This window comes from Phodopus roborovskii, unplaced genomic scaffold (genome assembly GCF_943737965.1).
Source record: "Phodopus roborovskii unplaced genomic scaffold, PHOROB, whole genome shotgun sequence".
Lineage (NCBI taxonomy): Eukaryota > Metazoa > Chordata > Mammalia > Rodentia > Cricetidae > Phodopus > Phodopus roborovskii.
In genome coordinates this window covers 31,125,964-31,198,052 of record NW_026125295.1, presented here as the reverse complement: position 1 = coordinate 31,198,052, position 72,089 = coordinate 31,125,964, and the positions used below count along the sequence as shown (strand labels likewise).

The 72,089-nt window shown below is 40.4% G+C and overlaps 2 protein-coding genes across 3 annotated transcripts; both read left to right on the top strand.

Moving 5' to 3' along the window:
* The first annotated feature begins 25,124 nt into the window (after nt 1-25,124).
* On the top strand, nt 25,125-32,919 carry Bcl2a1 (BCL2 related protein A1). Its single transcript, XM_051207556.1, has 2 exons — nt 25,125-25,711; nt 32,676-32,919. The coding sequence occupies exons 1-2, from the start codon at nt 25,292-25,294 to the stop codon at nt 32,865-32,867; spliced, it is 612 nt and encodes a 203-aa protein (XP_051063513.1). The 5' UTR covers nt 25,125-25,291; the 3' UTR covers nt 32,868-32,919.
* Nucleotides 32,920-36,877: 3,958 nt separating this feature from the next.
* Mthfs (methenyltetrahydrofolate synthetase) lies at nt 36,878-70,569 on the top strand. 2 transcript variants are annotated; one of them, XM_051207534.1, is made up of 4 exons: nt 36,878-37,039; nt 40,987-41,248; nt 63,602-63,795; nt 70,468-70,569. In XM_051207534.1, exons 1-4 carry the CDS (start codon nt 36,923-36,925, stop codon nt 70,552-70,554), a joined length of 660 nt encoding a protein of 219 aa, XP_051063491.1. In that variant the 5' UTR covers nt 36,878-36,922; the 3' UTR covers nt 70,555-70,569. The 2 variants fall into 2 exon arrangements, with proteins under 2 accessions (XP_051063491.1, XP_051063501.1); XM_051207544.1 differs by lacking the exon at nt 70,468-70,569 and having other exon boundaries at nt 63,602-63,939.
* Nucleotides 70,570-72,089: the final 1,520 nt, after the last annotated feature.

Sequence of the window (72,089 nt, the reverse complement as noted above, 5' to 3'; positions counted from 1 at the left end):
AAGGAATATACATAGATAGTTCCGAGAGAGACATGAATACATAGTGAGTTTCCTGTCTCTAACAAACAAGTCAAAAAAAACAGCATTGCAAAAGCCAAAACCAAAACTCTGTATTATCCAGAAAATCAGACAGCTCTGATCAACATCCGGGTGGAGATTGGAGTTCTTAGTGGACACAGTGCCCAAATTGTGTTGCTTTTTGTTCCCATACCAATGTTGTTAAATGCCTTAAAGATTTCAGGTGCTACTGGAAGGAGCCAACATAGTCTAGCTCAAACCAAGTTCATATCCATCCTTTGTCAATGTAGTGGTTAGCACATACTCTGTGACCTGCATCACATTATGGCTTCTTTTCTTTTAAACTTGCTAATGCCTGCAGGCAGGTGAATTGCACTGCCCTAACCTTCTGATTACTGTGGTTGTTGGTGCAGTTTTTGGGAATTCCTGTAGCTTTGATTTATTGCAGCCAGATGTTGGAAATCTGGATACTCTCCCATGGAGACTACTGTGCCCTTTATGGTATTAAATGCAGTGGTTTTATACTGCATGTATAAAGATCCTCATCACTTATTCTGAGCCTTGGTTTTTTAATTTATTTAGGAAAACAGAAACTAACCCACTACATATGGCTGTGGCGAGCTTTAAACACACTGTTATGGGTAAACTATAAATACTATTTTTTTACTTAAGAAATTAACCATTTAATTATAAACCAGTTGATATTCATCCAAAAATGCTCATTTCCAGTTAAAAAAAAGTCTTCCAGAACAAGGATTGAGTCTGTACATGGATGATTTATGCCCAGCTAACACAGTACCTCAAATCCGGATCTTTTTCTCAGCAGTTTCCCTGGAAATTGGGTTAGGTTATATGGATATCTGTCTAGATAAAATAAGTTTATATACAGCCTGGTGCACAAAATCTCAAACTAAGGAGGACACAACTGGATGCTGATGGGGAATGCTCTTCTGTATATATGTTTCTCTTATTGGTTAATGATTGGTCAGACAGGAAGTGATACAGCTGGGCTGAATCAGGATATAAGCAGGGACAAACAGGAAATCGCTCTCTTCTCTGCAGAGATGCTGAGTAGTCATCATGTAGCAGGCAAAGGAGTTGCAGGTACGGCATTCTCCAGTAAACCAAGACCATGTGGAAATACGTGGATTAATAGAAATGGGTTAATAATTAAGACAGAGCTAACCAGTAGGAAACCCTAGTTAGCAGGCAACAGCTTTATAATTAATATAAGTCTCTGGGTGTTTATTTTGGGGCTGATGTGGCTGTGAGACAAGGCTGGTGGGAAGAACCTTCCACAACAGGATGCAGCAACTTTAGATACATGACTATGATTTCTTACTTGAGGCAACACTGTTTTTTTTTTTTTTTAAATTCAAACTCCTAACTGCCAATTGATGTGTTTTTTCTTATTGTAGTACACTAGACAAAAGATAAACAGTATTCACACTAAAACATGTCTTCAGTAACTCCAGAATACATACCATGATGGTGTTTTCCAGGCTTCACCTGCAATACACAGGAAAGAAAACACTGTGAGGCTTTAATTATGGTGGGTTCTGTTTGCACCACCTTTTGGTTCACCTGTTTTCCAGGCATTATTACACAAAGGATTGCCAAGCCCTTGGGTGGAAGATTCTGGACTAGTACGTTATGTGATACTGACACTGAATAGCTTAGCATGTCTAATTTGTGACAAAAAGAACCCAAAACAAAAACAAAAACAAAAAAAAAAAATACTATGTTTCACACTTTTGCTGACTCGAGGCTACATCTATCAACCCTGTGTGTTGGGCCTCCACTGATGGTTCAGCTAAGCTACATCAGACACAACAGAGCAATTTATATCTGTTTATTATGATATTAATCCCTTTATTTATTTTTTTTTCAATTTTATTTTTATTTTACATATCGATCCCAGTTCCCTCTCCCTTCCTCCCTCCCTCCCTTTCTTTCTCCTTCCCTCTTTTCCTCCCTCCCACCTTCTCATACCTTCTTCCCCCCACTCCACATGTAGGGTGACACCTTCCAGAAGGGGTCATCTAAATCTATCAAGTCATTTGGAGTAGGGACTAGTCCTTCTCTCCTGTATCTAGGTAAGGGAGTATCCCTCCATGGGGGGATGTACCCCCAAAGTCCTTTTGTGCACCAGGGATACATGCTGGTTCCACTGCCTGAGGTCCCTTCGACTGCCCAGGCCTTCTAGCTGAGACCCATGTTCAGGGGGTCTGAGTCAGTACAAGGCTGCATTCCCAGCTATCAGTCTTGGGGGGCATTAACTCCTCCTTGTTCAGGTCAGCTGTCTCTGTGTGTTTCTGCAGCCTGGTCTTGTCTTCCCTCTCTGCATCTGGATTCCAATTCGGCTCAGTGTTTAGTTGTGGGTGTTTGCTTCTGTTTCTATCCTATGGAGCACTCCAATAATGTGCATGCATCCTCATGTCTTAAAGTTCTCAGCACCTAGACATCCCCATACTGGGTATATATGAGGCTTCTACCACATAGATCTTTGGGGGAATGTAGCCAAATTCAACCTAAGCCAGAGGCTCTAGAAGCCATATAAGGAGGGGATCTAATTAAATTGACGTCCACACAGATGATATGCCTATCAACTTCTGAGAGAAATTTACATGCTTTTGTCTAAAGCAGAACATTATTCTCCGAAAGACACTCCCCAATCAAACTTGCTACCTGACATAAGCAAGTGTCAATGTTCTGTCCAATCACTAATCTGGTATAATTATGTTTCCCCCTCTTCCTAAATATACCATTTAATGCTCATGATAACCTAATCAACTTTATTTTTCAGGTGTAATAGCCACTAAACACAGGGAATAATCATTAAAGTAACTTTTCTCTCTTACATAAAGGAAAGAAACTTTTTACCTTCACCAAGATCTCTGGACACTTTTGTTCATCAATTGGGGAACACGTGACAATTACATGTTCTATAGGGACAACTAAAGGGACAGAAAATAACTGTCAGCTCATGGAATATTTATTCATCCAAGCATCTTTATTTGACATGGATAAAAGTATATGGAAGCAGTACATGTCATTATTTAGGTGACTACTGAGCTGTCTTTCTGATGGCAAATGTAGGCAAAGGTTAAAAAACAACAAAAAACAAAAACAAAAAACCCCAAAACACAGAGTCATTATTTTCTGCTTTTTAGAGAATGGGAATCCAAGGCATTGTGAGAATCTTCAATATGTAACTACTGAATGCATGTTTCAAAAACTTTTATACATTTATTCAGTTTGGGAGGGAGCACATCAGAGGACAATGTTTGGTGTCCAGTTCTCTCCTTCTATTAAGTGGGTTCTGGAATCAGAATCTTAGAATCAGAACACCAGGCCTGGTGACAAGCACTGGCATCTACGCTGCCAATTAAAATAAATCTCACAATCAAACAACATATCACCACCAGTTTCTGAGATCATTTTGAACCCTAGAAGAACTGACAATTATTCAGCGTATCTCACAAGCATATTTCAACCTCCATCAACTGATACATTCCGATTCTGCACTCATCATAAAGAACACAGAATTTTAGCCTCAGTATTTTACTGGGGAAGTGAATTTAGTATAAGGCATATGGTGTAACTGTATTTATCCATTCATCCTTTAACATAGAAAAATAATTTATTGAAGAGTGGAAAACAGTTATAAACATTCTGTATCTTGTTTCCCCTTTATTATTCTATGAACTTTTGTATTTATGTGCTTTGTGGCATCCAATTTAAAACCAGCAGTGATGGGGGAAAATGTGTGTCTGGATCCTTTTGATCATTCAAGTCCTTTAACACAGCTCTACATGAGAATTGCTTCAAATTGCTTCTTAAAACAGGGTAGATATTCTAGATACCTATGTGTCACTCTTTCAGAGTGTGTAGCTCAAAAAAGTCTCTGCAATTCAAAGAGCCACATTTGTATTGCCATTAGACACCAATTAAAGATCTCTTCATCTGTAATTAGCTTTAGGCCAGGTATAAAGCTGAGTGTCCCAACCCTAAGAATCTGTGAACTGATGAGAAGTACTGGTACTTCTTTATGATGACTAGTATGAAATGTGACACCAATGTAGCAAGAGTCCTGGTCTATGTATCCATGGACTCTGTGTCATAAAGTAGATAATGCCTAGGACTTCTGTAGACTTGCAGGTATCCTGACACAGACAATAGAACTTCTTGCTTGGTGAATAAAGTAACATTTTAGAGATAGTGGACAATATATCTGGGTCCACACTGGGTGTGTGTGTGTGTGTGTGTGTGTGTGTGTGTTTCCATCCTGGGAATTCACTTAGTCAATAAAGAAAGACATGTATCTGGGCTGTTGCTAAAATTCAATAAAAGAAACCTAAGTAGTATCAACACTCAGGAAGGTTAGTTATTAGTTATTAGTTATCCAAAGCACCAATTTTAAATGCCCTAATGTTCTAATGATATATGATTACTAGTCCTAAGAGTCTACATTTTAAATTTGCCAACATCTATTGGAAAGAAGTACAGATTTTAAAATGATGTCTATGTTGTCCTAAGTATCCAACCAGTATCCATGCCTAAAGTTATCATGGACAGTGTGCCCCTAATGAAATGAACCCTAGAATCCATGATTGATTAACATTACATATTAAAATTTCTAGTATTATAAGACCATTGAAAACCTAAAATCTTAATTATTAGCTCTCCACAAATGTGAATCTCTCTACATTTAGATTTTTATCAATTCATGAAGACAGCTGTATCTATACTGTGTGAAAGAGCTCATCACATAACACATGAGAACAGAAATACGAGTTGGGGTTCTACATACATAGAAACACAATTGCCTTGCAATTCCTTTTGTTCACCATGCTCACTGATGACTATAAATTGATACTAACTCTCTAGTTAGTTCATCAGTCTCTATAATTCATCTGAGTCTCTACTTCATGTATTGAAATAGTGATCACTCATCCAGGACAAAATAATCACAGTACACTGTGAAATTTATCGTAACATTTCCACTACTGTGAAGTCATCCCAATTTTCTGAGATTAATAATTTTAATACAGAGAACCGAATGCTTATTGCACAGTATATTTATGAAAGAGCATTGTAGTATTTATATAAAGGTATATCTACTAAGGATATAGTTCTAACAATACAAAAATTATAAATAGTTAAAGAAGATATTTTGAGAAATATTAACCAGTCTAATTGAAAGAGTACTCAATGACTAGTAATGACATACCTCGACTCTTACAACAGTTCCCCATTATACTCTAATTCCAATCCAATTATTGCTCCACAATTTATAACCGTGTACTCTGAGCAAACTCTCAAAGTATACTGACATTCGGAACTGAGGCACGAGTATATTATAGTACATGTCAGCAGCGTGTAATAGAACTCACACAGTGAAGTCATAATACATTCCATGACATCCAATAGCTGCTATCTAGTAAATTACTAAAATGATTAACTCCAAAATAAATATCCTCCCCACACAAAGCTTGCCCCCCAAGAAAATGGATATACACTACAGAATTGCTCTGTGGTATCTGTTAAATGGCATAAGATTCAGCTACATATGAGTGAATCCAGGTAGCATGAGGATTGTGTTGTGTACTCATGTAGAAAATGTATTTATCCTACAGCTAAAATCATCACAGTGATCCTCACACAACAATAGTGGGTGACTTCAATATACTCTCTTCAATAGGTCATTTAGATAAAAACTAATCAGAGACATGCTGGTGTTAAAAAAATACCCCAAACAACATATACCTTGTAGATATCTAGGTAATATTTCACTCAAACACACAAGAATGTATTTTTTTCTCAGCAGCTCATGGAACTTTCTCCAAATTGATCATATAACTGCACATGAAGCAAGTATCAACAGACACAAATAAATTGAAATAGATATCAACAATAGTAGAAACAATAGAAAGTGTACAAAAACATGGAAACTGAACAACTACTAATGAAAATTGAGTCAAGATAGAAACGAAGAAGGAAATTAAAACTTTTGCATGAAAATGAAAACACAGCATGCTTAATGCTATGAGACTATAGAGAAATGTCCAGAGACCTACAAGGATGACCCCAACTAACAATTTGAGCAACAGTGGAAAGGCTAGCTTAAATGCCCTTCCCTGATAATGAGATTGATATCTAACTTATCTGCCGTCATAGAGCCCTCATCTAGTAGCTGATGAAAACAGAAGCAGACACCCACAGCTAAACACTGAGCTAAACTCCTGGAATCCAGATGCAGGAAGGGAGGCGTGGTAAGAAAATGGGGGGGCAAAAAAATGGGGGGGGCAAGAAAATGGGGGTTACAAAACCCACAGAGATAGCTGACCTGAACTAGGGGGAGCTAATGGTCTCCCAGACTGATAGGTGGGAAGCCAGCATTGGACCTACTCAGACCCCCTGAACATGGGTCTCAGTTAGAAGGCCTGGGCAGTTTAAGGGGCCTCTGACAGTAGAACCAGGATGTATCCCTGGTGCACAAAAGGACTTTGTGAGCACATTCCCCATGGAGGGATTCTCCCTTAGCCTTGAGGCAGGAGGGAGGGACTAGTCCCTACTCCAAATGACTTGACAGATTTTGCTGATCCCTCCTGGAAGATATCACCCTCCCTGTGGAGTGGGTGGGGGCGATTGGATGGGAAGGGAGGGAGGCGGAAGGGGGGAGGGAGGGAGAAGGAACTGGGATCGATATACAAAATAAGAAAAAAATAAATATTAAAAAAAGAAAGTGAAAACACAGCATACTTAAAGCTATGAGACACCAAGAAAGCATTCTAAGAGGCAAGTGCACATCACTAAGTGCCTACATATGAAACAAACACAACAAAAATGAAGAGATCTCATATTGGCAACTCAACAGTACACATACAAACTCTAAAAACGTGTTATGAGATATTTGCTTATGCTGTGTAATGGTATGTGACTGCGATAAGTTTAATAAAAACCTAAATGATATAATAGCTAGGCAGCATTTGGGGGGCACTGAGGATGCCGGGAAGAAGAAGGGCAGACATGCCGAGAGATGAGGAACAAACAAGACACACAGGAGGAGAGGTAAGAGATATGAGCCACATGATAGGATGTAGATTAATAGAAATGGGTTAATTTAATTTATAAGAACTAGTTAGTTAGAAAAAAGCATAAGCTATAGGCTGTGCTTTCATAATTAATAACTCTCTGTGTCATTATTGGGGCGCTGATGGTCCTGATGATGATGAAGAAATAACATCCAAAAGCATTAGACAGCAAGAAATAATGAACTCATGACTGAAATTAATGAGCTAGAAGCACACATGCATGTGTATACACACACACACATACACACACACTCACACACACACAAAATCAATGAAACGAAGAGTTGGTCTTTGAGACAATAAGATTAACAAACCCTTAGCTAAGTTAACTACAATATGGAGAAAATGATCAAAATTCATAAAACTAGAGATGAAAAAGGGGACATTGCAACAAAAAACAAGAAAATATAGAGAATCATAAAGATATACCTTAGGGATTCTCTACAAATTGGAAAACCTAAGAAATAAATGAATTTATTGATATATATATATGTATATATATATAACTTAATAAAGAAAAATCAGGATCAAATAAGGAATTTAACCACACCTATAATTCCTAGTGAAATAAAAGTATTAAAAATCTCCTGCTTCCCCCTCCCCCCAAAAGTCCATGAACAGATGAATTCCTCACAGAGGAATTCCTCGAAGAAGAATTAACTCTATTAGTCCTCAAATTATTTCAAAAAACAGAAACTGAATGAGCATTGCTTTTGTTTTTGTAACCAAAATTTAATCCCAAGGATTCTCACAAACATACTACATGAAAAAGAAATCTTGCACAGTAACTCAAAAGTTCAGCTCTACAATGTACCCATACTCTGATAGGACACTGGTAATTTTTATTTATTTATTTGTTTATTTTTCTTATTTTACATATCCACCCCAGTTCCCTCTCCGTCCCTCCCTCCCTCCCTCTCTTCTACCCTCACAGGGCCCCCAACCATTCTCCCATCCCATCCCCCTGCCATTCCACATGTAGGATGATGCCTTCCTGGAGGGGTCATCTAAATGTGTCGAGTCTCCTCTCTCTAGGTTAAGGGAGTATCCCTCCATGGGGAATGTGCTCCCAAAGTCATTTTGTGCACCAGGGATCACTGTGCATCCTGGGTTCACTGTCAGAGGTCCCTTAGACTGCCCAGGCCTTCTAACTGAGACCCATGTTCAGGGGGTCTCAGTCGGTCCAATGCTGGATTCCAAGCTATCAGTTTGGGGGACCATTAGCTCCCTCTAGTTCAGGTCTGCTGTCTCTGTGGGTTTTTGTAGCCTGGTCTTGCCCCCCCCCCATTTTTTTTAATCACTCCTCTTTCTCTGCAACTGGATTCCAGGAGTTAGGCTCAGATTTAGCTGTGGGTGTCTGCTTTTGTTTCCATCAGCTACTAGATGAGGGCTCTATGATTACCCTCCCTCCCATCCCCCCTCCCATCCCACTCCCCCCCCCAACTCCACTCCACAGGTAGGTTAATGCCTTCCAGGAGGGATCAATTAAATCTTTCAAGTAGGGACTAGTCCTTCCCTCCCAACCCTAGGCAAAGGGAGTATCCATTTATGGGGAATGTGCTCCCAAATTCCCTTTGTGCACCAGGGATATGTCCTGGTTTTACAGTCAGAGGTCCCTTAGACTGCCCAGGCCTTCTAATTGAGATCCATGTTCAGGGGGCCTGAGTCAGCCCAATGCTGGATTCCCAGCTATCAGTCTGGGGGGCCATTAGCTTCTCCTTGTTCAGGTCTGCTGTCTCTATGTGTTCCTGCAGCCTGGTTTTGCTCTCCCTCTCTGCATCTGGATTCCAGTTCGGCTCAGTGTTTAGCTGTGGGTGTCTACTTCTATGATGGTACATAAGTTACTTATCAATCTCATTATCAGGGAAGGGCATTTAAGGTAGCCTTTCCACTGTTGCTCAGGATTTTAGTTGGGGTCATCCTTGTAGATCCCTGCACATTTCTCTAGAGTCAGTTTTCTCTTCAAACCTATAATGGCTCCCCATTCCTCCTCTGACTCAATCTTCATAGTCCCACATGATCTCCTCTCCTCCCCTTCTCTTTCTCCTAACTTCCTCTCCACTCACTTCCCCCCTTTCCCCATATGCTCATGAGATCTTGTTCCTTTCCCCTTCTGTGAGGGATCTTGTATGAAACTCTTAGATTCCTCCTTGTATCCTAGTTTCTCTGGCGGTATGAATTATAGGCTGGTGATCCTTTGCTCTTTGTCTAAAATCCATATATGAGTCAGTCAGTACATACAATACTTGTCATGTTGTGACTGGGTTACTTCACTCAGGATGGTTTCTTCTAGTTCCATCTATTTGCCTGCAATTTCAAGATTCCATTGTTCCCCCATACCCCCACTGAGTAGTATTCCATTGTGTAAATGTGCCACATCTTCTTTAGCCATTCTTCAGTTGAGGGGCATCTAGGTTGCTTCCAGGTTCTTGCTATTACAAACAATGCTGCTATGAACATAGTTGAACAGATGTCCTTGTTACATGGATGTGGACTATTTGGGTATACACCTAAGAGCGGAATTGGCAGGTCCTGTGGTAGACTGATTCCCATTTTCCTGAGGAACAGCCATACTGATCTCCACAATGGCTGTACAAGTTTGCACTCCCACCAGCAGTGGAGGAGTGTTCCCCTTTCTCCACACCATATCCAGCATAAGTTGTCATTGGTGTTTCTAAGTTTAGCCATTCTGACAAGAGTACGATGGTGTCTTAGAGTCGTTTTGCTTTGTATTTCCCTGATGGCTAAGGATGTTGAGCACTTTCTTAAGTGTCTTTCAGCCACTTTAGATTACTCTATTGAGAATTCTGTATTCAGGTCTGTATCCCACTTTTTAATTGGATTATTTGGTGTTTTGGCGACTAGTTTCTTGATTTCTTTGTATAGGATTGGTGAAGATCTTTCCCCAGTCTGTGGGTTGCTGTTTGGTCTTGTCAACTGTGTCCTTTGTCTTATAGAAGCTTCTCAATTTGAGGAAGTCCCAGTTATTAATTGTCATTCTAAGTGTCTGTGCTACTGGGGTTATGTTCAGGAAACGGTCTCCTGTACCAATTTGTTCAAGGATACCTTCCACTTTCTCTTCTAAGAGATTCAGTGTGGCTGGATTTATGTTGGGGTCTTTGATCCATTTGGACTTGAGTTTTGGCATGGGGATAGACATGGGTCTATCTGCAGTTTTCTACACACCATCATCCAATTGTTGAAGATGCTCTCCTCCTTCCATTGTATACTTTTAGCTGTTTTGTAAAACATCAGGTGTTCATAGGTGTGTAGGTTAATATCAGGATTTTTGATTTGATCACATTGGTCTGTCTGTCTATTTTTGTTCCAATATCAAGCTGTTTTCAGGACTATAGCTCTGCAGTAGAGCTTGAAGTAGGGGATGGTGATGCCTCCTGAAGTTCCTTTATCGTACAGGGCTGTTTTGGTCATCCTGGGTCTTTTGCTTTTCCATATAAAGTTTAGTATTATCCTTTCAAGGTCAGTGAAGAATTAAGCTGGGATTTTGATGGGGATTGCATTGAATCTGTAGATTGGTTTTGGCAAGATTGCCATTTTTACTGTGTTTATCCTCCCTATCCAAGAGCATGGGAGATCTTTCCATTTTCTGGTATCTTCTTTAGTTTATTTCTTTAAAGACACATAGTTCTTTCTATATAGGTCTTTCACTTGTTTGGTAAGCTTTACCCCAAGATAATTTTGTGGTTATTGTAAAGGATGATGTTTCTCTGATTTCTTTCTCAGGCCCTTTGTCATCTGTATATAGTAGGGCTACTGATTTTTTTTTTTTTTAGTTTATCTTGTATCCTGCTAGTTTGCTGAAGGTGTTTATCAGCTGTAGGAGTTCCTTGGTAGAGTTTTTCAGGTCACTTATGTAAACTATTATATCATCTGCAAATAGTGACAGTTTGACGTCTTCCTTTCTAATTGATCTCCTTTTGTTTTCTTATTGCTTTATGTAGAACCTCAAGTATAATATTGAAGAGAAATGGAGAGAGAGGGCAGCCTTGTCTTGTTCCTGTTAGAGGAATCGCTACTTCCAGTAGGTTAAAAGAAGCATCAGGGGTTGTTACACTCCTCATGTGTGGTTGTCGTATGACCACCAAAGGAGTCATGGAAAAACCATCTTTTCTCCCTTGAGAAGGCAACAGTGACAGAGCAGAAACACAATTCTACCTGTTTAGTTTAATTAATGATTGAGATTACTGGGGTTATTTATAGGAGCACAGGAGAGGGTTTAATAATAGGAGTGTGGGTAATTTTGAAGCAGTTCTATCACCAGAAAAACTATCCCAGCATGAGTGACAACCCAGAAAAACGATTCCTGGAACTCTCTGTTCATCTTACAGGCATCTTGGCTTGTTCCAGTCTCTTCTTCTGGCAACCATTACTGTTTATATAACCTTCATGGGAGCTTAGTGACTTTTACAAGTTTTCAGCAGTTCCTGAGCTTTGTAAGTTTCATTTACTTCCAGAGTCTTGTGAATTTCCTTTCCAGGAAGGTATGTTTCATTTTGGAGGATGTAGCTACACAGTACAAGTCATTCTACCCCTTCTCCATGTTTTCTTTCCAACTTCCTTCAAGACTTCAAGGTCTCAAATATTTTAGTGACTCTCAATCAATACCTAAAATATATTTTCTTAGCTCCTGCTCTGACTGTTGTGCTGTAGCCCCACTGAACAACACAAGCTGGCACCCTATGAACGCTTTTTTGACAGTAGCTATAGATAACTTTTCTAGATCAGCCCACCTAGCCCAGAAGCACAAAGAATTCCACTTCCAGAAGCAGTGATGAGATTGATAACCAATATTTGTTGTGATAAGCAGATCTGTCAGATGTGTGTATTCATCTGTGTGAATTAAAAAGTGAAGTGTGAGTAGTATTTTATCTGTTTATTTTGGAGTCAGAATAGTTCTGAATTTTAATCCTGGTTTTTCTTCTTCATACCTATATAATGTATCAAGTTCTGAACCATATATTACTCTAATGTGATGGAGTCATTAATAACTTTCACAAATGTTAAATTGATGGCATTTGCAGAGTTCTTGACTTAAGGCCTTATGCTGATTATAGGTTTCAATGACCACACTGTTTACTGTTCTGTGCATTACAATAGCTCTTGCCCACAGCTAGTTGCTCATTCTGGTATGACCTTCCTTCCTGTATCCCTCAGTTTAGCAGTTGTGACCTAGCAGCAATGCAATAGATAAACTTCCAGTTAGATGATGATAAATGAGTATCATTTATATTGGCATCTTCTCCACACTCTAATTTCCAAGACAATTATGAAGTGGTAGAAAAAGCTGAGTTACCCAGGCCTAAGTGTTATATAACTACTACAGCATCAGTAGGCTTGAAAGACATCATAATTAACAGTGTTTAAAACCAAGGACTAGAACTACAGCCAACTCACATCAAGAAGAATGGGACCTGAATTATAACTCTGACCCTGGAAGGGTAACATGACATCTCGAACCGCTAAGAAAATATTTAATTGATAACTGTCAAAACCTGATTATGGGGAAAATGACTATGACAATGACAACAACAACAGTAATAGTAATAATAAAAGATCTGATCCCCATTAGGGAATCTTCAAAAGCCTGGTTCTGAAATCTCAAACTGTTAGCCACAGACTGCTGCAACTTGGTATCACAGAACTGCAGCATGACCCACACTTTAAACAGAACCAACCTTTAATCAATCAGGACTGCTCTTAGTTGTATGACTCTAATTTGCACAGTCCCTATTCACACGGCCACAGTGCAGCTTGTACTAACTTCCCAGACTAGCTAATTTGAACTGCATTTCTTTGCATGGGATGAACTACATGCCAAGAAACTACACACATGAAAACTCATCCTAACTATAAATGTACTTTGCTCAAATGGAGACATCTCCCCAACACCTGCTTCATAGTCCACTGCCCTACAGGCCTTAGGTGCTACTGTTGTCACTTCCTAGCCTGCTGTCCTCTTGCAGTCTACTCAATAAACGGTATTCCTGTTCTGGACTAAAGAGTTTATTGTTAACTCTATACTCACACTTTACCTGTTACTGTAATAGCTGAACATCCAGCCTGCTATAAAAATCTTATAACATTATTATCAGAAGAAGCCTTCCGATAATGAACAAGGGATACCATATTCTCTTCCCATCAGAGTCGATCTACATAGTCTTGTCAATCTCACACACACAGGAAAACACCCCTCAAGGGACTTTGAAAAAAAGTCTGCTTAAAATATAAATTGGAATAAGTATCTTTGGTCACTGTTAACTTATTAACTTACCCCTGTTGAGACTGCCACACTTTACTCTGTAGTAAGGACTGTCTACCTCCTGTACTATACTCTAGGTGTCTCATCAGAATTCTCTCAACAGAGATAACAAGGACCAGGGTGTGTGTGTGTGTGTGTGTGTGTGTGTGTGTGTGTGTGTGTTTTCCCTAGAACACAAAAGGGAAGAAAAATCTGGAAAAACTTGGACTTGTCTTTTTGTCCTCTGACCCCATAGGTTTGCTTGCATGTTCCATGTAGTGAGTCTGGCTTGAAGTGCAACCATCCTGGCAAGAATACAGATGTTCTAAAGGTTGGTCATATGGTTAGAAAGGCTAGCCTCTTGATTAGACTGCCTATGTATTGGAGCTCAGCCTCTCTTGTTCCTCAGAGAATAAGCCTGGAATTTTCTCAAGAGGCTTTTTCTAAGCTTGGGTGATCGGCATAGCTCTTTAGAATTGCTAACTGACTCAGGTTGTAACAGAGGATTAGAATAGATTAAATAAAGTTCTGTTTAGGTCTTCCTCAGCTGTAAACAATTCCCCATGTATAGTTCCTATAAATGGTATCTAAGTTAGGGTCCAAACCATGACTTTGAATCCCACTATGGTGGTTCAAATGAGAGTTGCCTCCTTAGGCTCATGTATGGGAACACTTGGTCTGCAGTTGTTGGAACTGTTTGGGAAGGATTAAGAGGTGTGGATTTATTGGAGGAAGTGCTGTTACTGGGAGCAAACATTGAGGTTTCAAAAGACTTTTGTCATTTCATGTGCGCCCGCTTGTGCATGTGTGTGCATGTGCATCTGTGTGCGTGTGTTCCTCCAACTTTTGGATTAAAATGTGAGCTCTCAGCTACTGCTTCATGCTTTGATGGACTAACCTGCCTGCTGCCATGCTTCCTGCTTTGATGGACTAACCAACTCTGTGAAATTGTAAGCCCCAAATTAAAGATTTATAAGTTGTCTTGGACATAATGTTTTATCACAGGAATAGAAAATTAACTAAGGCACCCCATAACTAATTAAAGACACAATTAATAGCCAAAAGCAGAAAAGAAAGATTGATAAATTAACTCTCTTCTTCGCTTCAGGTCCACGGGACCACTTTACATGAATGTTGCCGACAGCTCTTCTGTAATCCCACTGATCAACACAAGATGGTATTCTACGAAGACCTATTGATGTTGGCTATGCTAGAATATTGGGAAGAGGAACAGAGAGGTTTATTGATGCTTTCCCTAAGACCATCCTCAGGATACTATCATGAGGGTTACTTTCAAACAAAGTCAAGAGGTATCCATAGCTCAGCAGTGCTGGTCAAGGTATTCCCTCCCTCCTGACCCCCACTGCCATTAGTTTCAGTCTCTCCTGAAAAGTGATACATTTTAAGTCTCTTTCCAGAAAACAAGTCCTCCTTCTGGCTTACTCAAGGGTCCTAGCTTGTTCCTTCTCCAAGTATGATATTCTTAGCATCAATGGTATTAGCTATCTAATACCAAAGGGAGGACAAAACGTGTCTCTTTACATTATTTCATGCCTGCCAGGATGGTTATAGAAATAGATGTTTCAAACCATTTCTTTGAGCCCCACACTTCTTCCTTCCTCTATAGTTCCCATGTATGGTAGAACAGAACACATACAATGAAATGACAGAATTTACAACTCATCATTAATTCTATTACCTCTAACCTAAGATCTGCAAGGGGAACTCAGCTCTAAGAATGGGACTTTGCCCTCGGTGGGAGGCTTGGACAAATGTTTAGGACTTTTGCTTTATGTCTAACCTTCCCACTTAAAAATATATAAGAGCTAAAGTGGCTTGAGAAATAAGAAGTGGGAAGAAAAGAATATGGAAACTCCCCAAGAATTTCTGATGGTGGGGACGCATGGCTGTTAAAAGCTATCTGTAACCAGGGCTGGTGCCTGAGATGTCAAGAATGACAAAGGAAGGGGATTTCCTTTTGAGCTACCTTTCATCAGATAGATAGATGTTCCCATCTTTATTAGAAAGCAAAGACTTCATATGTAACCATACTTGCAAAAGTAAAAGTATTCTAAATTAAACAACATGTTTTCTTCCCTGTGGCTGTCAAACCATCAAAACAATTGTCTCCTATAAATTGGAATTTCCTCTGGAATATCATGGCAGGAAGAAGTGGCTGAGTCCCTGGTCCCAGACCATGGGGGATGGTTTCCTATTAGACACATTTCTCTCTCCCATTTTTCCAAGCCCAAGATTTTGGGCATGTGGTTAACAGGGAAGAAAGGCAAATATTCTAAATATCTTGGATGCAATGGAGGGTGATACTTTTCATAAGGTAAGGACTACTACGTGGACAGACAGATGGGAAGTCATATTTCATTTGGATATTGTTAAGTCTGAGATGCCTGTTATATATGGAAATAGAAAAGTCAGTGAACAAACTATATATATGAGTCTAGAGTCTGTGGGATGGAAATATTAGCGAAATGGTGAGGATAGCTAGTCCTGGAATTCAACACATTTTGGACCAAAGCTCACCATTCTAGACCTGTTACACCTGCATTGATAGAACTTCTTTTATGGCCTCTCACTTCACCGTTGGTCAGCCACACATTCCTGAGTAGTTTTGATGCGTAGGTGGACAGAAAGTGCTTTGAAGTGTGACCTCAAAGAAGTAATGGTGAGGAAACGGGGCATAAGGGTGAGATGATATTGAAAATTATTGTGACAAGTGTGAATATGTAGTAAAGCTACAGAAGGTTGCAAATCAAGGGAATTATTTTTTAACATGAGTTGAGTTATGAAATAGTGATCTTGTCAATGAAGGCATCTCAGTAGTGAGAGAAAAATGTTCAGTTCAATAAATTATGGAAATTATCCAATAAGTCATGGGCAAAAAAAAAAAAAAAAAAAAAAAAAAAAAAAAAAAAAGGAGCCAATGTCTTCACTCTCTATGGAGGAGTAGATGGAGGTTGGGTGGGGGGAAGCAGGAAGTAGTAGGAGGAGGGGAGGGAGTGGCAACCGGGATTGGTATAAAGAAGAAAAATTAAAAAGAAAAATAAATAAGAAAAAGAAAATATGGTAATGTAAAAATATATACATTAAATATCTGTGTCCCCAATTTCATAAAACTAAGTTCAATGGACATAAAAGTCAGGTGGATACCAATACACTAGTAGGGGATAATTTTAATACCCTACTCTCATTTCAAGAGAAGTCATCTGAACTAAAAGTAAACAAACAAACAAACAAACAAACAAACAAAAACCCCACAGAGTTAAATTATACTATAAAGTAAATGGATTTACCAGATATATACATCCAAGAGAAACAGTATAAACATCCTTCTCAGGAGCCTATCAGCCTTCTCTAACACAGATCACATTCTAGATCACAAATCAAATCTTAGCAAATACAAAAATTACCAAAATAATATCTTGTATCTTACCAGACCACAGTGCAAAAAAAAGAAAAGAAAAGAAAAGAAAAACCTATAATTAAGAAGTAAGGACAACTACAGAAATGACACAAATACACAGAAAATGAACAGTACATTCTTGAATGACAATAAGGGCTGTTGAAGAAATTAAAAAAACCCTCTAACCAAATGAAAATGAAACTACATTATATCAGAGTTTTGAGTACTTTTGAAAACCGAAAGGATCTAGAATAACTTAAGGATCTGGAGTAACTTAAGGATGCACTCAAGGTCTTAGAAAACAAGAGCAGTCCCAACTCTAAAGCAGTAGATGGCAATAAACAATGAAGATCAAGGCAGAAGATAAGGAAACAGAGGTAAAAAGAATATTATACAGAGCCATTAGAAAATTAAAAAAAAAAGTTTGACAAAACCCTGCCATACTTGTCAAAAGAGAGAAAAACCCAAACTGAAAAATCAGAAAAACAATTAGGTAAATGCAAAGAATAATTAAGGAGTACATTGCAAACTTATATACCTCCCCAAACTGAGGAATATAGAAGAAATGGATAAATTTTAGACAAATTACCTACCAAAATCCAAACAAAAAGTTACAGAGAACTAAAACAGAACAATAGTAATAATTATGAATCAGTTCCTAGGATGAATATTGATGTAAGTAGTCTCAATAAAATTCTTGCAAGCTGAAATGAAGAACACATTAAGAAAACCATATACCAAGACCAAGTTGGTAATTCAGAACATGAGTAGACTTAGAGATAGAAATCATATAATCATATTAATCAATGGAAATAAAAGGTCTTGGATAAAGCCTATCGTCCCTTCGTGATAAACCCCCAAAGAAACTAGGAACAGAAGAAAAGAAAATCTCAAGGTAGTAAAGGCGGTGTACAGTAAATATTAGTGTTAAACCAACTTGGGGAAACTGGGAGCACTTCCTCTGAAATCTACAATGCAAAACAGATGCACATCCCTTCCATTGTTATTAAATACAAGATCTTAGCAAGAGCATTAAGACAAGAGAATTAGAGAAACAGAAAATAGAATGGAAACAAGGTGGATTACTGTGCAGACAGCACAACCTTATACATAATGGACCCTAACAATTTCACAAGCAAACTATAAGCTCTGACAAAAACTTTCAGCAGAATAGCAAGATATAAAAATTAACACAAAAATAGTACCCTTTCTACACATCAATAGTAAACTCACTGGGAATGAAGTTAGGATGAAATCCCATTCATAATAGCTTTTAAACAATAGTTGGGAATAAGCCTAACTACGAAAATAAAAGACCTACAATGAAAATTTAAGAAACTAAAGAAAGAAATTGAGGATGTCACTAGAAGAACTATCTCTTCTTCTTTTGTATAGGCAGAATATTGTGTATATGGCTATGTTACTGAAAGAAATGTACATATTCAAAGCAATTCCTGTAGAAAAGACAACGACATTCTTCACAGAACAAGAAAAGACCATCTTAAAGCTCACATGGAAGCACAAAACTCCTAGTAACTAATGTAATTCTCAGCAGAAAGAATAATGCAGGCTATGTTATAAACTGTATTACATAGTTGTTGTGACAAAAACAGCACAGTACTGTCACAAAACCAGATATGTAGATCAATGGAAAAGAATAGATGACCCAAGAATAAAGTCATAGCCATAGTCATCTGTCCAAAATATAAATTAGGGACAAAATAGTCTCCCTTATAAATGACTCCAGGCAAATGGTTTACAATGTAAAAGGATACAACTAGGTCTCTCTTTCTCACCCTCTACAGAATCAATTAAAAATGCATCAGAGACATTAAAGTGAGACAAGAAACTTAGCAAATGTTAGAAGACAAGCTAAGTAAAACACCTGAAGATACAGGCACAGGCAAGCATTTTTGAAAAAAAAAAAAAAATAACAACAACAACCAAAAAAACCCTCTAATACATAGGAAATAGTACTAAGAATTGACAAATGAGAGATTGCATGAAATTAAAACAACTTTTGCACAGCAAAGGAAACAACACTAGAATGAAGAGACAACCTACACATAAGACACGTCATTAATTTCTAGGATACACAAGAACTGCAAAAAAACGGAACACACACACACACACACACACACAAAAGCACCTAAATTAGCAAATGGGACCATGAACTGAATAGATTATTCTCAAATGAAGAAATTCAAATGGAAAGAAATACTTGGAAAATCATCAAAATCATCAAGGAGACACAAAACTGTTTTGAAATTCCAATTCAACCCAGTCAGAATGGCCATGATCAAGAAAACAAATGATAACAAATGCAGGAGATGATAGGGGTGGGGTGAGGGGGAAGAGTACCCTCATTCATTGCTGGTATGTAAACAAACCTGAGCAGCCACTATGAAAATAAATAAATATGGGACTCCTCAAAAAATTAAAAGTTGAATGACCACTTCAACCTTCTGTGTTACTCTTATGTATATGTTTGAAGGATGCTAACATAGCACAGAAATACCTTACCTACACTTCCACATTTATTTCTGCACTACTTATAATTGCCTGAACTAGAACCAGCCTAGATGTCCATCAATAATAAATGAATAAAGGAAACATGATTCATATTCGCAGTAGATTTTTTTTAAAGATTTATTGATTATGTATACAAAGTTCTGTCTCCATGTACCTTTACAGGCCAAAAGAGGGCACCAGATCTCAGTACAGATGGTTGTGAGCCATCATGTGCTTGTTGGGAACTGAACTTAGGACCTGTGGAAGACCAGTTAGTGTTCTTAACCACTGAGCCATCTCTCCATCCCCCACAGTAGAATTTTATGGTCCTGTAAATAAAAATGAAATTGTGACATTTGTCAGGAAAGTAGGTGCAAATGAAATCATTAAGTGAAATAAATCGAGCTCAGAAAGTCTAATACCACACTTTCTCATGCGGCCAATTTCCCTAGGATCCAAGCCACTAGAAATACTGTTGTCCTGGGGGAAGGGCCTAGGTCCTGCCCAGAAAGATGTGACAGACTTTGATGATCCCCCATGGAAAGCCTCACTCTCTCAGGGAAGTAGAAAGGGGATGGGATAGGGGTCCAGTGGGGGGGTGGAGGAAGGGAGGGAGAGGGAAATGGGATTGACATGTAAAACAAGCTTGATTCTAATTTAAATAAAAAAAAAAAGAAAAGAAATAAAAAGAAATACTGTTGTCCAATTAAGTGGTCCTAAAATAAAGAGTTGCTGTCCTATGTTAAATCTTTCAAATGTCCCTCTTACTTTCAGCTCACAAGGCAATACTCAATGCTCATAACTGGGTACTCTAGTCTACTGTGATCTGGATTCCCCTCTCTTAACACATCATCCATACAGCGGGGTCCACTTTAGCTCACCACAAAGCATACTCATGAAGCACAATTACACACTTCACAATGCTGCACTCTCCTACTGGCGACATCTTGTTTCCCTATAAAAGCCAGTCTCTTCTCAGACTCCGTTTGTCTTTTGTTTTATTTTGTACTGTGACACTTTGCAGTTAAGATTTTTTGTTTTTGGTTCACACTCTGAGAACTGTGTTAGTGACTCCAGTATTCAGGTTCCTGGAGCCCAGCTCAGGACCCGGCATGTGACAAGTACTCAGTAGAGAGCAATTGGCTTGGTGCATAGCTGTCAATTCTCTGTACTTTGCTCTTTGGTGACTGTTTAGGCCTTGACACTTATAGAAAATTGCCCTCAAGACACCCAGTTTCACTTGCTGTCACCAAGTACTTCTGCTTCTTTGGCTATGTGTGCTCTTTGCCATTCCATTCTGGGCACTGGAAATCCCAAGGCCCTCAAGGCACAATGACTTAAAGGTCCTATTTAAACAGGCCTTCCCCTCGTACTTCCCCTAAGATGATATTTGGTGGAAAAGAACATTTTCCTTTTGCTTTGCTGAGCAAAACTTAACAGACAATGTTTTGGGGACAATGTCAAACTGAGTTTATATCAGGGCATACATGAAATACTCAACAATGCTACAGAACCCAGTGGACAGTTATGATGTGTTTCATCCCTAAGCCAGGCCTTCCAGAGAATCAAAGGTGAGCTAGCACTCCTCGAGAACTGAGCTTGTAGCTCAGCTCAACGTGTACAGTAGCTGCAACACGACACTTGCTCTCTGCTTCCATCCAGCACATATAAAGAGGTTTGTTGAGGGATATTTGGTCACACTGTGAACCCGGAAACTATGTTAATAAAATCAACCTTGGGTCAAGATGCAGAGTCAGCAACTAGCTGACATGAATTAGCCATACAGAGTATGACGGAGCCAGGAAAATGGATGGAGAGGTGCACAGGAAGCTGTAGGCAGTTTTGGTAGTCCCTTTGGTTTGGGACAGCTGGAGAGATGCTTTTTTGCTGGGTTGTCAGCCAAAGAGGAAGGTGAGTTGTTGCTTCCAGGTCTCTGTGAGCTAGCATGCTTTCACCCTAGTGTCTGACTCCCAAGTCTTTATTGGTAAATAGAATGATAGAGAGACTTAGAAACTACGTTCGGTGGCAGTGGCAGAACAGGTGTCAGTAGGACTGGAAGTCCCACCAGGCCACCTGAGCAGAGGGGCACCAACTGCGGGGACACAGACAGTAGCTACAATAGCAGTAGTTTGAGATACAGCTGCTAAGCCAACAGTAAAACAGCGGTTTCCTGACTATATCCTTGAAGATAACCTCTCCCCGGGCGTCCTATTCCTCGGCTCACTTCCCCCATCCTTTCTCCTTTTGTTTCCTTTTGCCTGTACATCCTTAGATAACATTCTACCCCACTAGCCAGGTCACATGACACTTCTCGGGTTTCTTAGGTATCAATCCACCTACTGAGTTGACAACTAGTTGGGTCTCTCCAGAACCATCTTGAGCCTTCTTCCTGAACATAAGAAGAAAATTAGGGGAACTCTTGCTTGCATTTGTGCTCCTAGGATACCCTGGAGTTTAGTTTCCTCAGTGAGAAATGCAACTCCTACCAGAAACCTTGTCACTCTGAGCCTCTAGTTGTTTTTATTTTTTTTAAACAAACCAAAACAAACAAACAGACCAAAACCAAAAAACCCCAAAATATCATCATCATCAACAATAACAAACCCTCAGGAAACTGGGGGATGGGTTCGTCTCCAATGACCCCACAGGACTGAAGGAGGTCATAGAAGACACACAGATGAAGGCTTGTACTTATTTTTATCTTTTGTGCTGCAACTGTGTTATTAGTGTGTCAGGTCCAAAAGAAGCCAGGGACAAGTGGCTAACTGTGGTACCTATTAGCATACCAAAGAATAAGCTGGCCGCCAGGCTCTCTCAGCATTGCAAGCTCCTCTCAGCTCTACTCACCCCACTCCTTACCCTAAACTCCAGCTCACAGGCTTCCCTTTCCCCAGCCTCTCACCCCTGTATAGTGCTGCCATTTGGGCACACACCCCAATTTGCTCTGCTGGTTCTCAGCCTCCGCTCTTGGCCCTCTCTCCTCTTCCTCTCTTGTTCCTCCTCTCCTCATGGCCCAGTTAAGTCTGCTGCTCATGTTTAGTCTACTATTTTCTCTCCCTGCTCTAGACTCTTCCAGATGCCTCTGGCTCTTTTCTCCCTTATGTCTACAATAAAAAAAACTTTCCCTCAACCATACCTTCGCATGGTCATGTCCTCATTTTATGTAAGTGAAGACTATCATTCTCGACCGAGAATTTGTCTTGGTGTGGGCTTCAGAATAGGGAAGTAGCTAAATTCAGAGGAGTGAAAGAGCCAAGCAGCCTGAGAACTTCCCCCATGTCAACCCCGAGGAAGCAGCAAAAAGCCCAGCAAAATTTCGGGTTCCTCCTTTGGGGAAAAGAGAAGTTGACCTCAATACTTTCTTTTGAAAGCTATTTACCTTGTCCTGCAGCTTGCATCATCCTGGATACTCATCAGCTGGGATGGGCTTGGAGTTCTGTTTTCTTGTTTCCTATCACAATTATTGCTTCTTCTTGATCAGAACAGAAAAGAGTCCCAACTGTTTTGAGTAATTTCAGAAGTCCTAGACATTAAGGAACAAATATCAGTCAGCCCTATTGGGTCCTGACAAATGTCAGGTCATGAGAAACATACATACATACATACATACATACATACCAAAAGACAGACAGACAGACAGACAGACAGACAGACACACACACACACACACACACACACACACTGTGGCTTATTATAAGCATAGACAATTGGACGTAGGAGTACTTTTGTAAGTGCAAAGAAAATACACAAGGGTGTGCACACTAATAATCAAAACATTGACAGTAAAAACTGTACTAAAGGATGAAGTTCTTAATTCATTATTAACATGACACATATTCTTCTTGTTCTCATGGCAGTCACTAGTAGTTCATTCAGTCCTAGCTGGGCTGTCAAGCTTCTTCAAAAGAAGCTTCTGGATAAAATAAGCATGAAGAAAGGCTTAGTCAGATCATAGATGTGTTTCTTTCATATTTTTTGTCACTGGGAGTTGAACTCAGGCAAGCAAGCTAGCCAGCTGCTCTGCCACTATGATAAATCCCAGGCCCTAAGCCAAAGGACTTTTTAAATGTGGAAATATTCACAAATCTTTTTTCATCATCTATCTCCCCAGTCAGTCTTCCTTCCCCACTTAATTCATATTGGATAAAATTCAGATCTTCAGAATTATTGCACGACCTCAGACTACAACTGACTTAGTTTTTTGGGAAGTATCTCTATATTTGAACCCCCTAGAGTGACCTCTTCTAATCATTCCATTCAACAGATCCTTGGGTTATGTATGGTATGCTATGTTTATCCTGAACTGAAAATTATTTGTAGGCTGGAAGGATTCTTTAAAATCTAGTACATAACAGTCCTGGTACATTGTTCCTTAGTCTACATCTATGAAGTAATATAATAAACGTATGGTTTTCAGTTTCCACTACTGGCTGGCTTTTCAGTTTGAATCTATTAGACAAGCATGCTGATGGAGGTTGTCCTTCTGTATATATATTTCTCTTATTGGTTGATGAATAAAACACTGATTGGCTAGGTGGGGCTGGGAGATGAGGAAAATTCTGGGAGAGGTAGGTAGAGAGGCCAGAAGGAGTTGCCATGGAGTGGAGGAAGGAGTAACAGGTCCAGTCATTCTCTGGTAGGCTAAGACCACGTGGAAATACATAGATTTATAGAAATGGGTTAATAATTAAGACAGAGCTAACTAATAAGAAGCCCTAGCCATCAGCCAACAGTTTAATAATTAATATAAGTCTTTGTGTACTTATTTGGGGTTGAAGCAGCTGTGGGATCTGGCGGGACAAGAAAGAAAGAAAAAAAGAAGCAACTCATGGCTCCTCATCTCCATGCATTCATCAGCTGCCTTTACTGCTATACACTTTGGTTGAGAGACTAAAGTCCAACCCAAAGTACAGCTTTGCTTTAGCCACTGATTTCACTATGTCCACCAAGCTTCTCCCAGAATTGCTACCAAAGCTCAACAAAATGAGAGATTTGCTCTTAACTTCAAATTGTGGACATCTGACGTTCTGTGCTCACTGGGTCAGGAGATGACTGAGCAGCGCAATCATCACTAGTTCATATAAGGATGAAGCTCAGCGCCACGAAGCACCTACATCTCAGCAGGCATGGTGACAGGCACAAGGTGATCTCCTTTAGTTTCACCTCAACCCTCTAAAGTCAGTCTAGATGGCTTCCTTTTACAAAGTTCAGGCCATATCACAGTAAACAGGAAGGAGACTTGTCTACAACCGAGACCAGGCATTGTGACTCTAAGGCCATTGCTCCTTCCAAATTCTCCCATGATTTCTGACCCAGATACAGGATAATATATCAATGATTAGGAATATGTATTAGGGATGAAAAAAGGTGGTTCAGAAGTTAAGAGCACTTGCTGCTGTTTCAGGGGACCCCAGGTTCAGATCCCAGCACCCATAGCAGATTGCCTGTAACTCCACCTCTAAGGGGTCCAACACCCTCTTCTGGCCTCCACTGGCACTACGTGCAGGTGCTGTACATACATACACTCAGACACAGGCACAGAACAAAAATAAATACATATTTGAAAAAGAGTATGTACTAAGTTGGGCTTAGAGCCAGATTGTTTCCTATCACAAATTACAAAAAGAGAGGAGCTGACTTTTTCTTCTCTCAACCTAACATCTATCTCTCAAGTGTAGTATGGTCAGAGCGACTCTGAATGGGCCTCTAGCTCCCAGGAACTTACAGGGATCTGATTTCTCCACATCCTCTCATTAAAGATGCTTAAACTGAATCATAAGAGGAAGAGGAAGTGGTGTTGCTGTGAAACATTTTCCTCCTTCACAGTTCAAACTTTTGCTTTCACACATAGCCCACACAGTGAGCTACGTAAAGAGAAATTCCAGCAGCCTCCAGACATGATTACCTCATTTGCTGCCAAACCCTATCTTTGGCTTAGTTGCCTCTTTGGCCTCCAGGTGGACAGCTCCAGTCTCTCTGCCAAGGACGATGACTGACTGTGAGTTCAAGTACATTCACTCTCTGGCTGAGGACTATCTTCAGTATGTCCTGCAGGTACCTGCTTTTGAATCGGTGCCAAGCAAAACATCCAGGGTGCTACAAAGAGTTGCTTTCTCGGTTCAAAAAGAAGTCGAAAAGAATCTGAAACTATACTTGGATGATTTTGATGTGGGATCCATAGATACCGCCAGAACAATATTCAATCAAGTGATGGAAAAAGAATTTGAAGATGGCGTCATTAACTGGGGAAGGATTGTGACTATATTTGCCTTTGGGGGTGTTCTCCTGAAAAAACTTCTACAAGAGCAGATTGGTTTGGATGTGGGCGCTTACAAGCAAGTCTCCAGTTTTGTGGCTGAATTCGTAATGGATAACACAGCAGAGTGGATACGTCAGAACGGAGGCTGGGTATGTACAATAGCATTCGTTTTAAGTTTCTCTACTATAAAATTGGAATGGAGAGTGTCCTTACTAATACAAAAAGGTTTCAGTCTGTTTGTTTATCATATTTTAGATGCTTTTAATTGAAAGTAAGCCAAGCAGAGATATCCTGGGTCATTTCCAGTGGACTCTGCAACTTTTTAGTTGGCAAAAATTTGTGAACTACAGTCATGAGATCTGGGGCTGAGAGCAGCAGCTTTTGACTACATCTTCGGAATTGGCAATGCAGACCTGCAAGAATCTGCCTTTTGCTCAATACAGTGGAGAATTAGTATAGAAAGAGCTGTTATTAGATCTTGTCATTTGAATTTAGTTGTGTTGTTGCAGTCAGCTGCACAGTTTTGTACATTTATTACTTACACTTTGACTTTTTCCATTTTGTATTATACAAATTATGGGTTACTAAAGTTTTGTGTTAAAAACAATGTACTGCCTCACTGGAAGGAACCCTTTAAAAGCATATTCAAAAATAAAAATTTGCTTTTTTTGGTTTGTTTAACACTATCTCAAAAAGTCAGGACTGTATGGAGAGTGTTTGGAGATCAGGTTATCCGGAAGCCTTTCCCAGCTAGATTTAGATGCTTCATTTTGTGGCCCAATATGCTTAATACTGAGTCGAAAAACATTTCTATCCCCATGTGGTCTCTCTCCCATCCTCAGCTTTTATCTCTCTCAAGCAATGTCCACTGTTACTATTGTATATGCAAAACATGTTTATTGAACACACCCAAAGGGAATACTTAGATCACCTCCCACCTGCATTTAGAGCAGAGATCTCACCATGCTGCCCAGGCTGGCCTCCAACTCCCAGAGTACAGCCATCCCAGCACCCTCAGCCTGCCATGCCTCTGGGACTCTGCATGCACATCATCATGCTTAGCTAGCAAGCACCTCTTCCCCCATCAGACCTTTGTCACCAGGAACCAAACCTAGAGCTAAGCACAATCTGAATGCATGCTCAATCGCTGCACTGTACCCTCAGCCTGAAGTCAGTCTTCCTGAAAAATATTTTATAAATTAGTATCTGGGCTAGAAATGACAGTGCACATCTGTAATCACAGAACTTAGGAACAAAAGATAAGAGGACCAAAAGCTCAGGGTCCTCTGCCTACATACAAGCCAGTAGGAGGCCAGATCTGGTCATATGAAGGCCTGCTTAATCCCCCCACCCAAATAGTACAGGAACTTATTCTGTAACTGTTTTTTTTGTTTGTTTTTTTAAACCCAGGGTTCTTAAAATAGCATTTTAAAAGAATACTGTAGGGACTCGGGAAGTAGATCAGTTGTGGAACTCCTGTGTTGCATGAACAAGGCTCCTAATTAAATCCCTAGCACTATAAGTAAATGAAAATTAAAAGAGTTCTTAATCTGTTCTGCTGAGTAGACATGCTGCCAAAGAGTTGGTTACTTTTGGCTGGTGTTTATTTGGGTTATTTCGAGAGTTTTCCATCACAAGAAATGTTTCTTTGAATTTATCAGCATATATTATTTCCTGTGTATAGGTGTTTTCTAGGGTGGATATTTAATCATAGAGTTATTCACTCATGGTGTGTATCCATTTTGAAATCACTAGACTTTTCTGCTCCATAGTGATGGTATCAAATTATAATCCTGTCAGCAGCATGTTAGAATACTCAATGTTTCCTGGGTACAATGAGGTATTAGCAACCTATTCTAATTTCTCCACTTTGTTACACTAAATGCATACACTTATCTTAAGTTAAATCATTTCCCCCTTGGTTACTAGTACAGTTAAAGTTCTCTTCAGGCTGAGCTCACGTTCATGTTCATTGACTAATTCTTACTGAAAGAATTATTTTTTTTGCCTAGTTTCCAATTGTTTTATTAACAAAGGAATTATTTGAATAACCTGAATGGTAATTATTTTTCTGTGTGACATATTTATTTTAGTATATTTATTATCCTCTAAAACTGTAGATGTATTCAATAATTACATGCGTTTAAAAATTTGGTGCAATTGACTTTATTGAATGCAGACTTTGTTCTATTTCTATTCTGTTGAAAGTCTGATTGCTCAGTGCTTTGTCTTACTGTGAAGTAGTCTTCATTTTCAGTTGCTTTCAACTACCTGTAACTCTTCTTTTTAAGTTGGCTTGATTCAGGTCTAGGTGAAGCATGTCAAATGTTTGGTTTCATTTGGGTCTAGGTCAAACATGTCAAATGTTTGGGCATGTTTCTTCTGGTTGGCTGTGGGAAGGACTCAGGACACTCTCCTCTGGGCTGTATATACCTTAAGTGAAGGAAAGTGTCTTCTATTGCAGAGGCCACAAATGAGCCTGCAGAGGATAGTCTTACAAGCTCTATAGATTTACTCTATGTGCCCAATGTCTATCACAGTTTGTGGAAGACACAGATACACGTTACTTAAAAATGTAACTTCTCCATAACATTATATGAATTCTTAGAATTCAAAATGAATGACGAATATGGAATGGTCTCTTAGAATTTCTAGAAATACATGTTAGAAGGACTCTTTAAGATCATTTAAAGCAATCTCAATACTGTATTCCAGCCAACAGAAATCAATTATTCTGATAATGGCAAATAGTGCTATAGTGATCCAAGTATACACAGGCATAGCAAACTGATAGCCTTTTTCTCTCACAGTGCTATTGACAAACCTGTTTCAATGAATGAATTTACTTTGAATGATTCCTTTTGTAGAAAATGCACTTGTTTATGTTAGCAGCCAGAGGTCCCAGTAGGAAGGGGAAATGGTTATTTTATAATTTTCCCCTTTTTATTTTTTGAAAGAGTAACCTCTAAACTCATCATAAAACATGCAACCTATGATCTTGTTACATCTGAAATATGCCTGAAACTTTATGAGAAGTTTTGAACCAAGATATGATACAGAAATACAACATAGGTATTAGGAGCACCAACTCCAGTTCAAACAGGGCTGGGTTTATTTCAGGACTCAGTGCTCACCATCTATGTGACCAGAACAACTTACATAATGTCTCTATACCTTGTTAATCTTGTCTCTAAAACTAGGCCACATTGCAGCCTATCTGCTGGGTCTGGTATAAGGCTCATGAGTTATTTACACAGAAAGCATCCATAGTAACTTCTACAAATGAGCACTCAGTACAATTTTAAGACTATTACTTATCACTAATAAACACTAATATTAACACTAATAATAGTAATATTGCATAATTTCCACTTAGCAAGTCTAAATATATTTAGACTTCGAACACTGTATGGTCCATTTCTGTTAGATATTAATCACTGTGGACCTCAGGTGAAATAAAGGGAAAAACGTAAGAGCAATGCATTAGTAATGGGATGCACAATCTCATTCCTTTTTTTAAAAAGTCAGTTTGACTCTTTTTTCCTTCCCTCCCCATCCATTTCCTCCTCATTCTTCCGTCCCTTCCCTTTTCTCCTTCTCGTCTTTCCTCTGTCCCCATTCCCTTTGGTTTCCCTTGTCATCTCTGATTTTCTTCATCTTCTACATTTACTATTATTTTCTACAGTTCACTTTGCCAGTTTCAAGTGCATAGTTGAACTTATAATGCCTGGTAGAAGATCTAATGTGATTTTCTATTAGCGATCATGACTATTTGGGAGGAAAACATAGTTCCTAAAGCCACTAGAATACATTTCAGTAGGTGGTGTCTATAGCTTCAGCTACACACAGGCAAAGGTTTGAGGAACATTGCTTGAGCACAAGAGAAGTTCAAGACCTTTTTTTGAAAAACAAGAAAACATGCTTAAGATGAAACTCAATGTCTCACCCCTTGGAAATCATACTTTTGTTTGACTAAGGTGACTTTCCTAGTTCCTTGCTCTTTAATGAGCACTTTTCCACGTCCAGGCTTATAGAATAAAAAATACTCGGTCATCAGCCCCACAGAGAGGGACTATATCTACTACATGCATCACTGTGTTTCTCACGCTTAGCATAGGGCGTATCGAGCAGAAGGTACCTGACACGTAGCTAGCTATGGATCTCAGGAACTTACACTGAAATCTGAGGCTTGAACTTGGACTTTTCCTGTTTATTAGAGGCATTAAGTTAAGTTACCTAGGAAGGACTCCAGGATTCAGGTTTCCTAAGTAATACATATAATAACATAATATAACATAATGTAATAATAACCACATTATATAACATAATGTCTATAATGTAATAATAATAATATAGCATAAATATAATAAAATGATAACAATAATACCTATAGGCAAAGACCCAGAAAGCTTTCTTGTAAAAAGTACTTTGTGAATATGTAAATAAAATTATGCAAGTATGGGGTTTACATGGGAAATTCCAAGCAATTTAAATATGTAATTTTAAAAACTACTTTAAATTAAAAAAAAAATTCTTTTAGAAGTTGGTATACACCAAACTGGCCCCTTCCAAGTAACCAGAATAGTAAGCTTTAAACTAAGTAAGAGTAACTTACTATTAAGTAACTCTTAATAGTAAAAGTTAAGCTAAAAAGCCCTCTCCTCTTTTACTCGTCTTCCTCCTCTCCTCCCTTCCTTCCTCTTGCTCTAATGGTGTGGTTAGTTTGGTAGCAGAGTGAAGGGGAAGAGTGGACACACAGAGACGTATAGATGACTGATTAACCATTCATCTCAGTAAAGGCATTTCCAAAGGTATAAACAACCAAGCCCTCTGCATGCTAAGTACACACTCCAACACTGAGCTATAACCCCAGACCACCAAAACAGGTCTTGAATGAATAACTGAACAAATAATCTCTAGAGGAGTGGCTGTGGTATCCACATATATCTTTAAAATAATTCATAGGTATTAATTTTCTTTGGATTATTGGTACAGTATGTGTCAGTCTGCTTTGTAATGCTATAATAAACATCACACAATAAATGATGATAAAAGGAAGTTGTTTAGGGGGTTTGAGAGTGCCAGCATCCAAAGGTACCAGAACTGAAGGGCACCAGCATTGAAGGGCTGCATCTGGTAAGAGCCTTTTTACTGCATGAAGTTAGGAAGGAAGGCAGGGATGGAGAGATGGAATGGAGGTGGGAGGAAAGATGACTAGAGGGCTGAAGACATCTTTTAATAACAAATCCACTCCTTGGATAATGGGGGAGGGGTGCCCCCATAACCAAACCATCCCTTAAAGATTCCAACTCTTAATATTATCAAAATAACAATTAAGACTCGACATGAGCTTTGGAAGGCATAAACAAACCATGGCAGCTTGGTGTATCATTTTATGCTTTAGGCTTTCTCAAAGCCAGAGTAGCCTAATTTAGCAAATTTTACTACTTCGAGAAATAATCAGACCTGGGCATTTTTTGTGTATTACTACATTACCAATGTGATAATGAATCCTTATTTGTATTTTTACTTTTATATAATGGCCTTAAGATTCAAACTGCATCAATAAAGGAAATAGTTTTAAAAGAATCTGGAAAAATATTTTTATAGGCATAAAAAGTATGATTTTATTGAAATGTAAAATTCTTTAATTGCTGTTAACTTAAAAGCATTTCTCTATATATTATTAGTAATTTAAGTTTCAATGAAGTTTTCTTTTTAAGTATTAAGGCCTGATTGTTTTTCTCTTAAATTTGGGTGAACTTTTTCATAAGTATATTTCCTTGTTTGCAGTTCTTTTAATTTCAGTTTTTTTATAGATTTATGACTTTTATATTATCTTCATTTAGCTTTTTCTTTTACTTTCTTTACCATAGAATTTCAAAATATGTAACAAGTTAGCATGTTAACTGCCCAGAAATGATCAGTTTTCCTGTTAAAAAAATCATTTTAGAGGTTACTAACCATGCCTGTCTGTTATAAGCTTATGACTGTTCTTGGAAGCAGAACAAGAAACATGTAAATACCAAGACTGGGAAGTAGTTGCAAATGTAATGTTAGGAGAAGGGGAAACAGAGAAATGAGCAATGTCTTTTTATGTTTGAGCATGACATTATGTGCCTCACAGCTGACTCTGCATACCACATGCAGACATGTTCTCCTCACTAGTGGCTTCTTGGTTTGCTGATGACCCCACAACTATTAATTTTAAGATCTTCAGAGATTTCCAGAGTCCTCTGATTCTTAAGAAGCTACATTTGATTCACTTTTTTTCTTGATTAATCCTATTATGACATAAACATTTGGAGACATTGTAAGACTGGAGCTTACAAGATGCAGAGCAAATGTTTACTAGATGAACATTAAAAAAAAAATATCAGGGGTGGTGGTACAACAGACAGTATGCAAGCACAGCCTGGGGATATAGACCAGTTGGCAGGGTGCTTGCTTAGCATTCATAAGGTCCTGAGTTCTATCCTGAGCCCTGCCTGAACCAGGCATGATGGGGTATGGCTATAACCCCAGAGCTAGGAGATAGAGACAGAAGATTCAAAAGTTCAAGGGCATCTCTGGCTACTAGAACATAAAATGAGTATGAATGAACACAAAAAATAAATAATAATAAATAAACATTTTAACAATTTTATAATCTTCTTCTGCTTGCTTCGAAATGTATGGAGTGAAATGAAAGGGAGTGTAATGCTTGTAGCCCAACCCAAACCCAGGCAAAGAATTAGCTGCTCTTAGCAGCTACTGCATGCCACCTGACTTCTTACCTGCCTGCTTGCCACCATGCTTCCTGTCATGATGATAATGGACTAAGCCTCTAAAATTGTAAAGTAAGAGCTACACTGGTCATGATGTCTCTTCACAGCAACAGAAGATCGACAAAGGGACTTCTTAATATATGGGGGAGAGAGAGAAAGAGAGAGAGAGAGAGAGAGAGAGAGAGAAAGAGAGAGAGAAAGAGAGAGAGAGAGAAAGAGAGAGAGAGAGGACTCTTGAAACTAACATATGTACCTCAGACGGTATTTCTGTAGAGAACAAACTGAGAGTAGAGAGAAGATTATCCCACTGATTACTGATTCTTAAATCTTCACTTTGTTCTCATAGGAAGATGGATTCATGAAGAAGTTTGAACCTAAATCTGGCTGGCTGACTTTTCTGGAAACAATAGGGCAGATCTGGGAAATGCTCTTTTCTTCTCAAGCAACACTACTGACCAGAGAGGACCCTGGCTCCTGCGACAATGGTGACCATCACTTAGTACTTCCATTTGCAAACAGTTCAGCTGATAGGACTTGACTTTCCAGAGTGCAGATGTTTTGTTCCTACTTTAATAAATAAACTACAGATATTTGTTTCTGTATGAGTTTTATGCTTTGACTTTGCCTTGAACTTCAATAATACTCAACATAGGGACAGTGCCTGTGGCCATGCCAGTGAGTAGCAATTGAAGTTCCAGGTGTCAGCCCATCAGAAGGAAATCTCCTGAGGGGTCAATCTTGTTTAGGCAAGGCCATGGGACTGCAGACCCTGGAATGTCTTTCGCTTCTGCGCACCTTTATGAGTTTGCTGCAGCTCTTTCTCTGGTATCTAGTATGGTGTGAGTGGATGTGGGGAGGTCTCCACTGCCTGTAAAATAGTGTGCTTATTTCTTGGAAACGTCACATTCTACTGGGCATTTTTACCTGTGGATTCTCAAGAAGATGACACCTCCCTAAGCTGTACTGTCTAATTTGATAATAATGGAAGTTTATACAGAATTTTGGTGAATAAAAATAAATGCAAGGCTATGTTTCACAGCCAAAGTCCAAGTTTCACCTAAGGAGCTGCATGGATTGTAGCTCAGGTTAAGGATTAACAATTGAGCCCAGCTAGTTGGAGGAAATATATCAGTTGGGGTGGGCTTTGAGGTTTCAAAAGCCTATGCCAACCCCACAATCTCAATGTCTCTCTGCTTGTGGATTGGATAGAAAAGTTTATCCATTGATTCCTGTGTATTTCTGTCAAAGCCCTGTGCTGCCCCTCACCCCCACCAGAAAGCAGCAGGACAGGCATTGAAGTAAGGACTGATGATGACCTGGAGGGTACTTTTCTTCCTCTACCATAAGGTAGAAACTCATCCATAAGGGTGTGCCTGTTATCCAAAGTTATGCTATATCATTAGGCTAAACCATATGGGGGTTAAAAGCTGCTTCCTAACTCTTCCCTGGATTCACACTTTCTCTGTCCTCAGAGTCCCTGGCTACTTTCAGCTCCTCATTGATTTCTCTCTCCTCAACTGTTACTCTCTGGCCTTTCATTTGGGCTTCATGGATAGGACAGTCAGATATGCAGTATTGGGGTCAGAAACAATATTCAAAAAGGAGGCCTCAACTCATTCTTCTGTCTGACCTCTTCTTGCCTTCTCTTCTCTCAGTCCACCCACACTGTTTTCTCCCAAAGCAAGGCACAAAATGTAGAATTCACTTTCCCTACGTCAAGTCATAATAGTAGTCAGACTATATATGGTCAGTCTACCATATATAGAAGAGGGATCACTTCTCTTTCTGCTCCTATGGCAAGAAACTGGAGTACTTTGAACAAAAACAGTTAAATGAATATCAAGCCATTTTTAAACTTGATTTTTGTTTGTGTGTGTAAAAAACTGTTAGGCCATGTTTCAATTTTTAGCTCAAATTTGATGGCAATATAGAAATCCTCTATTTTGGTCTAGACCACTTGCATTACAGTTCCCTTGACTCTAGTAATAGATCTAATAAAGACAGAGCCCCTTTCCCCAAGACCAGGCACACGCTTATGAGGGATCTCAGTTGTCAATACTACCTCTGTGGTATGATTCCTAACTGAGGAAATGAAGACACTAAGGCCCTTAACACCAGATCCTTTTGTTTTGATATTCCGAGGGCTAGGATTACAGATATGGTTATCACTACATTCAGTCTGTGTGGTGTGGTGCTGGAGGTCTTACCCCCAGGTTGTGTGCATGAAGGTAAGCACTCTAGCAATGGCACTTCATTCTAAACATCATGGTCTTTTATTTCATTACCACCTTTAAACTGAAGGAGCAAAAAGGAATAAGCAAGAAGATCAGGTAGGAAGCTACTTAAATCCTATTGAGGTGAGTCAGAACAAGATGCCATCTTTGAGCGCTGCTGCCCACAGTGATGCACTTTTTAGAAATGTTCCAAAGCACCTCAAAACAGTGCCACCAGATGGAGAGTAAGTGTTCAGACTCATGAGACTGTGGGTGGGGGAATTTCACATTCAAACAATGAAACTGCGTTGGTTTTAAGACACAGTCTCCCTGTGCAGCTTAGGATGACCCTGACACCACAATCCTTCTGTCTCAGACTTCCAATGCTGAGACTAGAGGTTATGTGCCACCACTTTCAAGATATACTATGAGAGGTTGCTTTGGTTTTGTTTTATTTTGTGTCAGGGTCTTCCTACATATCTGTATAACTCAGAATGGCTTAGAACCTTCAAGGTTCAGACATTAGCCTGTAAGACCTTTAACGACCTGTTTTCTACACAAACACTTGATCTCTTATTTTGCTTCAATTACCTTAATGTCTAGTACAACGTCTTCCCCTAGTATCTGACACCTTTATGTTATTGAGTCTTTCTGTGATTTTGATTTCTGCTGGAAATAATGGCTCCAGAGGGTTGAAAACATTAGGAATATCAGTGATTCTGTCCTGGAGCCTTACCTGTGAGAGGACACACAGAGATCTCGGAAGACTCACAACCCTAAAGAGATTTACACCTAAGGTAGAATGCATGAATTCACAGGTGTGAATGTATCCTTGATGGAATGTACACATGGAACTAAAGTATTTTTCCCCAAGACTGGGATTAAGTAAAGAAAATGCTTTCTTCCATGCAGCAGTGGTGATCAAACCAGGAGCCTTGTGCATGCTAGGCAGGCCCGACACCCCTCAGTAATGCTGTCAGACTACCTATTTAGTGCTGAGAAGAAACCACATAGAATAGCCATGGGTATCCAGAAAAAGCCTGCCTCTAGAATTCAACAGCAATGACTTATCAACAGTAACATGTACAATGAACTTTTGTGTGTGTCTGGTATAAGTGATAAAACCTAGGACTTCATGCATGCTAAGTCTTACATCTCTTCCTGAAGATGAATACGTGCTGCATATAGTGATTTATGGTAGCAATTCTCAAACCTTAATATGGATAGAAATCACCAGAGGACCATTTGGACTCCCAGTATGGCTCAGGATTCTCCATACTTAATATGCTTTCAGGGGACACTGATCCATAGAGTACATCCATGGTCAAGTACTGGTAAATGAATATTTCGTGGCCACACTAACCTGAATTGTTAGGTCTGTAAGCATAAATGTGAGATCAGAAATGTAAGTGAATTCAGTGCTTGTCTTACTCTCTGTGATAAGAATTCTGTTCATCTTTGTTCTCCCTCTCCCACCTTCCTTTGTCTTCAGGCACTTAGATCTTGCAGAAATGAACTGTAGACCCTTTGACATGGCTGCTGGAGATCTGAACTTGGCTCCTCGTGTTTGTGTAGCCAGCATTTTACCAAATAAATCATCTCCCCAGGCTCTGAAAATTTAACTTAAAAAATCAGTCCTCGGCTACTGAGTGGTAACATGGGGGGTGGTGATATATGATATATATATTTTTAAAAGTCAGTCCTCAGTATCTACTTACTTTATTCTTTGCTCCCCACTTAGTCAAACGTCCTGTTAGAGAAAAGCATTATCTGTCTCTGAACAGCAGGTTCCATCAGCAGCAAAGGCAGCTAAATAAACTCTCCAATAGTAATGAACAGTGACTGGATCCTGAGTTCTCCAAAGATGGGACATCCATCTCCAGAAAGGGCCTGCCATTTGTTGTAACAGGAGCCCTACAAGTTTATCAGTAATGAGACAACTGACTGAAAAAGGGGGAGGAAGGCACTTTCTGGTAAAGCAGAACGTTTTATCCGTTGACCAGGAGGAGCCAAGTGTCCACCGGCAATGATATACGTGCATCTGGTCTGCTTTGCCCTTCTGAGGCCTCTTAAATCCTGTACTCCACAACGCTAAGGGTAGACGAGTCCGCGAGTATAGTTGGCAGCCTTTGTTAGACCCTCTGCAGAAGCCTGGAAGCCTTTGTAGGCTGTGAGGGAGGGTTAAACGTACTGGGCTACGTGCACAATCCCCAGCTATCAAGCCTGAACGGCCAAGGACAGCACAGCACACTGTCTTTCGCTGCTACAAGATGGGGGCCGGCTCGGACGCCGAAGTGGCCTGTGCGCCCCAGCTGGTCCACAGAGGCCACGCCCCCAGCAGCCGAGGCGATGGGCGTGGCCGGGCGGTGTTTGCCACGTGATGGCGGCGGCCGCAGCAAGCAGCGCCAAGCGGAGCCTGCGGGCCGAGCTGAAGCAGCGTTTGCGGGGCTTAAGCGCGGAGGAACGGCTGCGCCAGTCTCACCTCCTCACGCAGAAGGTGCGAGAAAGGTGCCTGGAGTTAAACGCCTGGAAGCTTGGGCTGTGCTCGCGTGTCTGCGCAGGCGCACCTCTGCCGCTTGCGTGCGCGTCCCCTTGGGCTTGCGGCGGGCTAAGTGGGTAGCTCGGAGCTTCCCAGGGAAGATGGGCTGGGGCACGTTTGTTCATTCAAAACCGAGTTATTTTGTTATTGGGAGGGAAGACATTGCTGCGAGCTTTAGTAGATGTAGAGAATGTCGAGCCATGCCCGCACTTCCGGTTTAAATTAATCCATTCACATGTGTTTAACACCTAGTAGTAAGCCATTTTTCTGTGTATTGGGTTATAGAGATGAAAAAGATGATTGTTGCCGCTAAAGGATCAAATGATCTAGCGGATGAAGAATTTAGGGCTGGGGATATGGCTCAGTGACACAACTGTTCAAAAATGTGGTATATTTTATTTGTCCGTACTTAGAGCAGACCTTGAATTTAGGTCTGTTTTTCTACTTTTAAATTGCGTCTTCCGTTATTTTTGACAAATCTAGAATCTGAGTTTATGGGTAGATTAATTCTCACGTTGTGAGTTAGCTGCAGCCGCACAGTCACCCCTTGGGTCTCTGCTTCTGAGTTAGGGTTGTTTATCTGGAACTTGTTGCCCTTCTTAGGTACTTTTTCTTCTCAACGTTTTTAGAGTATATCCTCAAATTTTTTAAAAGGAAAGCACCTATGCGATTGTCAACCTTTATTTATTTTTAGCTCATATGTATGAATGTTTGCCTGCATCTATGTATGTAAGTACAGTGTGTGTGTGTGTGTGTGTGTGTATGCACACATGCGTGCCCCTGTTGCCTTTAGAGATCAGAAGTGGGTGCCAGATCCCTTGGAACTAGAGTTAAGGATGGTTGTAAGCCCCTATGTAGGTGCTAGAAATTGAACCTAGGTTGTCTGCAAGAACATTAAGTGCTCTTAAACTGCTGAACCATCTCTCTAGACCTGACTTTTTAACATATGTTAAAATATTTTCAACTCCCATTTGACCAATCAGTTCATTTCAAGTATTTAATTACTTTTGTTCTCATTCTGTTTAATACCTATGACTTAAAATGGAGACAGTGAGTTTTAAAATTTTTTTACTTTTGTATTATATCTTGTGGCTTAGTCGCTGTTCTATTGCTATAAAGAGACACCATAACCAAGGACACTTATAAAAAGAAACATTTCATTTGGGGCTGGCTTACGGTTTCAGAGGGCTAGTCTGTAGTCATCATGGTGGGAAGCATGGAGCCAGTCAGGCAGGCATGGTGCTGGAGAAGTAGCTGATCGCTCACTTCTTATCCAGAAGATGGAGGGAGGGAAGGAGGGATGGAGAGAGAGACAGAGACATAGAGAAAGACTGAGTCTGCCATGGGCTGTGGGATTTTGAAGCTTCAAAGCCCACTCAGGGATTTTTGTGATCGTAGGGGCCTGCAGAGTATCAGTGTGAAACAAGAAGGAAGTCCAGCTCAACATGACTCTGGGCCTGGTGTTGGTTCAAACTTCCAGAGTCTGATACAGAACAGATTATTTTAGACATATTTAAGCACAGCACATTTTGTGAAAAAAATTTCCTGGTGATAATTAATTCATTTCTGTATGTACAACAAAACTTAAGACATGGTTACATTGGAACTCTTTCCAAAGTACATGTGTCCTCTCCCATAACGATGGATTTTATAGATTGACTATATGTTAAAGGCCTGGGGGAAGATCTGGTGTGGTGTTGGTCATACAGTTAGTGCAAAGGTCACCAGGCCATTAACCAAATCCATCCCCAGCCTTCTGGGCAGAAAACAGATGATGCATCTCTTCCCTTGAAGAGACAACCCTTAGTGTTTAGCATCCCGGGCTCCCCTAGTGCTTATCTGTGAGCTGAAGGACTCTGTCTTCTCTAGCCCACTCTGATGACACACCCTCTAACCCTTCCTAAATAGTTCATCATCTGAGAACAACACATTCAAATGTTCTTATTCACACCACCACATCTAGATTACCAGTTTTCCTTTGGGTCTTTCAGAGATTCTTGTTAAATTAGACAGTCAAAAGTCTAGCTTGATCTTCTGTGTCTCTTAACATTTTCCCCCCAATTTTCTCCCCACTCAGTATTTCTCCTAGATTGTTTTCATTTTGCTAACCCTGGATTTAATTTCCAGTATTTCTTATGTCTCTTACTGCATCCTTTCCATAGCAGTCTATTGATGTTTAATCGATTTGGTTGTTTTCAGTTTGTCTGAGAAAACTAGAGCTTAAAAATAATCTTCAGTCTTTGTGTTATCTGTTTTGCACTGAATTGTTTTTTTCCTCCCATTTGTCATTTTAAAAATCTGTTTTGTACTTTCGCTTTTCAAAATGGTTGAAAAGAATTGATTGGTTATGCATATATGTGTCCTTTGGGGATATCGGACATCACCTGAGGACCTTGTATGTGGTAGTGAAGGCTTTTACCACTGAATAAAATCCCTGGCCCTTCTTGTCTTTACATATTTATTAATGAAAGTGTGTTAGCTACAAGATTCCCTCTGTTTTTGTAGACAGTGGTTGGAGTTCTAAGAGGAGAATGGGTTCTGTCTACCTCCTGTGTCCATGTTTTTGTGCTGCTTTCTCTATAAATACTGTCTCCCCCTCCCTCTGTCTTATAGGACTTAGTCAAATTTCTGCTTGTCTTCATTATTATGAGGGTTTCTTTTTTTTTTTTTTCCTCCCTTCCTAACAAATAGCATGTAAATGGGCTGGAAGGCAGGCAGACAAATGCATATACATAGCCTCACACTGAATGTGTGCCTTATTGCTTATTCAGCTCTTGGTTTTCTATACTCTGCTTTAAAGAGATTAAGAAAAATATTCTCATATAGTAAGTGCTGTTTAAGCCTTAGGCCTGCTCTCCAAATCTAGGTTTGCTTTGCTTATGCCAAGCCTCCTAACAGCTTTACGGCTTTTCTAGAAACCAGGGGTTGACTTTCTTCCTTAGCCCGGGTTTGATAAGCTTTGCTTAGGTTCTCTCTTCCCTTTGTATTAAATGTAACTCTGCTTTCTTTACCTGTATCTTTTCTGCCAATCATATTTGTAAGCTGCTTTTGTATTATCCTTTTCTTCTTAGTTTGGCGGACAGGGGAGAACAGAAAAAGAATGGAGAGAGAGAGAGAGAGAGAGAGAGAGAGAGAGAGAGAGAGAGAGAGAAAAGAAAAAGGGAGTTAAGGGCCAACTTCTGAATCTGAGTAAGTTCCTAGGGTTATGAACAAAACTTAGCCCTTTGCCTGCTGAGTTCCATTAAATTTGGATTCTTATATCAGGAGCTCTTTGGCCCCATTTCAATGAACTTTGGGAACACTCAGTTGAATGGAATAATGTTGGTAGAGCTAAGAGATGGTTACAGGGCATGTTCTCTGTGGGAGCTTGTGGACTGATTCAGAATCTTCATTTAGGACACATAAACAGTGATTGGCTCTTGGCTTCCCTCATATAGACTGAAGTGCTGAGTTGTGTCTCACTTGAAATGTAGTAAAGGTTCTGCAGATATCAGTAAGGTTAGGTTGGCCTTAACTAGGTAAAATTGATAGGAGAAATACCCAACAATCCAAGGAATGGAAAATTGGTGGGATCCAAATTTCCAAGAGAAATCAAAAATCCTCACATAAGTTTCTGATGTATATTGGAAACTGGGACCACATCTGGAATTCTGAAGATAGACAGCTTTTCCACTTCATGTCTTTTTGATGGGTTTCCATTCAGGCAATAGGCCTACCAGAGAGGTAAAGGGATCATTGAATGTACAAATCTTGAGTCTTGAAATGAAAGTCAAGTATCAGGACATAGAATTAAGTCACAGTATCACTTGGAGAATGCTGTGATAAAAGGGAAAACTGGAAGGAGAAGTTTCTAGTTTATGAAAAATACAGTCTTAAAATTATAATTGCCATCATTTCCCACTTAGGTGATTGCCCACAGTCAGTATCAAAATTCCAAAAGAATTTCCATCTTTTTGAGCATGCAAGATGAAATTGAGACGGAAGAGATCATCAAAGACATTTTCAAACAAGGCAAAATCTGCTTCATCCCTCGGTACCGGTTCCAGAGCAATCACATGGACATGGTGAGATTAGCATCACCTGAAGAAATCTCTTTACTTCCCAAAACATCCTGGAATATTCATCAGCCCAGTGAGGGAGATGTTCGGGAGGAGGCCTTAGCCACTGGTAAAGTATCATTTCACACATCAAAACACTTAGCTAGATGCATCCTATTTCATCTGATTTTGGATGCTAAGTGTGGTCCGGCTTGGCAAGTTTGGGCGAATTAATGTCTTTGAATGTTTAAGTAATTTCATCAGATTTTTCCTTCCCATACCCCCACCTCACTCTGTGTGTGTGTGTGTGTGTGTGTGTGTGTGTGTGTGTGTGTGTAAGACAGGGTCACTTATGTAGCCAAGGATGGCTTCCAACTCTCAATCTCCTCCCTCTCCATTGCTGAGCTCATGGGCATACACTATTTCTCTGGCTTCTACCAAATATTTTCATCTATTTTATGTCAGATCTATTGTATGTATAGGAAGATAAGGCCCTGTTCCTGAAAGGACTCAAACCGTAGCTGGGAAAACAGAAATTTTATACTAATCAAGCATCCCAACTTGTACCATACATCAAATGTAAGTATCAAATAAAAGATACTGAATATTGAAAACATTGAGGTTCAAGGCTTGGTCTTGAAAATGTGCATTCGCAACACCGGGTTATTCATTTTCATCCTCTGCTCTTAACTCATGCCATGTTTGTGGCCCCGGTGGCTTTATGATACTTGCAAGCCAGCTTGCCGTGGAATGGAATATGATACTTTAGATTCTCTCAGTTGTGGTGTGAGACAGATATCCCTGCTATGGCTGGTGGAAATGTCTGAGCAGGCAGGCTCGTTTTTTGTTACCTCCTAACTTCACAGCCTCAGTGTGCAGTTTCACTTGCATCAGCAGTTTAGAATGCAGCATCAATCACGCTTCACAGTGTCTGAGACGAGCCGATTGGAGCTCACATTGCCTTTGCCGCAGCCTCTGTGGTCTACTCATCTTCCTGGTTGGCTTAAGTTATCTCAGTTTAGAAGGCAGTAAGCTTGTGTACCCTTGGTTGCAATTACAAGGTCTCAAGCAAAAATCTCACACAAGGCATTCTTGTTTCACATAATAACCCAGCTGGTAAATGAAACAGAGGGGCTGTATCGTGGTGGATTTAAAGTGAGACCTGCCTAGACAGTTTGATCAGTCGGGAGTCCTTCCATCGAGAATTTACAGTCTGACTCAACCTTAATCAATTTGGCTTAAGCAAAAGTGGGACAATACTGGTACAGAAACTGAAGACTGCACAGAACAACTGGTCTTAAGTGTCTCTGGATCAGTGTCCTTAGGAGTCAATCTGTCTTTGTTGTGATTCTGTTTGTATCTGTAACAGCTTTGTGTCTGCTGTGGCTCATGGCAGCTTGGACTTAGACATCCCTTTTCAGCTAGAATTTCCAGCAGAAAAGAGCAAGTCTGGTTTTCTAACAGTCTCCGTAAAATTCTAATCCCAACTCTCATTGCCCCTAGTGATCATCTCCAAATTAACCACTGGCTAGACATGGCATTGACTTGCTGACTCAGGCCTGGATTATACATGACCATTTCTCACTGATTTTCTTTGATCAGGGAAAGGACATATAGCCATCTCTTCAATCCTCCTCAGCCACTGAGCTGAATTGTGGGGCTGAGGTGAGAGTGACTGCTGTTCTAGAACAAAAGAGAATAGATATGATAATGTCAAATGTCAAGCTCATCTATACTATTAACCTTTTCTGAGGTTCCAGAGAACAGACTCTTTCCCATAACTTTTAGTGATAGTTTTACTGTCTGATACTTGTTTTTGAACCGTCTTAAGAATTCATGTCTGCGTAAGAATACCCAAGGCACAACTTAGGTGGCTGCAATGATTTTACAGTGTTCCTCTGTAACATTTTACAATCACTAAAGAGGCCCCATCAAGGGCAAGGTCTTTGAATATGCTTCTCTAGGTTTAGCAGGTCAGTACTTGGGAAGGGAGGATTAGTTGAGAGTAATTCTCTCAGACATTTCCCCAGCCCCTCTTTGTAAAACTTTTACCCCCTGCTTCTAAGCACACCCACCCATCTTTTGTCTCTTGTTTGTGACTCTCTATAGCTATTCCCCTAGAATGAATTTCAAACTCGTTTCCTGATCATATTAATTCCTCTCAGATGCCTTTTTACACACTTCCCCCATCTGTTGGCTCTTTTCCTGTACACTGTAATGATCTCTATCTCTGGCTGACAGTACTTCCTGCTAATCTGCTGTGGCCAAAAGCAGGGACATCGGGTAACTCCAAAGTCCAGGACACTGAGCTAGTCTGTCCCCATGCTCCCTGCTCCTCCCTAGTGCAGTGTGGTTCCTTTCTGTCTCCCACAGTGCTCTGCTGAGGGATAGCATTTCATAATGGTTGTCAGCGAGAGAGTCAGTGCTAATCTCTAGTTTTACTCCTTTCTAACTGTGTGACATCAGTCCCTGAACTCTTTCCAGTTTCAGACATCTCATCCAGATGTGGAGCTCATGAAGCCTACCCATGGGCTGTTGCTGAGCTTCATGAGATAATGTCTGCAAGGTAGTAGGTGCATAGTAGGTGCTTAGTGAAGGTGACCTTGCTACTGTGGCTGCTGTTTTGCTGGGGTCAAGTTGTCATACATGTGGAGCTCTGTGAAAGTGAGGCTTGCAGGATTCCAGGCTAGAATGTGTCATGCATTTCTTCAGGAGCGAACATTACAGGACAGTGCCTGAGGTCACTAGCTCTCAAGTGGCAATCTGGTTTTGGCAAATTACTTACTATCTGAAAGCACTGGAGAGTTGGGAATAATAAAGCTGTTTTGTAAGGGGGTAAAGTAGGATGATTTACAATTAAATGCTACACAGTGTGTTGTCATGAAGAATCAGTAAAGTGCAGCCATCATCATTAAGTGCTGAGTAATTTCCCTGGCTCTCTCAACACCCTGGTCTTTATCTTCTGGGATTCTTAAATCCTTGGCACTCACCATGAATCCCTATGTTTTATTAATTCTTCTTGGGAGTGTATTTCTTTTTGTGCTAATAGACTTAGTCTCTTTAGCAGCCAAGATCTTGATCTTGGTTTAAGATACTGTACCCTTGGTACCTTCTATCAAGTGGTTTATAGGGTATTTAACCATCTTGGCAGGAATGAAGACAGGTCTAGGGAGAGATGCAAATGCAGGCGCCCCTTCCTTCAGCTATCAGGTTACTGAAACAGTGGTCCCCAAGAAGTTGGAGTTTCCTCAGAAATCACATACCAAGAGATGGAAAAAGCTGAAGCCTGGTGCCATCCAGAGAAGGAAGTTGTCTCCTAGATTTCATGCAGTTCTGACAACTTTCCAGACTACCTTGCAGGAGAGACTGGAGCTGGAACAGTGATGGGGCAATGACCCCACCTTGTGTGGAACTGTTTATTTATACACAGTTCTTGCTTGCTATTTAAACATAAACTTTGGGGCTGGTGAGATGGCTCAATAAGTAAAGGTTGCTTGTCACTAAGCCAAGGACTTGAATTTGTTCTTGGAACCCATATGGAAGGAGAGAACTGACTTCTACAGCTTGACTTCTGACTTCCTACATGTTCTGTAGCATGTGTCACCTTCCCTCATAACTAACTGAGTAACTAACTAATAAGTAATTCATGTAAGAAAATAAAGTGTAAATATCATGGCAGGGCCTGAAGAAGGATTGGGCAGGGAGGTGTTCATTGAACCTCTTTGTTTTTCTTCTAGATGTGGCCATATTGGATTAATCTTCTTTTTCTATGTTTTATTCTTGCCTGTTTAATTGACCTGTTGAGGGCAGTGGCTGAGCCTGACTTGTTCTAGTTGCCTGTGTCTATGCTCTGACCCTAACAACTCTAGCAACATGTTGATTCATACTGGAAATTTCTCAAAGTGAATCCAGTATTTATTATAAATTTACAAAGTGCTCATATAAATGAATATATGATTAATCCTTTATAGCCATGAAAGAAAACCTTAATTTTAAAAGTTACAAGCAATGTATGGGAATTGTTTTATAGATGCTGTGATTTTTTTTTTTTTTTTCCTTTAATTTGTATCACGGGTAAATTTTCAACATTATCCTGGGTTGGGCAGAAGCATTCCCAGAAGATGGTCTTGGAATTTATCTTCTCTCAAGGCTGGTTTTGGGAAAGCCATTGAGTTAAGAGAAACATGAAATGCTTTCTGGCCGCTAATGCTGGCATACCTGCAGTGGAGGCTGTGAATTGGCATGCATATCTTGTGCATTTGTCATGTTAAAGATTTGTTGAAAACAATACATTTGTTGTGTTAAAGATTGGTAAGAAACAGAAACGCAGTTTTGTTACTGGAGTGTTTAGGATCAAAAGCCTGATTCTACAAGGCCCAACCAGCCAGGCTTGGCCTCCCATCCCCAATTCCTCCATTAAAGAGACAATGGATAGTGAAAAGCATAAAAGAATTCCTCCTCTGATTGGCACCAGGATTTTAGCCTTCCCTCCTTGCATCATGGTATTACTAGAGAAATTCCAGTTCCCTGGGGCTAATGTTTCAATTGTTCATAGTCATGGGGATGATTACAACTGTCTCTCTTGAGAACATCTTTGCTCCTACCAGATGGTTATAGCTTGTTTGTGTCAAGGTAACTTACTCCACCAGGCTTGTGCCTGTACCCTAGAGGTACACCAAGATAGTTGTTAGGACCCAGATCAGATGACTATCTGATGACACACCTGCCATAGCTCCTCTTTTGTAGGCCAAACAAAAGTTGTTAGACTGAAAGCCTGGGGTGGCCCCTAAGCCCACGGACCAGGCCAGATTGTCACAGCTACAGGATTCTCAGCCAGCTTGTGAAAACTCGGGGACACTGCCACACAGATGACTTTCATCCGCTCAGGGGAACGTTTGGTTTTGGTATAGTTTTTACTAAACAAAGAAGTACATTGCTAAAGGTCCCACATGGTTTGGTATTTCGTTGTGGTTTGTAGCAGCTCTTCTCATACAGGAAGTGTGCTTACAAAACTTTAACCATTTTGTTAATCCTAAGGTTTTGAAAGAGAAAAACCAGTTCCACAATTTTGAGGCTAATTTGAAGCAAGCTTTAATTAAGTACTGACGAGGATGTACTCAGATTAGGACCACTCCCTGGAATCCCAGAGAGTGGTGGCCAGACACATTGCAGGACCTTTGTAAGGAGAAATCCATTCAGCCGCTGTATTTTCCATAGGGCTTTGGACAACTCCCAGCATTCCCGGAAGTTACATGGTCTTTGGGTGGGTGGGGCTTACAGATTAATTTTGAGTCTTACAGTGTCTCCTTTACATAACAGAAATGTTATTCATTGATTTTATTTGAACTTTTGAAATAGATTGTCTTAGCTGAAAATAAATCAAACAGTTGTCATTTTCATATGAGCTTTGTACATTTATCTGTTTTAATAGTGGTTGGGGTGGCTTCCTTCTCTGGACCTTAGAGAACATTTCCTTCAAATTTCAGCATTCTAGAAAGCAGAACAAATCCTTACAGTCCCTGTACAGTCTCCCCTGTATAGTGATTTAGCTGTAGCTCAGAGAGGTCAAGTGGCTTTTTAGAGAATCCACAGGCAGTTAATAAGAGTAGAAGGCCACTAATTCTCTAGTTTTCCGGGCTAGTGCTTGTCCCTTTTACAGTGAGGTCTCAGGTAGCCCAGGCAGGTCTAGAGTTCACTATGTAGCCAAGAGTAGATTTGAATTTGTGTGCTTCCTGCCTATACCACCCATATGCTTGGACTACAGTCGTCTGCTACCATGCCCAGTTTGTGCAGTGCTGGAAAGTGAACTGGAGCTTCTTGTACACTAAGTAAGCACTTTACCAATTGAGCTGTATCACCCCCAGCCCCACTCAGTGCCCTTTAGCTACACTTCCATGATGCTGTTCATTGAGATTGCTATGCTGCCTGAATTCTCCATGTCTCTGATGCTATTCCATTAGAACCATTGTACATGGAACAGGTAACCCTGGAGACTGCATTCAATGGGTCATTTTTGTGTTTTCCCTGAGGAACAACTTGTACATATATAAGTCCCATGTATCTAAGTCTATACTGTTCATGAATTAATCTCTTTCTGTAGTCATTTTGTATTCAACTAAGCACAGAAGAGCCAGCCTGGGCTTTTAATTTCAATGGAAAATATTCATATTAGGTTTCCCTGGATCTGTTCCAGAACATTCTATTTTATCTTTTGTAGCAGCAACTGTAGAATATATCCCGATTTTCCCAAGTGGTAATTTACTTCTGTTTAACTCCCGATGCATTGAGATTAGAAGATTTTTTCCTTGTGGATCGTGGCCAACCTTGCCAACTGGGGTTAGCCTGCTGAATATCTATTTAGGCACAATGATTCAATGACTGTGCTTTTGAACACTTGTCTATCTTTAAAGGTCCAAGCCAGCTGACTTAGAACTCTTTGTAGAGCCTCAAGCTGTCTGAGTACTTTTCCTATTCTTTTCTTATTGCCTGTGATTGAGACATTAAAATTAGTATTAGGTTAAATTTCTGTACACATTCCATTCTTAGAAGCTCCAGACTTTTAAAAAGAAGTTTGAGTTATAACTAAATGAATTAATAAAGTTAGTTATAATATAGCATTTTTTCTAGGAAATTACATTAGAATTTTGTTTTAATTAAAAAAAAAAATCAGGGCAAAAGGAGATTTTTAAGTAAACCTTGTCAGTAAATGTAAGTTTGCCTTCACCTTTGATGACTTTAACCGACTGAGAATTCATTTCCACAGGATACTGAAGCCTACTCTATCTGCCTTTCTTTAAATGTTCCTGAAAACATGAACTTACCTCAACCACATAGCATTACTTTACCATGTGGAAGTTGTTTTCATTGCCTAGAAAATAATTCCAGATTCTATGGCAAGGAAGAAGAAAAGAGGTGTTTAATATTTCTCCCCTCCTTTGTTTTGGGGAAGGTCTCTGCCTTCATTCACCTGCTTACGTTGACTGAATGTCACCTTCTTTCTCTGATTGCTGGAGTCTGTATAACCTCCTCTAGTCTTGAACTTGCTATATTGTCCAGGTTGGCCTTATACTACAATCTTGAACATCAGCTTTCAGAGCTGAGACTGGCTGCGAACCACCCTGCCCAGCTCCTGCTCAAATCCTAACCATTGTTGTGGTCTTAACCTTATGGACTTCTGATGTTTTGTTTCTACCTAGAAAGCACTTTGATTAGAGGTATGTACAACTATTCCTTGTTTATGCCATATTGGGGATTGAACTCAGGTCTTGTCTTCATGCATACCAGGCAAGCATTCTTCTAACTGGCTACCAGTTACAATATATATATATTGTAAAGAACATTAGTTGTTGTCATAAAGTACTAAGTATATATGGTGTTTATTGAGTGATCTCTTCTTCTGGTAGAGTCACAGCTGGGTTTAATTTCTAACATAGTATAATAGGCAAGCAAACTAGTTCAGTGATGCCTAACTCGGTGGTTTTGAGCCTTCCTAACTCTTCAACCCTTTAATACAGTTCTTTGTGTGGTGGTTTCCCCCAACCATAAATTATTTTTGTTGCTACTTCATAAATACAATTTTTCTATTGTTATAAATCATAATATAAATGTCTGATATGTAAAATATCTGATATGTGACCCCAGTGAAAGCATCATTCAACCCCCAGGTTGAGAACTGCTGGCCTTACTCTAGAGAACATTGAACCATCTATGCTTTGCTCAATAGATTTATTTTCTTAACTTCTTGCTGTGGCCAGTCTGCTGAGGGGTTAAGGATGTAGAGGGCCAAGGGCCTAGTGGAGAGGTGGGGTGGGGAGGATCAGTGTTGGTAAGGGTGATTGATTAAGGAAGAAAGGACTGATCAGGGATTAGCTGGGTGAAACATGACTTGAACATTCAGAGGTAGGTTCAGGGACTATAAAAAATTTTCTCATGTGGACAGAGATGTGGAGGGTACAGAGGTGATGCCCAGCTCTTCTTCCCTTCCCCAGGGAATCTTCCTTTCCTTTCCTGTTTCTCTCTCTTACTATCTCTGTCTTCTCTATGTTTTCCTCAACTCCTTGTTTTTCCTCTTCATCTCCTTATTGTCTATGCCTTACCTACTCTTTTTATAAATCATTCAAGCAATCAGTATTTTTGTCCTTGTTATTACCTTGCTATTAGCCTGTAATTATTTTTTGATTCCTTATTCATTTATTTTCATTCCTCCCTGTATTTTAATACAAAGGTAATAATAGCTAATATTTTGATATAAAATGCTTTTGGTCTCATTGTTATCTGATTTATCTTAATAGTATTAGTTGTTTCATTGACCTAAGCAATATTTAACATTATTAAATGTCCTAAACATTTTCTTATCTATTGCCCTTGAGTAAAAGAATATTGGTACAAATATTTTAGAACTTTTGGAATTTTTAAAAAGTTTCTTTGAAGGTTAAATATATTTGATTATTGTAGTCTGGTTAGTAATGACATTAGAGTATAAAAAACATAAATCTTGTAAAGTGCAGTTTAAACAAGGAAGGGACTTATTTATTGCTTGCTTTTATGCAATGAGAATAGAATTTCAATGGTATGTGATTGTTGACATTGACCTTTCAGTTTAAGGGTGATGAGAGTGTGGGCTACCATTTTCTTGGCAACTCTTTCCTACTTGTGAAATGGCTTCAGCAGATCCAGCTATCACATCTGTAGTGAGCAAGAAGAAAAATGGAGCTGATGGCAAGAGTTGAATGTCAGCTGCCTCTAGTGCAAGAATTTTTCTGGAAATCCTTACATCTCATTGGCTTTAACTATAACAAACCCAAACATAAAGGAATCCAGGACTTTTCATTTATTTATTTATTTATTTTTATACAGTTTCCAGGTTCAGTTTCAGGCAGCTCCAGTTCTAAAGGGTCCAGCTCCCTCTCCTGGCCTACACAGCCATCTGTACTCACATGCACATACCCACACAAAATTAAAAATGGTAAAATAAATGTTTAAAGTGAACTTTTCAATATTCAAAGAGTTTAGAGGGTAAGTAAAGATGTTTCCGTATATTTGTTCTCCTGTCAGAAACTTTTTTCTTTTGTAAATAAAATAGTTTCTGAGGTACAATGAACAGGATTACTGGCTGATAAGATAAAGGGACAAGTAAGTCCAAAGAGTTAACAGACTTTTTAGCATAGTACTCTGCACGTGTCCATGTTCCCTTAACCTTGCTCCTGCACATTTCCTTAAGTGTATTATGCAGTGTATTTTAACCAGTTTATACTTGTTACTATTTTATGTGGATTTTCCCTTTTTATATAACAGTTATGTGTACATTCAGTGGGAAGAAGATAAAGTGGTGTGTGTGTGTGTGTGTGTTTGTGTGTGTGTGTGTGTGTGTGTGTGTGTGTGTGTGTGCATGCATTAGTTTTTCGCTTGATAGCTTTGGCTAAGCTGGAATTCATTCTCTTTATCCACCCCATCCCCCACCCCCAGTGCTGTGATTACACGTCTGCATCACAGCTAGTTAGTCTTATATTTTAAAGTGATTATTTCTGTTGTATAGCAAAGCATAGCAGCATAGACTCTAATTTTCAAATAGGATCAGGAGTTTCTGAAAGAATTTCAAAAGTTATTCTAATCTTAAATTATTTCTCAAGTTTGGCGAAAACAAACATTGAAGCTTTGATAGTATAAGAAATGTGTGTCCTTGCTGACCTGTTTTCAGAGCGAGGTGTGCAAACTAGAGTTTTCATGGCTGTTTCTTAGGTGAACTGCATGCTCCTCTCCAAGTCCAGCAGATGGCAGTGTTTCACATATGGATTGGTCTGAAGCAGTGCCTTTGTCCCCAGTCTCCACTTCCCTGTGCCCCTTAGTCATTAAACAGTGCAGTGGAAACCACCAAGGCGGCAGTCAGTTGGAGCCCATCCAGGCAGTCTTCTACCTCTCATAAGGGAATTGGCCTCTGTGGGAAACGATTCATCACAGTCGCAAAGTGAACAGTGAAGCCCAGCCAAGTGTTTTTGTTTCTAAGACTTCCCATCCTCAGAAATTGATTAAAAGTCGGTACCAAAATCATGGAAAACAAAAATGTGTAATCCAGAATAAAAGCCCCACTTTGCAGGAAAAAGAGACAAATGCTGTTCCATTTGTGTGGGTGTGTAGACAGCAGTTCAGTTGGGATAAATAAGATGCTAGATTCTCAAACTGTGTAATTAGGTGGAACCATCTGAAAACAGCTGGCTGAATGTGGAATTACTGGATGTGAAAATGACCTTTGCAGACCGTTTTGTTCTTCACCGGATTTGTATGACACCGGTGCCGGTACTTGTCTAATACCATATTCTCTCATTGAACCAAAATAATGTAAACCATTTAGTTCTACCTGTGTTGAAAAACACTATTGCGGGATCTATTCTCTTTTACATAAATGCATGGGATAATAGACAAACTCTGGTATTTCCCTCCTGTGTAATGGCTAGAGACAAACCACAGCAAATGAGGGAACACTTAGATAAAGTCATAGAAGGGATGATATCTATTTTAAGGAAATACCTCAACTTCAACTAGCCCACAGCATCTTTTCAAAATATCTTAAGGAATGTAAGACATGTAATTGCTAGGCTCTGGAAGGTTCTCCCTCATGTGATGAGCACCCGATGTACCCCTGCTGACCCAAGTTCCCTGTGGGGAACTCCTTTAAGCTTCTAAGGTTGAAAGTGTCCTTAAAGGAGTCAGTTGTCTGGTGGGCTATATGGGAGTGCAAGTTCCTGGGGTCTGATTACAGATTAGCCAGTGAGGACCTTCTCCCGAGCCTTGCTTCCGAGTGCTCCTGGGAATGTGGAGTGCTGTGCAGGTTAATTTTCCTTGGAGATTCAATTTGGCCTCCCATGGCCACTCATGTCCCCCTGGTTTTCCTGTCTAGCTGCCCACGAGCTTCACTGGTTATCTCCATGGAACTTAGTGGGTTTCTTTCCTAGGCACTGGAGGCACTTTTCCACATGGTCAGTATGTACGCCCTGCTGGCTTGTTTTCCAGAGGCGACATCACTGTTCCAGAACACATGCCAAGCTCTCCAAATCTATGCTTTCCTTATTTCATTTTGATATCAAAGGCTGTTGCTGCCCCTCTTCCAGATCCCTGAAAGTTATTCTTCTAGCACCAACCTCCTTAATGTCATTTTCCTGGACTTAACTCCTTTGCTAGTGGGATATGATTATCTCCTTTCTCTTTATTGCCTGGGCACTTACATTACTCTACCCTTTTATAGGTTAGGCGTTTCCTTACATTCAACTTCTTGGGTGCGTTTTTAGCTGAGCAAGTTGTTAGTCCTTATTGGTATATACCTTTCCCATGCTCTTTGTAGTTCCTTGGGCGGGGCTGACTTTGTATTTATTGAGTTAATAATGACTGTTTATTGACTTGATTCCATTCAATTTCTGATAGAACATAAAGCGTTGGGGAGTTTTCTTTTCTGCTTCCCCTTCCTGTCAAGCTAGTTTTAGGGTACATTAAAGCTTTCAAGATAAAATTTTTACCCACTAGAAAAAGACATATTGAAGCAGATAACAAGGCTAGCTGGAGTGAAACAAAAAAAAAAAATCACAATCAGACCCAGGAGATACTGTTTCATAGCCTTACCTTCCTTTAAGTTAGGTTTTGTCGATGTAGAAGTTGTTCTGGTGGCACAAGACTCATATCAGGTGAGCTGTAAAGCTTCCTAAACTGTAAGTCTAGTTCCATTTGCTGAACCAGAGAGACCGCTGGGCTTCCAAGTATCTGTTTAACATTTGGGCAAAACAAGTACTAGAAGCCAGTGAGAGGTTTCCATTTTGCTAAAGTCTTATGGCTGAGGAAATGGGCAGCACTATAACTGATTCGAATGATCACTTTGTGAGCTGATCATGTACAAAGGAAGAGAGATAGCAAAAAGTCCAAAGCCACTCTTACTCTGCACCTGGAAGAGATGCTCTTTGTTACTCTAGAGCAGTGGTTCTGAGCCTTCCTAATGCTGGGAGCCTTTAGTACAGTTCCTCATGTGTGGTGACCCCTAACCATAAAATTGTTTTGTTGCTCTTCATAACTAATTTGTTACTGCTTTGTATTGTAAATGTTTGTGTTTCCAATGGTCTTAAGTGGATCCTGTGAAAGAGTCATTTGATTCCCAAAGGGATTGAGACTCACAGGTTGAGAAACACTTGCTTTAGAGTAAACCACATTTTGACTAACTCATTAATAATGCTGGTGGCTTCCATATGCCAGGGGAACACTCTCCCAGCTAGACCCCTAGCCCTTCTTTCTTGTGCTGCCTCTCCTATGGTATTTGTTTCCCTTTATTATTGTAAAGAAGCATAAGTATGAAATACACACCGTTGCCCTTCTTGGTCTTCAGAGAGAGAAAGTTCCAGGACAGCGAGAACTACACAGAGAAGCCCTGTCTCCAAAAACCAAAACCCCAAAACCAAAAATTTCATTTGGGGACCTGAAACTGCTCACTGAAAGATGACACACACACCAGATGACGCCCTCCCAGCCCCGAGGCACCGCGGCTCTTCTTTCCATTTCTGACTTTGACTGCTTTAGATACATGTAAGTGGGGTTGTACAGTATTTTGTACAGTACTTCGTGTTTCTGTAGTTCTCTTATTTATTTCTTGATTGTGTCACACAGAAAAAGAGTTCCAAGAGTCATTAGTTTCTGTCTGTCTGTCTGTCTGTCTGTCTCTCTCTTAAAGAAAATCACATGGCAAGAGATTACTCAGATTAGAGAAAAAACATAGGGAAATCATTCACTCATTTCTTCCCACTTCTGCTGACCTGTTTGGTCCCATCTGACTATGAATGTCAGTGAATGTCTCCTAAACTGCGTCAGAATAACACTTAGGGATGCTGTTTGGATTAGAGAATACTGCTTTTCTACATCATTTTGCACAGTGAAAACAACTTAATCTCCCCTTCCATGTTTATTTTAGTCAATATCTCCTAAGACAGGATGAACCAAAGTTTGAATTTTTTCTGCTGTTAAGCCCTAAGGGAGATGCCCAAACCAAGGGCTAGCAAACTTTCCTTGCAAGTAGCAGGTAGTAAATATCTGGGGCTTAGTGGCTTTAGTGGCTGGCATTGAATCTATTTCAGAGACTGACTCTTGCATTTCAGTGGCAAAATAAAGCATATTTTATAGCCATATTTGGCTGGTAGGATGTGGGTTGCAAGCCTATGTAGTTAAAGAGTTTCATGGGGGGGGGGTGTGCAGAGAGGGTAAGAGTGCTTGCTGCACAAGCCTGAGGACTGAGTTCAAACCTCCAGAACCTGAGCAAAAAGCCAGGTCTATTACCCCAATATTGTGGGAAGGTGGAAACACGAGGGTCTCTGGTACTTATCTCTACTTCTAGAGAAGAAAGCACAGAGTGATACAACATGGAATGTCCTCTTCTGGCCTCCACATGCCTGTATGAATGCACACCTATACACTTCACACTTGCATGCACCCCCCCCACATGTCACACATGCATGCACCATACACTCAGAATTGGTTCCTCTATTCCTGCTTTGGGTCTTGGTAACTAACTTGGTATTTTTCATGTATGGTTATGATTGTTGTTCATAGGGATAGCAGTGATGCTCATGATGTCTAATAAAATAATGTCAGATAATTGCTACCTGTTATCTTAGTATTTGAGGCATATTTTCTGGATGGATGTTGGTCAGTATATAACATGATTTGAAGTATGTCTCCTGGTAAAGACTGAAATTATTTTAGAGTACACACACACACACACACACACACACACACACACACACACACAGAGAGAGAGAGAGAGAGAGAGAGAGAGAGAGAGAGAGAGAGAGTCTTACTAAAAAAAATACCTGTGCATTAATTTTGCCCGAGTATATGTGAAAATGCATCTAACTACCCCAGATGTAGTTCTAACAATCTCACCTAAGTGAGGGTTCCACCCTAGTTCAATGTGGTAAACCATTGAACTTGTTTACTAGGCTTGCTTATAGTAACATGGGTGAAGGGTTACTTACAGGAGAATGGGTAGTCCCCAAACAGCTACATTACTGCAAAGTCTCATTCCATCATGTATGATGATGTCATGAAAGTTGTATCATGGACTCCCACTTTCAGTTAATCTTCCTCTTTTTATATACTGTGGCACCTCCCAAGAGCACTCATAGCTGGTTTGTGGGAACAAGTAATGGCTGGAATCCCAGATGAGGATCCTGTGGTAGTCTTTCACCTTTTCCTGTTGGAGGGGGGAATATCCATAGCTCTGCTACCATTACTATAGACCTAGCTTTCATTATAGTTTGATTCTTACTTTGTTAACGTGGCTATGGGCCAAAGTTTTCTGTTCTCTTTACTCCGTTATAGCACCGGGACAGTGATTTTTATATCCATAATGAATTCAGCAGTATTTGATTATAAAGATAAGACATAGTGTAGAAACTAACATAATCCAAGTCTCCATGCCCAGAAGTAACCATTGATAATAACCATGATTTAATCTGTTAGCTTCCACTAGACTTTTTCATTTTCCACTCTAATATGTGGACACATTAGAAACCAGAAGATGCTACAGTGTTAAAATTTAGCATGCAGCACTCACATTGCTGCCCAGAAGCCCATCTAGCTGCCATTCTGCTGACACCAGAGACATCCTCTCCCTACTTCTACGTCTTACAGGTCTGTGAGTGGCCAGTGTTGCCCAGCAGTTACTACATAAGCACTGCCAGCCCCCTAACTGTCCCCTTTATTGAACTTCTTCCATTTTCCCAGTTTGCCATCTGTCCACACTGTGGCCCAAGCCTATGTATTCAGTGTTACTGAGCCTGCTTCCATGGCAGATTTAGTAGAATAGTCTTTGTGTGCTTTACCCTCCAGCAGAAGCTCCCATTTTCCCCAGCGTTGGAGTCTCAGCATCACTGGCTATTTGATTTTGTCAGATTATATTATGGTTTTCCCATTTGGAAAAAGCAGATGATAGTGTTTTGTGGGGTTTGTGGGTAGGGGTTTGTGAGTTGGATAGCACACCTGAAAGTGAGAGGCATTTGTTCTTGCTCTTCTTGCTCTTCTTAGAAACCGACACTTCCCAGAGGATCCTCTGTGAAAGGAAAGGTGTTTTATAATCAGAATGCTTTCTCATCACATCTGTGCAGAGCCATGATTGCCTAGTGTCTTCATGGTGCATGCTCTCTCTGCCCCTGCCTGTAACATCTCTTGTGGTTGACTCCTACCTGAACATTTCTAGCTAACAGCAGATGGCAGTAGAGAGTTAGGCTTGCTCTTGGAAAGGCTGATTTAAAAAAAAAAAAAAAATCTAAATAACCCTTTTTAAGAAGAAAACTTTCAGAGCCAACAGAAAGTAGGCATTTTCATATCCATAAGTATAAGAGAAGTGTTTACTAAGTACCTTTATGTTTTGACATACTTCCTTTATGTATTTACTTAGTCTCTCTGTAAAGTTGGTAGTATCTGTCCCATCTTAAGAAGTTGGGTTTTAAAGAGAGCTTCAGTTACATGGAAGTTTCTTAGCTAGACATGGTTGTTGTGGAACCCAAACCCAGTGGTCCATCTGGAAGCCAGTACATTTGACTGGTTGCTAGACTATGTTCTAGGCCTTTTCCTTCACACAGAAGGTTGACATTTAAGAGAAGAGCTTTGCATTTCTAGTTCTGTGTGCCATGTGATAAAAACTCACAAGGAATAGTGTAGAAGTGTAGGGTCTCTTTTTATTCAGGACCTTCCTTGTGCTCCCCAACTTTTCATCTCAGAGGCAGCCACTTCTCTGTGTATTCTTGCTGAGATGGACTCAGGGATGCTCAGATTTCATAGAGAGAAGGGTGACTGTCTTCACAGGCCACCTTAGTTTGCCTTTGCTAGGGTGGAGGCTGCTGTGTGGAAATACTCAGCAGCTGGTACCTTATGAACTTCAGGTTTCTTCTGTGTTTCAGTTTTGGCCAGAAGAGTCTAAATTCCTGTCTCCTTTGACTGTAGAGGAAGGTTACGGCTCAGAGAGGATCAAGGTTTTATGTGAGAGAAGTGATTTGACAGAAGCACATGCAAGGGACAAATGTACGAAAGTGGGAGAGGGCAGGTGCTTTGTAAATGACCCATAAAATGGGTAATGACTTTAATGGTCCAGCGATTTTGAATGGAGTAGCAATCCTAGCTCTCTGGCCTGCTATACTTGGGAGTGTTTTTTTTTTTTTTTTCTTAAGAAATAGCCTTCATCTCTACCACTAATTCTTTGTTCTGAGACAAAAAGACCTGAAAACCTCAGTGGGTGCCATCTGAATTCTGATCGGGTCTGTGACTGCTTCTTTCTATTAAACACATAGTGTTCATGAAGTTGAATCAAGCCTCACACTTACACTTTCCTTAGTTTTGAATGCAAGGGATAGATAGCTTCTTATGCTGCGATATACTGGCCAGCAGAGTGCCCTGTTATACCTAGGAATACATCTCACCTGGTGTTGTCCGATTGGCCCAGTTCTCTGGTGATCAATGTCGATTCTGTATTTTGATGCACATTGGTGCCCATGTCAAAGCAAGGATTTTATAGTAACAATGATGAAATGAATAGTCAGGGGTCATCCTGTCTTCAGATGTGTATGATTCTACACTGAGATCCCCAGTGGCCAGAACATGTTGGGACAGTGTGAAAATGCATTTATGATGTAAATATTTTTTTTTAATTACTGGTTTCCATTAGGCAATTTAGTTGATTAATTCTTCATTGGTTTCCAGGTTTTTCTCTTTTTTTTATTTCTTAAATTTTTTGTGTGTGTGTGTGTGTGTGTGTGTGTGTGTGTGTGTGTGTGTGTGTATGTGTGTCTTCTGGAACCAGAGAAAAATTTTAGGGGAGTCAGTTCTTTCTTTCTGCTATATTATGACTCGTTGGCAAGCACCTTTCAAAACCATATATACATATGATCAGAAGTTGACTATGTCATATTGTAACACATAATTGGTTTAGTTTATTACCTCATGTGTTCTGTGTTGTTTTTTTGTGAGGAGTAAGCATCGAGTGTCAGTCTGCTCTAACACAACTGTGATGGGTTCAAAATACTGATTTCTGAGTCTACCACAAGAGCTGTTGTCATGAGTTACTGGCCCTGTGTTTTGTTTTGGGATTTCAGGTTCTTTGTGTTATGGAAACATGTTTGATGGATTTGTCTGAGTCTCTGCAGTCAGCCATGTGACCTAAGCAGTAGGCATGCAGCAGTTGATTAAGTTGACATTTGATATTAATAGTTCAGGGAAGCTTACATCATAATACACTTATTCATTCAAGGTTTTGGGTGAAGGTGGTATTGATTGATGTTTCATAGTTAAATACATGGTAGTGCTGGGATCCCAACCTGGCAGACTGTCCAAAAGCCTGCACAGTCCATATCTCAGTAAAATGTTGTGAAGTCTTTCCTCCACACACACACACAAAGTCCTCACCTAAGAATTCTACAAAGCTTTCTAGAGTTTATGTGATTGTGGAGAGTTGGAATGCTGCAGATCTGTAACTAGATTATTATGCACTATCTTTAGCACACCGGTAGCTATTCATTACCCAGCTCTATCCAACATCCTTGTGATTACCAGGTGAAATCCTTTTGTGTTGTACTCACAAACCACTAATTCCCACCAACCCAAAGGCTAAGAATGCTACCAGATGCCACCTGAAGCCTGTAACTGTGATTCTCTTGCTTTGCTGTCACTGGCCTATCTGATGCTCCCATCATGTATTTGAAGACTGTCTTGATTTATGACTTTTTGTTCTGTAGGTATAAAAACTTCACAAAACTGTTACCACTTTGGGTCTTGGTATTTGGAATACCTGATCCCATGTTCCTGGACCATGATTACTAATATTTGGCTTTAGAATAATTTATCCCTTATTCCTTTTGAGGTGAGAGCTGTTTTTACCCTGACCGTGGCCCCTACAGTGGTTGGCCTGTGACTGTGTTTCTTGCATCCCTTTGCTCGGTCACACTTGTACCTGTTAGCAGTGGGAACAGTGTGTAGATGCTGACTCCTGACCCTCCTGGCATAGCTTCCTCTTTGAACTGGATGACAGAAGAGTTCTTAGAGCTCTCTGAATTGCTTTTCATGTGTGAAGTGAAGAGCAATCTGCCCCCTCCTGACTGCACTTTTACTCACCCCTTTATTCCTAATGCTGGGCATTGGTGGATACTTACCTCTTTTAGTAAATAAGCATAGCCAGTTATCCATGTAAATATTGTCTGTGGCCGCTTTCACAGTACAAAACTGACCTGTGGCCCACAGTGTCTAAATTATTTACTATATGGCCCTTTATAGAAAACAAAACTCAACAAACTAGCTCTGCTTCTTCACCTGCACTTTTCCTAGTTTTCCTTGCTCCCTCTTTGGCTGAGTCCTCGGGAAGAAAGAGTACAGGAATCGGTTCTAAGGGAAGACTGGACTAAGTAGATGTGCTTGATTTCACTGGGAGTTCCAAAGGAACGCCACCCCTTTCTCTGCCGGCCTCTTCAAGAAATGATGCCTCATATTTAATTCACAAGATAAAGTCCCATAATAAGTGTGATTATTGTAGATGGTACTTAACCATAGGATTCATAAGTTTTACCTAATTTAATGTTTATGACCAGTCGGGGACCAAGCAGATTTGGAGGTGGTAATGTTGAAACTGGGACTGGAAAGTGACTCATCCTTGATCCCACAGCTAGGAAGGAGCATGGTCCTTGCACCTTACCAGCTGCCTTTAGAGGAGGCTGCTGTTTCAGAGCAGTACCATAAGTGGGAAAAAAAGGATTGCAAACAAACACAGGGTATAAGGCTTTGGCAAAGGAAGATTTACAGTTTTGAATGTAAGAAAGCCATGGGACTATACCTCCCCCAAGAATAAACAAGCAAACTATGTGTAGAAGGATTTAGTGATCCCTAGAGACCTCTTACTGAAGTTCCTGTTGCAATCCTGATGGTTGGAGGTCTTTGGTTGTTCCAGTTACATCCTGCTCCAATGGGGCTTGTGAAGCAAGAACACAAGGGGTTAAACAAAAGTAGGATTGTGGGCTGTGCTGATACCATTGTCTTCTGTTAATGAAACTTTGGTGATTGTTAACAGGGTCATGCCAGAGCTGTAGGAAGAGTATGTGTGAAGGAGGAAGGCTTGTTTTGTTTTTCCTACTAAAGTTTGACTTTGTGGTGCATTAGGGTCTGTCTAGGGTCATACTCTAGTACGTGTGGCATGGAAAGCTTGTTGAGCCCATACCTGATTTTCTTCATAATTTCTTCATCATTGCGGAAAGGGGGCATCTAGAAGTAGTGTTATGGTGTGTGACTGTTCCCAGAAGTGTGTGTGTGTGCGCACGCGCATGTGTGCATGTGCAGACTGCTGCATGTGTGTTTCAGGTGTGGGAAGAGGAGAGAAGGGAATAAAGGTTGGTGGCAAGACACTGGAAGAACTTCAACAATAGATGGATGAGGTCAAGTGAGGAATGCAGTCTGCATTCAGAAAAACATCCAGAGTCACCAGATAGCAGAAGTGGGAGCCTACCAGGAAAGTAACTTAGTAACTACTGGAACCAGGGGCCACAGCCCATGAATGATAGAAAGGCATTGGGTGGGGGTAGTCCTATGGGCAAGGACACACAGCCAAAGCCCCAAGTAGAATTCCAGGACCCCTGAAGGGCAGTTTCAGATCCCTGAGTTACTCAACAGTCCAAAGGCCATTCTCACTTCTGCTTATCAACTCTAATATTCACATCAAACTAGCAGCCAAGATAAACTTACTCATTTTGTCCCAAAAATGTTACTTCTTTAATCCAAATATATGTACCTTAGAGTTACTAAAGTGGGGATGTCATGCCAGGACTGATTTAGCTGAAGATAATGTACTTGTCTTTCAGGGTCTTTGTGCTCTGGAAGTCTATTAAAATTCAAGCAGGAAGGATGGCTTGGAAAAAATTGTGGCTAGCAAGGAAATTTGCTGTCCAGCAGAGTCAACATATACACTGAGCTCTACAAGGTAGACTCCAGGGAGAGCAGCAGGCCAAGCACAGGGAGGAGCAGGGCAGTGTCAGCAAGCTTAACTGCAGCCCGAGGGTGGAGGATGGCTTTCCTTGTCTGTTTCATTTCTCCATTCTCTTTTTCCACCAGCATAACCGTGGCTGCTCCAAAATTCTGCCTCCCCTCCTTAGGAGTTGGCATTGGTGGATGTCCCAGCTATTCTGTTGCCTTCCCTGTGTGTTGCTTTGCTTTCATACTTTTTATTATCTAGTATGCCACATGAGGTACAACCTCTTACATTGTAGGTATAGAGTGCACGTGTGTTGGTTATAAGCACAGTGTCGGATCACAGACCTCTAGGACTTTTCCATCTTGCATGACTAAAATGCTGAACGCTGTGCTTATCAAAAGCATCTTCCTCAGGCCCCTGGCAAATGGCATTTTACTTTCTGTTTACAAAAGTTTTACCATTCTAGACGCCTGTAAGTGGTATTATATAGTGCATGTGTTCATATGATTTTTTTTTCATTTTACATAGTATCCTCACAGTTCATCAGTGTCCACTATTGCAAAATTTTCTGGCAGATTAATACGTTACCATATGTATGTACCATGGGCTTTGTTTTTGTTTACTTTGATCAGTTGCTACTGTGTTGGACATTTAGGATATTCTACCTCTTGGCTATTGTATACAATTCTACAGTGAAGATGGAAGTGTGTAAAGATCCTCTAAGATCTTGTTTTAATTTTTGTGGATAATACCTAGGAGTAGGACTGCTAGATTTTATGGTAGTTCTACTTTTATTTTTGTGACAGATCTGCATGCCATTGTCCTACCATTTTGTATGTCTATGGCTCGTGCTGTAGAGAATTGGATCTGTCTTCTTACTCTTTACCCCAATCTTCCTTCTTCAGGAAACAAAACTGCTGCCTGCCCCTTCGCTCTTCAGCTCCTGCTCCTGCTACCCTTCTTTTTTTTTTTTTCTTTTTTTCTTTTTTTTTTTTCACCCTCCCCTCCCAACCCCCCACCACAATACCATTTGTAGGGGAATGCCATCCAGTTGGGGTCATGTAGATCTGACAAGTCCTGTGAAGTAGGGACTAGGGCTTCTCTCCTATCTCTAGAATAAGGCAGTTATCCCTCCATGGGGGATATGTTTGCAAAATCCTTTTGTGCACCAGGGATACATCCTGGCTCCACTGTCTGAGGTCTCTTAGACTGCTCAGACCTTCTGGCTGAGACCCATCTTCCGGGGGCCCTGAGTCAGTCCCATGCTGGATTCCCAGCTATCAGTCTAGTGGCCATTAGCTCCTCCTTGTTCAGGTAAGCTGTCTCTATGTACTTCTACCGCATGGTCTTGTCCTCTCCATCTGCTTCTGGGTTCTAGTTCGACTCAGTGTTTATGTATGGGTGTTTGCTCCCTTCTTTTGTTTCCAGAATATAACCGGACTCTTGACATGTTCTTAAAGACTCATGATAAGTCAAAATACCCCATGACCTCATCTTGTTGCCCAGCTAGATGGGCTTACTTACTCTCTGCTGGAGTCTCTAGAGCTTTATCTCTGTTGTCTGGGGCATTGATAGAGATGTCTTGGCCTTGGCCTGGATTTTTGTTTTAACTGAACCACCACCTCTTGAAGGCAGAGACTCTGTCCTCTCTGAGGACTTTGCAAAATACATTTCTCAGTTGCTCTGGAAACATAAAGAGGACCCTGTTCATTCCTATAGAGAAAAGGTCAGTGACACCACCATTCTTAGCAAGCAGGATTTGGAATAGACAGACAGGCTTGGAGGGTTGGGTCTGACTGCACCTGAGCTCCTCAGTGTGGGATGTTGGCAGGTAGGGTGGACAGGTGCATGCCAGGAACAGGAAGTGGAGTTTACCTCATAGGAAGTCAGCAGCTGCTAGAAGCGGGGCCAACCTAGCTGACAGTCTGAACATCACTACTTCTAGCACCCTGTGCTGGAGAGTCCTTGGCTTCCAACCATGGTGTGCCTTGCCAACAGTGCTGTCTGAGTGGTTAGCCCACAGCTAAGCTGAAAGTCCAAGCCTACCCTTGTCTGTCAGTGGGAGGGAAAGGAAAGGAGTGGGCTGTTCAGTACTCTTAAGAGCTATGAAAATAGTCCATCCTTTCTGCTTTTCCCTTACCCTCTCACACCCCGCCATCTGTCATTATCCAAGCTACGGTCTCCCAAACCGGACAGTGTAGAATGAGCTGCATGCTAGAACTAGAGGACATTCTGAGGCTCTGCCTGTGGAGAACTCTCTAGCTGGTGTGGACGGGGCTAGCAATCTGCCATTTCTATAGAGGCCCACCAAGAATTGCTGAAGGATGGATGCAGGACTAAGTAGCTGAAGAATTATTTCCTTCTTTGTCCAACTTGATGTTTTCATAATTTCACAAAGATCATATCTTTCTTTAGAAATCAGAAAAAAGGATTGATGTTGTAAGAAATGAAATGCAGATGCTATTCTGAAGTGATCTTGCAATAACCAGTGACACTTCATTCCTATTTCCACAGGTGGACTTGATCTCATCTTCTTGCCAGGCCTTGGGTTTGACAAAGATGGCAACCGGCTAGGGCGTGGCAAGGGCTACTATGACACCTACTTGAAGCGCTGTGTGCAGCATCAGGAAGTGAAGCCCTACACCTTGGCTTTGGCTTTCAGAGAGCAGATCTGTCCCCAGGTCCCAGTGGATGAGCATGACATGAAGGTAGATGAAGTCCTTTATGAAGACTCCCCGGCATCTTAAGTCATATGACGACAGCCACATTCACTGTTTTGTGAAGAAACTATGTGCATTTTCCCCTTGTCAAAAATGAGTCAAAATGGCACATTAAAGTAAATAAGGATTGTGTTTCTTTAGTGTAAATATAAAGTATCTAACATAAAACCATCTTTAGAAATCAATAGAAGTGTGAATACCAGATTATTTGTTCAAATGGAGGTTAAAAACTGTATGTCTTTCAGCTTAGCGTCCTGGCGTTAAGATGGTAAGTTGACCTTTCTGCCTTGCAATTTAAATTAAATATTTATGAGTATTAGAGAAACATAGAAATTGGGGATGATGGCTCCATTCCCTAATGTCTGTCCATAGGCCTGATTGCTCTGGCATATGGAGACTCAGCTGTTATTAATTGGTTTGGCAGAACTTGGTATGGATCAGATATTCCCCAGGAATAATATACCACCTAATCATGGCTTCATTTACTCACCTTGAAGTTTAATGTGCGATACTTTGTAGCTCCATCAGGGGAATCTTTGATGATTTACATACTTTGATTCAGTTGATTGGTTTCTGGCCCTTAGGACCTTAAGATCTGATATACATTAGGAATCATTTCTGTTGATTCGTGGATTCTGTTAGGAAATGGAAGCTGCCATGGGCTGGACATTGCCAGATGGCCTCACAGCCAGAAGAGGCAATTTTGTTTCAGGGAAGATTTGGTTCTCACAAGATACTCAGGGGTTTTCCTGGCCACGACTGCGTGCTTAGGTCCCACCCACAGCCTGTCACCAGCTCCTGCTGGCATTGCCTCTGGGATGCCTTCTACATCTGTTCTCTCCTTCCTTTCCTCAGCCCACAATATTTCTCAGCTGAAGTAGGCAGCTTCATGCTTAGCTTCTTTTACCTCCAATTTATTTCAGGAATGATCTGATAAGATATGAGTGTAAGGTGGATTTTCTCAATTGGAGTATTTTGGAGACTTTGTAATGGTTAGATGCTTTCTACTGTGGAAGAAACCTCTTGCAAGTGCCCCTACCCTTCTTCTATCATCTTATCCCCTCCTCCTATATGATCTTTCTGTACATGCTGTGAGTATCACAGGCTGTTCCTGCTCTCTGCCCCGGGCAAGCCTGTTTTCCTGTGTCTCGATGCTATCGACTTTTGTACTGGGAATGGCATCTTGGGCTCTGCTTCTGTGTTATTTCTTCCAGAAGGTCTTCCTCGGCTCCCCCACTGCTGGTTCCATTTTCTCCTCCTTCCCTTGCTGTGGCCATTGTCCTGTCTATCACATTGACCTACATAGCAGTTATTAGTGTCCATGTCTGTCCACTTCATGAGGCTTCATGTGTTCAGTACATAACTGATGTAAAGTATTTGGTAACATTTTAAAGGGATAAACAATGCATATACATTTATTTCATTTAAGACAGATCTACTTTTTTACATAATATAGAGCTTGATATCTTATGCACAAAAGTAAGAAAGATGGCTAACAGTGGATCAGTACAATTTAGGATATACAATGAGAAATGAGAGAGAAATGGAATTCTTACAAGCTATGTTGACATTATTATACTGGTTAATCTGTTCCATGTTACTTCAGCTGCAAGCTGATATAACTGGGAAATAGTTAAATCATAAAATTACTGAGCTGCTGCAGGTCTGAAAAGCTTTTCTTTCTTAACCCAACCTGTGTTATTCTTGTACCAAAAGAGCCAGGTGTAGTTAGAGAAACAAATGGCCAGAAATTGCTAGGTACCCAAGATTCAGAAAAGTAAAAAACCAGAGCATCTTTCTCTGTAATGATTAATCTTGTCAACTTGTCAGGGTATAATCACCATGAAAACACATCCCCAGGTGTGTTTGTGAGGTTGTTTCCAGAAACGTTTAACTAAACAGTGGAGACATAGCCAAAATGTGGAAACTCTTATCTTATGGGGTGAGGTCCTGGACCGAGTAAGGAGAAAATGAACTCAGGGCTGATGTTCATTGCTCTCTGCTTCTGGATTGTGGGTGCCTCCTACTCCACATGCCAAGATGGATTGTGTTTTGCCAAAATAAACCTTTGCCTAAGTTGTTTCTTAGCAAGTATTTTGGTAATAATGAGCATAGTAACTAATATACCCTATAAAATGACAGCCATTCCTATGTGACCAACTGCACCATGGTATTCCTGCTGAAGGTATCAGAAGGAAGAAACTCCCCACCCCTAAAGATGTAGAGTATGATGACACTGTAGCTGTGATTAGGACCTGTATGACCTGGGGAGTGAGCACCACAGTGCAGGGCTTCAGCTGCTGTGGTTTGAATCTGAAATGCCCCTACAGGCTCATGTTTTGAACAGTTATCCCTGGTGATGCCATTGTTTTTCAGGAAGTAGGGCTTTAGGAGACAGATCCTAGCTGGCAGAAGTAGGCCATTGGGAATAGATTTGTCTTGGTTCCTCTCTTGATTTTCTGCTTCCTAATCCACTGTGATGTAGCCCCCACTGCTGTGAATGACACTTCTCTAGCACACCTTCCCTGCCTTCATGAACTGAAATCCTCTGAAACTGTGAGCCTGACCAATTCTTTCTCTTGGTTTGTTTTCAACAGATGCCTGTCACAGCAATGCAAAAGTAATGAGTACATGCTGTAAGAATGAAGAGGGTCTCAGGAGAAGGGTTATCTAGGTAGAGGGAACCAGCAGCCAGATACTTAGTGAAACCTTGAACCAGGGCAGATCTACTATTTCTACCAGCTAGGCTCCACCTCCTAAGGCTCCACTTAATCTTGAAGAGTTGAAAATACCAGAATCACAAGTAGATGTGTGATATATATTTTATATAGAACTATGCTTAATAGAACTAAAACTAAAGTATATGAAGTTCTAGTCTATCAGTGGTTAGGAATAATTCATACTTAACCCCAATATCCTCCAATATAAGAAACGATTGAATATATTGAAATATCTGTGGCTTCATGCAGAAGCCCTGCAGTTCCTGGCCCCAGATATTAAAATATTTGTGTAGATACTGGGATGGAGGCAACATGTGGGGGGGGGTATAAGTGGTTCTTGTAGAGATTTCTGAAATTCAGTTACAGTGTATTTGTATGGGTGTATGTTTAATTCTTCTGCTAGCCTATAGCTCATTCTCTGATAAATTCATGATCATTTTAGCATTGCCACAGGTTTGGGTTATTTCAGAACATGTGTTTGTAATTCAGGGCCTGTTTTGGCTAGTATATCTGTGAGTTACATTGTCTGTGTTTCTTTTCCTTGTTGGCAATTAACTTCTTTGCATATTTTCTGGTCATCTTCCTATGTCTGGAAGGTTTTAGACCTTCAGCCCTGTAAGAGTGATTGTCATTCCCATGGATATCTATTCCACATAAATGCTTCTTTTCATGCTTAAGAATAAATATTCTCCTAAATAATAAAATGCACACCATAAAACATGCCTACCAAAAGGGTATGGTAATACTGAAATAGAGTGTGTAAAATTTATCTTATGTTTTTAAAAGAGATAGTAATATGATAAAATTGTGTTTTAAAATTCATTTTACCATATCTTTTTAGAATAATATTTTATCAACTCTTTGAGAATTTCATACAATGAATTTATTTTGATGATACTCATTCCCATAACTCAGTCACCCTACCTCCCTACCCACACAATTTCACATTCTCTTTCTTTCATTTAAACCCTATTGGTTCCAGTTTGCATTGCTCAGTTACTCTTGGGTGTGGTCTGCCTACCAAAGGTAACACCATAAATGAAAATTGACTTTCTCTCAGCAGCTACTAAAGGTCCATAGCTCCTCAGCTAGGAGTGAGACCTTACAGCTGTCTCCCCCACCCCCTGTCCCATACCCCCACACTGCAAATTTGTCTGGCTTCAGCTTGCACAAGTTTTGTGTATACTGTCACAATCACTTTGAATTCACATGTGCAACTTCCCTGGTGTGCCAGAAAACACTGTTTTCTTGAAGTTACCCACCACCTCTGGTTCTTGCAATTTTCTGTCCCCTCTGCCTGGAAGATTCCTGAGCCTTAGGGAGAGGGGTGTTATAAACATATCATTTAAAACTGAGCATTTAGCAGTCTCTCATTCTTTGTACATTGACCAGCCGTGGATGTGTGTGTGTTAGTTTCCATCTGTTGTGAGACATTGCTCATATGGTGAGGATTGATAAGTCACTAGGAGTTATTTTAATACTGTGTCCACTTAGTGGGAAAATAGTACTAGGTTCTTCTCTGGGGCCTATGATCTATCTAGCCACAGATTCTTGGCCCTGAGAATGAATAACAGTGCCAAGAATGGGTTCCATCTCATAGGGTAGGTCTTACATATCTTATTCTAAGAGTTTTTTCTTGTTGGTTTCGGTTTTTGTTATTTTTAGTTCTTTGAGAATTTCATATAATGTATTTTTATCAAAATTGCCCCAACTCCTCTTTCTGCTTCCTCCTAAATCCACCCTCATCTTCCTACCCACCCCCAAATTCATGTCCTCTTATTTATTTGTTTTTCCTTTATTTTTAAATAACCCATGGCTCCTATTTGTGCTGTCCATATGCTCCTAGGTGTGGAATTATCTGCTGGAGTGTCATTGACCTACCAGAAACCACACCACTGAAAATATACATATAAGTAACATTACAGAGACTCAACAGGCTATATTTAAGAATATATATGTACATACAAATACATATATGTATGTAATGCCAATTAATGAAAAAAGAGGCCAAGAATTTGAAGGAGGGCAGGAAGGATATGGGAGGGTTTGGGAGGAAGATAGGGAAAGGAGAATTGTGATTAAATTACAATTGTTGTTCTTTAGTTACAGTTATAGGAATAAAAGCTAGAGAAGGGGTGGGAGGTCCTGAGTGAGGGTCCCAAGTGGGTGGGGTCCCAAGCTAAGGGACCATGTGTGAGAGCATAGCAGGTTCCATAGCAGGTGAGGGTGAACAGGCGGGAGGGAATAACACGCCAGGCAGATAGCGCTTAAATGAGGAGTGAGGGGGAAGGGAAGAGACATAGAGGCACCGGGAACAGAAGAGGAGAGACGGGAGGTAAGAAGAGGGGGGTAGCTGGTGGCCAACAGAAAGCAGGAGAGATACAGACAGAGACAGAGAGACAGAGAGACAGAGAGACAGAGAGAGAAAGCAAAAAAGAGCGTAAGTGGGCAGGGGTCTGACTTTTAAAGGGGTCCTTTACACCTGCCTGCAGACCAGTACTCATGAAACCCTGGGCTGACCAGAGTACTGCCTGGGTGCATTCTGCCAGGTGACAGGGGCAGGCCAGCGTAATCCTTACAACAATATCAAAAATAAAACAAAACAGAAAACTGACTCTCTTTCCTCCAGAAGAGGGACACGGATCCTCACTGGGGAGAAATCTTTGTGATCATTTCAAATTCTTCAGCTGTCTTCTTGGCAAATCATTAAGTTTTTCCTTGTGAAGCTTGTGAACAGCTTGTACTAGAAACAGAAGCATCAGCAATTGTTGCTCATCTGTGCCTGTGTGATTGATGACTTATCTTTGGTCTGCTGTTGTCTCATAGGAACCTTTTAAAGGCACTTGTCTATTTTGGGAAGGTTGGTCTAGTAGAGACTACACGGTATAGTGGGTAAGTCCTTATTTTGGGGGATCCAAGTAAAAGCTATTACGTCTTAATGGACTGAAAGTAGCTAAATGCTCCTCCCACATTTGTGTCCTTCAAGCACAGACCCTACATAGTACTAGACATAACCTTTCAAAAGGCAGAGTGAGTGGCTGATGTCAATTTAAGCTTTTAGGAAAACTCAGTTTCATCTCTCTGACTTCTGTTCAGGAGACAAAGTGCTTTAAAACAAGCTGTCCCCTGGGAAGCAACAGATCCTTTTTTTGTGGGATTTGGTTCTTTCCCCTTCCTGGCTGACTGAGACTTCCTATCTGAAGCCTATTAATGAAAGGAGTCTCAGGACTACAGTAGAAAAACTGGAACTTCTTTCAAGTTCTCCACTTTTTCTATTCCTTCCCTCCCTCCCTCCCTCCTTCCTTCCTTCCTTCCTTCCTTCCTTCCTTCCTTCCTTCCTTCCTTCCCTCCCTCCTTCTTTCCTTCCTTCTTTCCTTCCTTCCTTTCTTAAAATGACATCTTCTCCCTTGTTCTACCACCAGTCACAGTTACTTTTTGTTTTAACATTTTGGCTTATTATGACCACAGACTACCAGATACAAATGAACTGAACATTCTTATGTGTCAGTGATATGCTTCCAAAGTAAATGATGCTTCAGTAGTGAATGAAAATGCAAGGACTATACTGTAAATGATGACTAAAAAAAAAAAAATGCTTTTTTGGAATACAATTCAAGGATGTGTTTCTTTCCCCCCAAGCCTAGAGATAGAGAATACCTCAATGTTCTGAAGGTATGGGTTGATTACATCCATGGATGCTGACTGTATAGAATAGATGTACTGTTGTAGCTCCTAAGTATTTGCTATCCTTCAAATCTAGGATAAGATGAGTTAAACCCCATTTCCTGTAGATACACATAATGTAAGAGCCAGTGGAATGTGGAGATTACTTAGCAGTATGGCCATCTCCTTGAGGCTCTCTTCTAGGCTTGCAAACATTATATCTATAAAACATGCCCTGCCTGCTTCACAGCCTTTATTGTTTCTCTGTTGCTTATAGGATAAGACCCAAACCCTGGCTCTCATACACAAAGGACATTTTCCAACCAGGCTCCAGATCAGTAATGTCAGTTATATTCACATCTAATATGCTTGGTAAGAACTGTGAGAACTCATTTTCCTACAACAGAATATGGATAGAACAGAACAGAATTTTTAAAGAGGCACCAAAATATTGCAGAAAGTAGACAATGACTTTATTGGTCTGAGGTTCATATGGGAATCAGTTTAATGTAAATGCTGGTCCAGCTGCCTTAAGGTATGACCTAAAATTCTGCATTTTTCACAAGATGTTGCTGCGTGTTTGCTCTGCCCCTGAGTAGCCAGATTCTAAGCCATACTCACCAGTATGGTTGCTCTAATCCCAAGTGGCTGTTTAAATTTAAGTAAAATTTAAATTTAAGAAATCTTTAATTTAAAACCACTTTCCTTGGTCCCATTAGCCATATGATAGCTGTGACTATGACCCACTCTGTAATAGTTTGGGACTAGGACATCCAATTAGGATGATCTGCCAGACAGCATGTTTTCTAGAACACAATTTTCAAGCAGCTTTCTGTAGATTGCCTGTTAAGTCAGAATCTGTAGGGTAAGGCACTGGAAATACCCATTTTTAACAACTATCCCCTGGGCATTCTTATACAAGTTAAAGTTAGCAGAACATTTCTACAAGGATCCCAAATCTGATCTCTAGATGTTAAACTAATGTGGAGCTAGAATGTCAGAGATATAAGACCTAGCAATACTACTCTTGGGTATATACCCAAAGGATGCACACTCATACCATAAGAACATTTGCTCAACTATAGTCAAAGCATCATTGTTTGTAATAGCCAGATCCTGGAAACAACCTAAATGCCCCTCAATGAAGAGTGAAGAAAGAAAATGTGGTACATTTACACAATGGAGTACTACTCAGCAGTAAAACAAAAACAAAACAAAAACAAAAAAAAAGACATCTTGAAATTTGTAGGCAAATGAATAGAACTGTAAAAAAAAAAAAAAAAAATCTTCAGTGAGGTAACCCAGACACAGAAAGGCAAACCTCATTTATACTTACTCCTAAGTAGATATTAGACATACAGCAAAGGATAACCAGCCCACAATCCACAACCCTAGAGGAGCCAGGAAACAGGGAGGACCCTAAGAGAGACATACATGGATCTCCCCCAGGAAGGGGGAATACACAAGATCTCTAGAGTAAATTGGGAGCATGGGGGGGGGGGGAGGAAGGGAGGGGAGAAGAGGAGAGGAGGAGAGAACATGAGGGATCAGGAAGGTAGAGTTCGGGAAAGGACCGAGGGAGGGAAAGGAAAGAGATACCTTGACAAAGGGAGCTATTATGGGGTCAGTGAGAAACCTGGCACTAGGGGAATTCCCAGGAATCCACAAGGATGATCTCAGCTAACAATCTAAGCAATAGTGGAGAGAGTACCTTAGCTGCCCTTCCCCTATAATCAGATTGGTAACTACCTTCACCCAGTAACTGATGGAAGTGGATGCTAAGATCCTAGTGTCTAAGCACTAGGCCAAACTTCTGGAGCCCAGTTTTAGGGAATGAGGAACAATAATATGAACAAAGGGGTCAAGACCATGCTGGGAAAACCCACACAAACAGCTGAC

Coding starts and splice junctions, on each gene's coding strand:
- Bcl2a1 (XM_051207556.1), top strand. CDS start 25,292: ATGACTGACTGTGAGTTCAAGTACATTCACTCTCTGGCTGAGGACTAT. Junction 25,712..32,675: donor TACGTCAGAACGGAGGCTGG/GTATGTACAATA, acceptor TTGTTCTCATAG/GAAGATGGATTCATGAAGAA.
- Mthfs (XM_051207534.1), top strand. CDS start 36,923: ATGGCGGCGGCCGCAGCAAGCAGCGCCAAGCGGAGCCTGCGGGCCGAG. Junction 37,040..40,986: donor CTCACCTCCTCACGCAGAAG/GTGCGAGAAAGG, acceptor TTTCCCACTTAG/GTGATTGCCCACAGTCAGTA. Junction 63,796..70,467: donor TGGATGAGCATGACATGAAG/GTAGATGAAGTC, acceptor TGTTGCTTATAG/GATAAGACCCAAACCCTGGC.